The sequence below is a fragment of the Ranitomeya variabilis genome, chromosome 6 (genome assembly GCF_051348905.1).
Source record: "Ranitomeya variabilis isolate aRanVar5 chromosome 6, aRanVar5.hap1, whole genome shotgun sequence".
NCBI classification, from domain to species: domain Eukaryota; kingdom Metazoa; phylum Chordata; class Amphibia; order Anura; family Dendrobatidae; genus Ranitomeya; species Ranitomeya variabilis.
The window spans coordinates 502617118-502689206 of NC_135237.1; the positions used below are offsets into that span (position 1 = coordinate 502617118).

Here is a 72089-nt window from a genome sequence, read left to right on the forward strand (position 1 = left end):
ACACGTACCAGCGATCAGGCCCCTGCTGCGAGATCGCTGGTCGTGTCGGAATGGCCTGGACCTTTTTTTGGTCGTTGAGGCCCCGCTGACATCGCTGAATCGGTGTGTGTGACACCGATCCAGCGATGTCTTCACTGGTAACCAGGGTAAACATCGGGTTACTAAGCGCAGGGCCGCGCTTAGTAACCCGATGTTTACCCTGGTTACCAAAAAAAACAAACAGTACATACTCGCCTTTCGGTGTCCAGGTCCCTTGCCGTCTGCTTCCTGCTCTGACTGAGCCGCCGTACAGCGAGAAGTGAGAGCACAGCAGTGACGTCACTGCTGCTCTCACTTCTCACTGTACGGCCGGATCTCAGTCAGAGCAGGAAGCAGACGGCAAGGGACCTGGACACCGAAAGGCGAGTATGTACTGTTTGTTTTTTTGGTAACCAGGGTAAACATCGGGTTACTAAGCGCGGCCCTGCGCTTAGTAACCCGATGTTTACCCTGGTTACCCGGGTGCTGCAGGGGGACTTCGGCATCGTTGAAGACAGTTTCAACGATGCCGAAGTCGTTCCCCTGATCGTTGGTCGCTGGAGAGCGGTCTGTGTGACAGCTCCCCAGCGACCACACAACGACTTACCAACGATCACGGCCAGGTCGTATCGCTGGTCGTGATCGTTGGTAAATCGCTTAGTGAGACGGGGCCTTTAGCCAATAAAGGTATCACTCTGAGAATACTTTTGTCATCATTGGGCAGAAAAGTATTCACATAGCTTTGCTCCTAAAACTTTCACTGAGGTGTACTCATTTTTTCAACATGATCCTGAATAAATTTATTAGGGAAATTACTTTTTTTGGTGGTGGAAAATAATAAATTTTGTTTGCATTCAATGGCCAACCTTTGTGGGAGTATTTCAAAATATGGTATCCCAAATGGTATACTCAATTATGTTGAGCATTGTTTGATTTAGTTAAAAAAAATAACGTACAGTGGGAAGTGGAAGTGAGCACGTAGCGGAAGTGAGCACGTAGACACCATTCACTGACCCGAGTCTGTTTCAAGCTAGTACGCACTTTGTCTGGCCCGACAGTATCATGACGACAGTGAAACTCATTTTTATGCATGGTTACTAATTACCCTGAATGCAATTTTTAAAGAGAATGCACAAGGTATGTCACAATCTAAAAATAAACTAAAAAACTTGGGATAAAAACAAATGTTTTCCAGCACCACAACGGCATAGTAAAACAAACTGCAAAGTTAATTTGACATGAAATAAATTGACTGATCTTATGTGTAACATTACCCTTTGTTTTACGTTATTATATTATTATACTATGCCTTTTACAATGGAGAAATGATTCACAATCTACACATTAGAATAAAAGAACATGTCAAATCTCTAAATAGTGGAATAGGTTGCTGCCATTTAATTGAATACATTATAAGTAGTGATGTAAGAACTCGAGCTGTAATGTTTGGGGTTCATAAGGGACACCTGGCGTCCATGGCTTGACCCAAAACACTGACTTTTTCCTGTAAGTCCGTCATAATGTTCAGGTTCACCAGCCGAATAAAGCATGTTGAAAGCCAAGCAACAAGATTTTACTGTAGGTTGTGGGCACTTCTGAAGCCATCACAGCCATGCCAAGTACTGGCATGGCATTAATTGGCCGGTGCACCATGTGACCCTGCCTGCATAAAGGCCGGGTCACGAGTTGCGACACTATTCTGTACCTCGTTCGCTGTCATTGTGGTTCTATGTGCCATATCAGCCATGTGTTGTGTGCCATATAAGCATTGTACTGTGTGCCTGAAAAGTCTATCTCTTTGTGCCATAAAAGCCTTGTGTAGACTGCCCTTAAAGCCTGTTCCTGTGTGTCACAGCAGCGTTGTGTAGACTGCCCTAAAAGCCTGTTCCTCTGTGCCATACGAACATTGTGTAGACTGCCCTAAAAGCCTATTCCTCTGTGCCATACGAACATTGTGTAGACTGCCCTAAAAGCCTATTCCTCTGTGCCATACGAACATTGTGTAGACTGCCCTAAAAGCCTATTCCTCTGTGCCATACGAACATTGTGTAGACTGCCCTAAAAGACTGTTGAACAGTAAAAAAAAAAGTTGTGTTTCAGCTCACCCCCATCAGCAAATCCATGAAAGTCCACAGAAACATCCGACCAAGGAAAACTCCACCGCCCAACGTCTTCTGCCAGGTAAGTAAGAAGAAAATCCAGCTCCGGAGTAAGAAGTCATCAAATTTATTTCCACATATTTAAAATTCGTAAAAAGCTACTTACAAATAGCTGCACAACTATTCCAGAAAAGAAGCCATAAGTTAGCTGAACGCGTTTCGAGCACGCATGGTGCTCTTTGTCCACAGCTTGGATTTTCTTCTTACTTACCTAAAAGCCTGTTCCTCTGTGCCATATGAGCATTGTGTAGACTGCCCTTACAGCCTGTTGCTCTGTGCCATAAAAGCCTCGTGGTCTGTGACATAAAAGTCTGCTATTCTGTGTAAAAAAAATCCTATTGCTCTGTGCTATATAAACCTAGTTCTCTGTGGCAAAAAAATCCTATTGCTCTGTTGCAAAAGAAGCTTGTAACATTTAGAAAAAAAAATGTTGTACTCTGTGCCATAAAAACCTGTTTCTCTGGGGCATAATAGCCTTGAGTAGAATGCCTGAATCCAGCCTCTCGCCTACGAGATATTATTTTAAGGGGGAAAAACACGAGGAGAGCAACAAATAGGGGACATGGATGTTGTTGTGGTGCTGCTGGTGGTGATATTGTAACTGCTGCAGGGATAGGTCGTGGTCGATCTGTGCCTGTTACGTGTCCAACTGCAACACCTTCCTCAGGTGGTTGCAGGCAACAGAACGTTGGCATTATTTAGTAGGCACCAGAAAACAGGCAGAGATGCTTACCTGTTCAGGGTCTCCAACAATTGCACTAACCAGGGTGCACCAGGCCCAAGTAGAGATAGCAAATACACAGGTGCAAATAATACTAATGCAGCCAACATACAATCAGGAACCGGCCGCTTGGAGCACCCGTGCAACAAATAGTCTGTATGTGGCATGTTCACACAGGAATGCAAAGTATATGGTACAAAGCCTATTAATGACGCCATATGTATAGCGGGCTAACCATGATGCATCCTGTGTGAACAGAGGCCACAGTGTACAGAGCCATCCAGGGCCCAGTCGCATCCCGGAAAAATATACAGTGCACAAAAACATAACAATGTATGCAAGGTATTGGTTGATATTATGGCCACAATATTTAAGCTGCCAACCCACGTCAAGGGTCCTTGTATATGGCTCTGTACACTGTGGCCTCTGTTCACACAGGATGCATCATGGTTAGCCCGCTATACATATGGCATCATTAATAGGCTTTGTACCATATACTTTGCATTCCTGTGTGAACATGCCACATACAGACTATTTGTTGCACGGGTGCTCCAAGCGGCCGTTTCCTGATTGTAGGTTGGCTGCATTAGTATTATTTGCACCTGTGTATTTGCTATCTCTACTTGGGCCTGGTACACCCTGGTTAGTGCAATTGTTGGAGGCCCTGAACAGGTAAGCATCTGTGCCTGTTTTCTGGTGTTTTTTTTGTTTAGTATAGTGGAGGTTTTTCCTCTAATGGTGTTTTTTTTTTAGATTAGGACTGCCAATATACAAGGACCCTTGACGTGGGTTGGCAGCTTAAATATTGTCGCCATAATATCAACCAATACCTTGCATACATTGTTATGTTTTTGGTGCACTGTACATTTTTCCAGGGTGCGCCTGGGCCCTAGATGGCTCTGTACACTGTGGCCTCTGTTCACACAGGATGCATCATGGTTAGCCCGCTATATATATGGCGTCATTAATAGGCTTTTCACCATATACTTTGCAGTCCTGTGTGAACATGCCACATACAGACTATTTTTTTGCACGGGTGCTCCAAGCAGCCTATTCCTGATTGTAGGTTGGCTGCATCGGTATTATTTGCACCTGTGTTGTTTGCTATCTTTACTTGGGCCTGGTGCACCCTGGGTAGTGCAATTGTTGGAGGCCTTGAACAGGTAAGCATCCCTGCCTGTGTTCTGGTGTTTTTTTGTTTAGTTTAGTGGAGGTTTTCCTCCAATGGTGTTTTTTTAGATTAGGACTGCCAAGATACAAGGACCCTTGACGTGGGTTGGCAGCTTCAATAGTGTGGCCATAATATCAACCAATACCTTGCATACATTGTTATGTTTTTGGTGCACTGTATATTTTTCCGGGGTGCGACTGGGCCCTGGATGGCTCTGTACACTGTGGCCTCTGTTCACACAGGATGCATCATGGTTAGCCCGCTATACATATGGCGTCATTAATAGGCTTTGTACCATATACTTTGCATTCCTGTGTGAACATGCCACATACAGACTATTTGTTGCACGGGTGCTCCAAGCGGCCGGTTCCTGATTGTAGGCTGGCTGCATTAGTATTATTTGCACCTGTGTATTTGCTATCTCTACTTGGGCCTGGTACACCCTGGTTAGTGCAATTGTTGGAGGCCCTGAACAGGTAAGCATCTGTGCCTGTTTTCTGGTGTTTTTTTTGTTTAGTATAGTGGAGGTTTTTCCTCTAATGGTGTTTTTTTTTCATTATTTAGTAGGCCCTAGTACTGCAGACTGAATCGTGAGGCCAGAACATGTGGAGGCCCTGTTAGATTGGACGGATGAGAGTGCCTCCAGTTCCTTCACATTTTGTTCCACCTAGCCTGGGCAGAAAGCATTCATTTGGCACCTGAGGATCTTAGTCATCATTCTTCCACCTCACCCCCTTGCAAGTCATCTATACAGTCTGAGCCCCAAGTTATGCAGCAGTCTTTTCTGCTGTTTGATGGGTCCGCTGGCTGGGATTCCGTGGCCCATCCACCTGATCCTGCACAGAAATGGAAGAAACTGAGTGCACTGATGCCCAATCACCCGTTATATCAGAGGATGAGAACGTGGGATAGCCAGCGCGCATGGTCAGTGCACCACCACCACAGCACATCTCTAGGGATGAGGAAACACAGGTGACAACTGCTGTGGCTTTCTGCAGTGTGCCAACCGTCAAGGAGGGCAGCGGTCAGGACTAAGTGTGAGATAATGAGGAGGAAGATGAGGTCCTTTACCCCACATGGATTGAAGGGCCTCACAGTGATGTGTGCAGTTTGGAGGAAGAGTAGGTGGTCACGTTTCCCGATCAGCACAGCAAAAGAGGGAGCAGAATGGAAAAACACAGCAGCCAGCCCATACCAGTACATTGTCTGCTACTGCACCCCACACCAAAGATATGAGCAACCAAAAGCCAGCTCAAAGCCCTGGCGTAGGACTCCTTAACCCAATGTAGTGAAGAGAAACGGCAGGCCGCTTGCACGCTGTGCCATCAGAGCATCAAGTGATGTGTAAATATTATAAACCTGAGCACCACCTGGATGATCAGACAAATCCAAGCACAAAGTGCAATGGAGTACACATCTTAAAAAGCTTGACACATCTGAGCCTCCTCCTACTCCCTCTTTTGCTGTGCTCTTGGCAACATTCAACAGGGTCACCTGCCTCCCCACAAAGAGAGGATTTCTGGGTGGTTGGCACTGGAGGAGGTGGTAGCTTCAGGGTGGCTGGCACTGAAGGAAGTGGTCGTGGCTGTTGGGAGGCTGGATCTGTATCTGGAGGTGGAAGTCGTCGTGCAGCTACCACTTTCCCAGGAACTCGAAAAGCGATATTGGACTATTTGGAGGTGTTGTGGCATCCAAAACTATTTGTAGGACAGCCCTGGTCCTCAGCCTCAAACAAAAGGAGACATGGCAGAAATATCAGGCCAGACTATGACAGAAATCCTCCTTACCATCATCGCTCACAGCAACTTCCATGTCACGAACAGCAGTAATGATGTGGGGGTCCCTCCTTTGCTGGTATTATGGGTAGATGGGGAGAGATGTCGATGGTCTGTGATGTGGTGGTGGTCTCCACTGGCTCATCTTCTTCCTGGCCCCCAGCTCTGACCTACAGTTCAGAATCATCCCTGGCCTTCAGCACCTCCAAGCTGGAGGTATTTCCCTTTTTGCCATGGCGCAATCTGTAAGGTGCGGGATGACATAGAAAAAGATGTGTTTTGAATGCAAAATCATAATGAAAACATTACAAACAACAAAATGAAAATGGTAGCCACTTACGGGCGAAGATGTATCACTGGGGCCAGTCATAATAGAGGTATGGCTTTTTTTTCAAGACTACACTACCATTCTAGCTCTGCTATTGTCTCTCACAGTGGAACTGACCCCGGAATCTCCTCCATCGTCTTGACACTAAACCCATTGAATTGAAAAGCGGAAGATATTACAATAATATAATAATATAGGTAAATGATGCTGTATGCAATAACACGTTTTGTGTGTGTTCCAAGATCAGTGCTAGTATTGTGTTTATTTTTCTTTATGTGTTTATACTGGCTAGCTACATTTTTTTGGGTGTGGTTTTGTTTTGGTGGAAACAAATTAACACACAATTAACACACGTTTTGTTTTTTAAAATTTCTTTCTCTTGGCTGAGTTTATATTTGCTGTACTTACCGTATTTTTCGGACTATAAGACACACCTTTTTCCTCCAGAAATGTGGAGGAAAATGGGGGGTGCATCTTTTAGTCTGAATGTCCCTAATCTGGCTGTGGTGGGGAGATGGGGGAGCAGCAGTGGTGAAGCAGTGGGTCACAGGAGGCAGGAGCCGGCTGCTGCAGCTAACTCATGTGCCTGCTGCTAAAGAGAAGTGAATATTCACTCCATTCCACCATTCCACACCCATGGGCATGGAAAGGAGTGAATATTCATTTCTCTTTAATAGTGAGCACAGTGTCAGCCGCAGCAGCTGGCTTCTTGCAGCGGCTGGCTTTCGCACACGGACACAGTCCCAGCATGTAGAACAGTGAGTATTCCGGCAGCTGTCCTTGGCTGCTTGTAAGCAGCGCATGATGTCACTGCTGTGCGCTGCTTCCAAACAGAAAGCAGCTGCTGGCACTGGAGCAGGACGCTGCGAGGTAATGCAGGGAAGGTAAGAATGTTTTTTTTCTGCTGGGGGCCATGCATACCAGGATAAGGATGGGGCCATGCTTGCCAAGATAAAGATGGGGCCATGCATACCAGGATAAGGATGGGGGCCATACTTACTAGTATAAGGATGGGCCCCTGCATACCAGGAAAAGAATCATTCAGCTGAGGTGATGAAAACTAAATCTCCGAACACTAATAAATACTCGGAGATCACCCGAGCGTGCTCGGGAAAACACGAGCAACAAGTATATTCGCTCATCACTAATGCAAGCACTCACCATTTCTGTGGAAAAAATAAATCCTTTATTTCATTTTCACACAAGTAAACAGCATGCGGCAGGCATCCCTGCATCACCTGCCTGACTGAAGGACTGAATTTTTTCAAAGAAATGGTGAGTGCCGCATTTTTCTAAAACTTGCAAAATGGACTTCGAACACTCAGTTTGCTGAGCACCACCCCTATTTCTTTAGACTAGTGATAGCTTATGCCGTAGGTGCAGCATCTCCTCTCCATAGAAAGTGGTATGGTGCTGTAGACATTCTAACACATTGCATTAAACGCAGATGAGTATGAGCTCTTAGGGAATCCCACCATGTCAGACAAATGGGATAGGCTCAAAATCCTTTTGAGAAAGGAAGCAAGTTAGGTCCTCTACACCAAAGCATTAGGAACCTTAGGGTTAAATGACAAAAATAATATGTGTGGCTTGTTGTAAACTTACACTACGAATGACATAATTGTCCAACATTTTTCTTCTCTTGTTTTTCTCCCGTTTTTCTGTTTTTATTTTGTGAATTATTGTTATCTAGTCCTTTCTCTTTAAGAATCGCAATCATATCAGTTAGGAACCGTGCATATAAATAAGGTGCACAGACATCATGGTACTGTTGGGCCAGACAAAGTGCATCCTAGCATGAAAAAGCCCTCGCTCAGCCAATGGTGCCTGTGCTATATGTCAGTAGACATTGGGGCCAACTTTCTTTATCTCACTTGCTGTGGATTATATTTTGAATCCATAATCTGATGCATAATTTATATGTTAATTGGTACAATATCCATTATAAAACTGTTACAAGCGAGCATGTGAAGTTGATAGTAATGATGGACCAAGATTGTCATTCAGAAGGAATGGCTCCAGTTTTATGGCATTCTCCCATTGTAGTCTTTAAAGGGGTTGCTCGCATTTATTAAAAAATTAATCCAAAACTACAGGCTAATATAAAGATAAAAACGCACTCTACTTATCTCCCTCATGTAAGCAGGCGAGGCAAAAATATGAAAAACAGTTTTTTTTACAAATTCAATAGGTCACAATTAGTCTGGTTATGTTGAACAACGAAGCAATTGGCCAACTAGACATTGAATGGATGAAAACTAACAACATGAAAAGAGATATGTAGAATGAGTTTATAGTCTGATAATATCCTGCCTTATATGTTGTAACACTCTATTAATCGATCTTTTACTATTCCGACTGGCTCCACTTTTGTCCATGTGGAATGCAGATGCCAGACTCATTTTTCTCACTAATCTACTTAAGCTGCTTCTTTTTCAGAGTTGTGGCTCTCATAGCCTCTTTTCATCATGGAATTCAAAGTTCTGCTTCTCATTTGTAAAGAATCAGATCTCAGCCATTGTGCACCTACCAACATCTCTCTTTATCACTCTCACTGCTCGAGTCTGCCAGCTACCCTGACATATCACATTCCTGTATCAGTACCACCACTTCTAATACCTATAGTATTCCCACCAAGACTCAGGTGGAGGCACTGCGCCATATTGAGGTGAGAATTACCAGACTTCCTACACGAGGAAGAGGTTTAAAGGAATGTTACATATGAATTATCTTTCATGAATCTATGCTGGGAGCCAGTTGCTATATTATTCTCTGCAATATATTTTTTGCAAATCATCTCATGTGTGAACCAGCTCACCCTGGAAAAGGCTCCGCCGATCCTCGGCATTGAAAAAAGCACTCCTGCCCAATGTGGCAGAAAGATCTGAAGTAAGAAACGTTCCAGCCGTATTCCGTAATAAAAAATGTGCATCAGCTTTATTCCAACAGAGTTCAAATTACATTCTCAGTAGATCCAAAAATATGAAAATGTTCCTACACCTTTCAGACTAAAACTCAGTCTATATGTCATGATTCCACTGCTCACGGTGTCCTAGGGATGTTGTGAATGAGACCTCTATTGTTTTATTTGGCTGGGTCTTTGGGATCTCCTCCAGGTGTCGTTTATTCTGGGTGATTACAGGGCTATTTAGCAATTTAGACAATATGCATTTCCTCTTTGTCTAATACGAGCCCTTTCGGTACTGACTTCAGACCTCTTGGCTATCCTCCCTCACGGTAAGACTGTTAGCAGTGACTAGCATCACATTGCGTAGTGACTAGCGTCATACTTTAGTCATGGACTAAGGATGAGTTTTAATCTGAAACGTGTATAAAAATTTACATATTTCTGGATATATCAAGAATATTATTTTTAACCCTGTTCGAATAAAGTTTATGCATATTTTTTATTCCGAAGTATGGCTGGAATGCTTCTTACTTCAGATCATCTCTTATAATGCCCTTAAAAAATTTTGCACACCACTGGATCCACCTTACATTGTTTTTGCATATAACTTATGATTTTTTGTTAATTGCTAATCATTAAAATAATTCCATATTACTCTTTTCATATAAAGTTGTGTTTCCTTAGTATAAAATAAATGATAATTCTCTCTACTGTGCCAATCATTATTTTCTGATTTTTATTTATTCCGGTCCCGTATTTTTTTTTTGTTTGTATTTGCAAAAATACATCGCTATAATTTAAACAAACCTTGACGTTCATGGCTTTTTATTTTGTGCAGCAGACTTTTATAAATTAATTGAGCAAGAAGAAATTGAGTAGGATTTCAAGACTTGAAACCAGTGGAGACTAACGAAATCACATAAGCGATACATTCTGCCACCTGGGGCTTGACTGGATGTAGGATGGATCACTGATAGGCTCCCCGAGTTGCATGACTCAAGAAGCCCATTAGTGTCAGTCCTTGCATGCTGCTCTGCTCGCACTTCATCCGAAAGGCCAAGGAAAATGTGAATTTTACTGTAAAACGCAGGTGGGAGCATTTGCTATTAATTAGAGCTCGGCGACGCTTCTGCTTCTTCATTTGTGATATCTTGCCACAATTCCTTCAACCAGTGTAAAAATCAGTCGGGAAAATATGCAAATAACGAGAAAACATATTAATACAACCAGGGTTCATTATAAGGTATCAATAGATTGCAAAACATACAAACAACCAAACCACAGAGAAATGTGGCTAAATAATGGATATTAATTACCGTGCTTACTAATGGTCATGAATCTGAAATTGGCAGCTACTTTGGTTAAAATAATTACTCACATTAGCATAAAGAGCTAATTAACCAATTCTAATGTTTAGGAATATGTGGCTAAGTGATTAATGGCTCTGTTTCCTGTTAAAATGGAGGCCTCATTGTTATTAATATGGCTCTTCTTAACACCCAGAAGTACTAGATTCCCATATAAAGAATAAGGGCTCATTTCCACATGCGAGGCACACGTCCGTATCTCGCATGTGGAAACCAAGCTGTGGAGCCGGCACTGAGGAGCGGAGCGTGCGGCCGCATAGGAACACATGGAGCTGCACAGCTCCGCTCCAAAGTGCCGGAGCCAGAGCTTGGTTTCCACATGCGAGATACGGACGTGTGCCTCGCATGTGGAAATGAGCCCTAAGAACTGATCTCTGAAGCAAAATGCATAGGGTTATCTTATTTTATTATGGTGAGTATACATAAGAAAATTCCAGTTAAAGGGGTTTTCTGAGCTCCAAACTCTTATACTATACCACATATATTATAGCACCTCTCCTATCCCCAAGCATTATAGTACCACTCTTATCTCTATATATTAAAGTACCGCTCCAATACCCATGCATTATAGTGCAGCTGCTATCCCCATGTATTGCAGCACTGCTCATGTCCCAATATATTATAGCACTGCTACTATCACTATGTATTATAGCACCGCTCCTATCCCCATGTATTACAGCACTGCTCATATCCCCATGTATTATAGTATCACTCCTATCCCTATGTATTATAGCACTGCTCATATCCCCATGTATTATAGTACTGCTACTATCCCTATGTATTATAGCACCGCTTCTATCCCCATGTATTATATTATTGCTCCTATCCCTATGTATTATAGTACCGCTACTATCCCTATGTATTATAGCACAGCTCCTATCCCCATGTATTATATTATCGCTCCTATCCCTATGTATTCTAGTACCGCTACTTTCCCCATGTATAATAATACTGCTCCTATCCCCATCTATTATAGTACTGCTCCTATCCCCATGTATTATAGCACTGCTCATATCCCCATGTATTATAGTACTGCTACAATCCCCAGGTATTATAGTACCGCTCCTATCTCCATGTATTATAGTACGGCTCATATCCCCATGTATTATAGTATCACTCCTATCCCCATGTATTACAGCACTGCTCAGATCCCCATGTATTATAGTACTGCTAATATCCCTATGTATTATAGTACCACTATTATCCTATGTATTATAGTACCTATGATGTGACATGCATCCACAGCTCTCAGCGCCAGCAATGGCTTCAGCAGCCAGGAGTAAGTTGCAAATCACAATGACATCATTTGTGACACTCCGTCGACAGAGGAGAGCAGAAGAGAAGGAGCTGCTCTGTCAACGTGAAGTCACAGGAAATTTGAAAATCGCCATCAGGAGCAATCACATGACCCCTCCGAAATAAGAGATCAGTGCACTTCAGAGGAGGCAGGGAGTTGGCTATTACTTGTTCTCTAACATTAAGTTGAATATGCAAAAGATAAAAAAAGTCACCGATTACCACTTTAGATAAATATTTTCATTTGTACACATAAGGAAGGGGAAGTGATACACACATGTGCCCCGACCTCCATTACAATGACTGCAATAGTCTTCACAAGTCTGCATCTTACACCTGTTGCAGATTTGGAAATAAATGAGAATTTAAAGTGATCCCTGGGTTCACAACAAACATGTAATGGTAAATATGTCATGCTTAATTCAATTAGCTGTCCAGCCAGATAAAGGTATCATGTAATATTATACCTTTCTACCGCCAGTCATTGGTGCGAGATACCACAGGACACTTTCAAGGGTTTTAAGAAGTCTGTCTTGTCTAGTAATGTAGGTTCGAATTGAAATGTATTAGGCAGGTAGGTGGTGGTGTTGGTATTGATATGACACCATGCAGGAACTCACCTTATAGATAGTGCTGGCCAAACCATCTTGCTCCTGTCAGACACTAATATAGATGAGGGTGACAGCTGGGCAGTACTGGTCCACTGGCTGATGTTATATAATGTACCCCAGATTGAAAACCGAGAATTTAGGAGAGCAAAATAAATAAGCCTCGGTGTTATTTAGCTGTGTAATAAAACTTGAGGGTTACAGCTTCAAGCCTAGCAGAGGCACTAGTGATGAGCGAGCATACTCGTTACTCGAGATGCTCGGGTGGTCTCCGAGTATTTCGGCATGCTCGGAGATTTAGTTTATGTTGACACAGCTGCATGACTTGTGGCTGCTAGACAGTTTGAATACATGTGGGTATTGCCTAACAACCAGGCAACCCCCACATGTATTCAAGCTGTCTAACAGCCGCAAGTCATGTGTAGCATCCGCCTGGGCCGAGGGGTACTCGGAAGGGGGTGGAACGGTTCTTAAAGGGGTGGTCATGGCAGCCGTGATCCGGTCCGTGGTCCTGGGCCCACAATTAAATGGAATGGATGATGGAAATAAAGTTGGTAGGGGACAAAGGGAATGTTCATGATGCCACCTGTGGTAATCAGCTATAAATGGCCAACGCTGCTTAAGGAGACCGCTGGGGCAGATGGTGATGCAGCTGGGATGGTTCTGCTCCCCACAGGTGGAGCAAAGGCCCCAGGGCTATCAGGACAGTCTATGAGGTGTTGTGGATGTTGGGGTGCCGGAATGATTGGAGGACACAGTGACTGTAGTTTCTTTACCTTTAATTGCAGATACAGTCCGGGGCACTGGTCACAGGGGATCTTGGATCTTTATTTCACCAAGGGTAGCAGGAGAAAATGGACCCCAAAAGTTGTTGTTCAATTTGTCCTGAGTGCGCTGATACCCCATATGTGGGGGTAAAATACTGGGCGCATGGCAGAGCTCGGAAGGGAAGGAGCACCATTTGACTTTTCAATGCAAAATTGACTGGAATTGAGATGGGACACCATGTTGTGTTTGGAGAGCCCCTGATGTGCCTAAACATTGAAACTCCCCACATGTGACACCATTTTGGAAAGTAGACCCCCTAAGCAACTTATCTAGATGTTTGGTGGACACTTTGACCCACCAAGTGCTTCACAGAAGTTTAGAATATAGAGCAGTAAAAATAAAAAATCATATTTTTTCACAAAAATGATCTTTTCGCCCCCAGTTTTTTATTTTCCCAAGGGTAAGAGCAGAAATTGGACCCAAAACGTTGTTGCGCAATTTGTCTTGAGTATGCTGATGCCTGATATGTGGGGGTAAACCACTGTTTGGGCGCATGGCAGAGCTCGGAAGGGAAGGAGCGCCGATTGACTTTTCAATGTAAAATTGACTGGAATTGAGATGGGACGCCATGTCGTGTTTGGAGAGCCCCTGTTGTGCCTAAACATTGAAACCCCCCACAAGTGACACCATTTTGGAAAGTAGACCCCCTAAGGAACTTATGTAGATGTATTGTGAGAGCTTTGAACCCCCAAGTATTTAACTACAGTTTATAATACAGAGCGGTGAAAATAAAAATTCTTTTTTTTTCACAAAAATTATTTTTTAGCCCCCAGTTTTGTATTTATCCAAGGGTAACAGGAGAAATTGGACCCCATAAGTTGTTGTCCAATTTGTCCTGAGTATGCTGATACCCCATATGTGGGGGGACCACCGTTTGGGCACATGGCAGAGCTCGGAAGAGAAGGAGCGCCGTTTGGAATGCAGACTTAGATGGAATGGTTTGCAGGCATCACATTGCATTTGTAGAGCCCCTAATGTACCTAAACAGTAGAAACCCCCCACAAGTGACCCCATATTGGAAACTAGTCCCCCAATGAACTTATCTAGATGTGTTGTGAGAACTTTGAACCTCCAAGTGTTTCACTACAGTTTATAATGCAGAGCTGTGAAAATAAAAAATCATTTTTTTTCCACAAAAATGTTTTTTCGCCCCCCCAACTCTTTATTTTCCCAAGGGTAACAAGAGAAATTGGACCCCAAAAGTTGTTGTCCAATTTGTCCTGAGTATGCTGATACCCCATATGTGGGAAGAACCACCGTTTGGGCGCATGGCAGAGCTCGGAAGGGAAGGAGCGCCGTTTGGAAAGCAGACTTAGATGGATTGGTCTGCAGGCGTCACATTGCATTTGCAGAGCCCCTGATGTACCTAAACAGTAGAAACCCCCTACAAGTGACCCCATGTTGGAAACTAGACCCCCCAAGGAACTTATCTAGATGTATTGAGGGAACTTTGAACCCCCAAGTGTTTCACTACAGTTTATAACGCAGAGCCGTGAAAATAAAAATTCTTTTTTTTTCCACAAAAATGTTTTTTCGCCCCCCCAACTCTTTATTTTCCCAAGGGTAACAAGAGAAATTGGACCCCAAAAGTTGTTGTCCAATTTGTCCTGAGTACGCTGATACCCCATATGTGGGGAGAACCACCGTTTGGGCGCATGGCAGAGCTCGGAAGGGAAGGAGCGCCGTTTGGAAAGCAGACTTAGATGGATTGGTCTGCAGGCGTCACATTGCATTTGCAGAGCCCCTGATGTACCTAAACAGTAGAAACCCCCCACAAGTGACCCCATGTTGGAAACTAGACCCCCCCAAGGAACTTATCTAGATGTGTTGAGGGAACTTTGAACCCCCAAGTGTTTCACTACAGTTTATAACGCAGAGCTGTGAAAATAAAAAATAATTCTTTCCCACAAAAATGGTTTTTAAGCCCCCCCAAATTTTTATTTTCCCAAGGGTAACAAGAGAAATTGGACACCAACAATTGTCCAATTTGTCCTGAGTACACTGATACCCCATATGTTAGGGTAAACCCCTGTTTGGGTGCACGGGAGAGCTTGGAAAGGAAGGAGCACTGTTTTACTTTTTCAACGCAGAATTGGCTGGAATTGAGATCGGACACCATGTCGCGTTTGGATAACCCTTAACCCTAAACAGTGGAAGCCCCCTAATTCTAACTGAAACCCTAACCCAAACACACCCCTAACCCTAATGCCAACCGTAAATATAATCCAAACCCTAACCCTAACTTTAGCCCCAACCCTAACCCTAACTTTAGCCCCAACCCTAACTGTAGCCCTAACCCAAACCCTATCCCTTGCCCAACCCTAACCCTAGCCCCAACCCTAACCCTAACCCTGGCCCCAACCCTAACCCCAACCCAAACCCTAACCCTAGCCCCATCCCTAACCCCAACCCTAGCCCCAACCCTAGCCCCAACCCTAACCCTAATGGGAAAATAGAAATAAATACATTTTTTTTATTTTATTATTTTTCCCTAACTAAGGGGGTGATGAAGGGGGGTTTGATTTACTTTTATAGCAGGTTTTTTAGCTGATTTTTGTGATTGGCAGCTGTCACACACTAAAAGACGCTTTTTATTACAAAAAATAGTTTTTGCGTTTCCACATTTTGAGAGCTATAACTTTTCCATATTTTGGTCCACAGAGTCATGTGAGGTCTTGTTTTTTGCGAGACGAGTTGACATTTTTATTAGTACCTTTTTTGGGCATGAGACATTTTTTGATCGCTTTTTATTCCGATTTATGTGAAGCAGAATGACCAAAAACCAGCTATTCATGAATTTCTTTTTAGGGGTGCATTTATACCGTTCCACATTTGGTAAAATTGATAAAGCAGTTTTATTCTTCAGGATAGTACGATTAGAGTGATACCTCATTTATATTTTTTTTATGTTTTGGCGCTTTTATACAAGAAAAACTATTTTATAGAAAAAATAATTATTTTTGCATCGCTTTATTCTGAGGACTAAAACTTTTGTACTTTTTCGTTGATGACGCTGTATGGCAGGTCGTTTTTTTCGGGACAAGATGATGTTTTCAGCGGTACCATGGTTATTTATATCCGTATTTTTTACCGCGTGTTATTCCGCTTTTTGTTCAGCGGTATGATAATAAAGCATTGTTTTTTGCCTCGTTTTTTTATGGTGATCACTGAAGGGGTTAACTAGTGGGACAGTTTTATAGGTCGGGTCGTTACAGTTCTAAATATGTGTACTTTTATTGTTTGTATTTTTTAGATAAAGAAATGTATTTATGGGAACAATATTTTTTTTTTCTTTATTTAGGATTTTTTTTTTTTCATATGTGAATATTTTTTTTTTACTTTATAACATTACCCCAGGGGGGACATCATGTTATAAGGACAGATTGCTGATCTGACACTTTGCAGAGCACTGTGTCAGATCAGCGATATGACAGGCACTGCAGGGAAGCTTGCAAGCACTTGCTCTGAGCAGGCGCTTGCAAGCCACCTCCCTGCAGGACCCAGAAGCAGCCCCATGGCCATATTGGATCCGGCCTGCAGGGAGGAGGAGGTAGGAGACCCATGGAGCAACGTGATCACATCGTGTTGCTCCGAGGGTCTCAGGGAAGCACGCAGGGAGCCCCCTCCCTGAGCGATGCTTCCCTATGCCGCCGGAACACTGCGATCATGTTTGATCGCAGTGTGCCGGGGGTTAATGTGCCAGGAGCAGTCCGTGACAGCACCTGGCACATAGTGCCGGATGTCAGCTGCGATAATCAGCTGACACCCGGCCGCACTCCCCCCATGAGCACGGCCGATCGCATATGATGTACTATCCCGTCACTGGGAAGTAAGTCCCAGGTCACCTCGACGGGATAATACGTCATATGGGATTAAGGGGTTAAGGGCACGAAAATTCAAACTTTGAAAATTTTCCATATTTTCGCCAGATTTCTGTTTTTTTCTTAAATAAATGCAAGTCATACCAAAGAAATTTTTACCACTATAAGTACAATATGTCACGAAAAAACAGTCTTGGAATGACTGGGATCCGTTGAAACGTTGCAGAGTAATAACTTCATAAAGTGACAGTGGTTAGAATTGCAAAAATTGGCCCTGTCGTTAACTTGCAAACCCCCCTCAGGGGTAAAGGGGTTAAGAAGGTGATCCTTCATTACAATAGTTTATATAGACATTTGAGTGGGAGGTTGAGTGACCAACAAAGTTTTTTTTACTGAATTGTGGAGCCATTAGCTGCATGTACCCTCATATACAGTAGTGATGTCCCAGTGCTTATCAACCATATAATGTGTTTAATATTAAAGCCATGTATAAAAACAGTAAATAAGGTTATTTACTGAGCTTCTTTAAAGTGAAATAATCTTATCATCTTTAGCACCTTCTCTTTCTGGGAACCGCCATGGAGCTTAATGGGTAAAAAGCTAGTAGAAATGGTTTAGAGAGGATTTTACGCTATGAATGGACTACATGCTAATGAGGAACATGTTGTGATCACCCCATGTGTAGAAGATTTACTTTACTTATTAATAGGAGAGGAAAAAGTATTTACTGCAGTATATCTTTATGTATAATTGTATCTCTTCAACCTGAATATATTAATCTTATACTAGGTAAGAGCTAGTGGTCAAAAAGAAACACCATTACTCTAGTGTTTTATTCTATAACAAGTGTGGGAGGTAAAGTTTTCTCTTGAGGAGGGAGTCACACCACTGTAGGGAGACTTATAGGCCAGGCAACGTTCCCTGACCTGTTTATATATTCCATGCCAGGTACAGAATAATACAAACAACTAAAAACAGCCATGGTAAAAAATCTCACTTCTCTTGAATAAAAGCTAATTTTGCAACCTTGAGGATGTGCTAGAAGTGGAACACAAAAAGCTGACAAATAGGATGATATCCTTATAGGAGATAATACAGACACTGAAAATTGTACTCACCTAGCAATGTTGTGATAAGGTGTTGTGACACCCCAGGAATCCGTTTGTCACAGTGGTATTGCCTACCTCCCGGGGAGGGTGATGCCATGCCTGGAAGTGAGAAGGAATTCCCTTAGCAGGTAACACTAGCATACAACACTTTTCTGACTCTAGGCCAGAAGGGGGAGCTTTAAGTTCTGGTCTGGAGGAGAAGTTAGAGTTTAGTCTGTGTGAGACAATGAAGGGAGAGGAAGCAAAGGAGAGAGAAACTGGAGTGGAACTGCGATTGGGCTCACTTCAGGTTTGAGGGCAAGAAATCGGACACTGGGGTCCGAGGTTGTGTGGGAACTGTATGCCCCACAGCAGAAACCGGAGGGCAGGAGATTGCAGGTCTTCTAGCTACAACAGACACCCAAAGGCACAGCAGAAGATTAGAGCCGGAATCACCACGAGAGAGGGACACCTGTAAAAAGGCTCAAGCTGCTTGCCATGCGGGTAGTGTTCCACCTAAGGGACAGATTGAGAGAGGGACTTGAGGAAAGCTAATGCATCAAGAACCCAGAATTCAGCACAGAAAGGAAGGCTTCCAATCCCACCTGGCTAGTGGGATTCCGAACTGCTCCCAGGCTGCCCGGATTTCAAAGATCACCTGTAATCCGTGCCCTGGACTGCAATTTCACCAGTAAAACATAAAGAGACAGCAAATCCTGTGTCCTCCAATTATTTCCTGCACCCCAAGATCTACAACCCCTCATGGGTAGCCCTGGGGTAGCCCTCCTGGTAGCCCTGGGGCCTCCGCTCCACCTGTGAGGAGCAAAACCATCTAAGCTGCATTACCATTGGCCCCAGCGGATCCCTTTAACCAGTGTCAGGCATCCCTGGCCGAGTACCACAGGTGGCGTCACGAACATTACTACATTAGACTTTATTTCCACCACGTCCACTTATCCGCTTTAACTGGATGCCCAGGGCCACGTACCGGGTCACTGCTACTGTGACCACCCCTTTAACCCCTTCACCCCCGGAGCTTTTTCCGTTTTTCCGTTTTCGTTTTTCGCTCCCCTCCTTCCCAGAGCCATAACTTTTTTATTTTTCCGTCAATTTGGCCATGTGAGGGCTTATTTTTTGCGGGACGAGTTGTACTTTTGAACGACATCATTGGTTTTAGCATGTCGTGTACTAGAAAACGGGAAAAAAATTCCAAGTGCAGTGAAATTGCAAAAAAAGTGCAATCCCACACTTGTTTTTTGCTTGCCTATTTTGCTAGGTTCACTAAATGCTAAAACTGACCTGCCATTATGATTCTCCAGGTCACTACGAGTTCATAGACACCTAACATGACTAGGTTATTTTTCACCTAAGTGGTGAAAAAAAATTCCAAACTTTGCAAAAAACAAAACAAAACAAAATTGCGCCATTTTCCGATACTCGTAGCGTCTCCATTTTTCGTGATCTGGGGTCAGGTGAGGGCTTATTTTTTGCGTGCCGAGCTGGCGTTTTTAATGATTGCATTTTGGTGTAGATACGTTCTTTTGTAAATCTGGCGTTTCAAATTTTTTTCTCATTACGCCATTTAGCGATCAGGTTAATGCTTTTTTTTATTGATAGATCGGGCGATTCTGAACGCGGCGATACCAAATATGTGTAGGTTGGGGTTTTTTTTTATTGATTTATTTTGATTGGGGCGAAAGGGGGGTGATTTAAACTTTTATATTTTTTTTATTTTTTTCACATTTTTAAAAACTTTTTTTTTTTACTTTTGCCATGCTTCTATAGCCTCCATGGGAGGCTAGAAGCAGGCACAGCCCTATCGGCTCTGCTACATAACAGCGATCATCAGATCGCTGTTATGTAGGAGAATTGCAGGTGTGTTGTGAGCGCCCACCACAGGGTGGCGCTCACAGCCACCGGCGATCAGTAACCATAGAGGTCTCAAGGACCTCTATGGTTACAATGGAGGAGCATCGCCGACCCCCGATCATGTGACGGGGGTCGGCGATGCGCTCATATCCGGCCGCACGGCCGGATGCGGTAGTTAAATGCCGCTGTCTGCGTTTGACAGCGGCATTTAACTAGTTAATAGCGGCGGGTGATCGCGATTTCACCCGCCGCTATTGCGCGCACATGTCAGCTGTAAAAAACAGCTGACATGTCGCGACTTTGATGTGCGCTCACCGCCGGAGCGCACATCAAAGCGGGGGTCCCGACATGTGACGTACTATTCCGTCACATGTCGGGAAGGGGTTAAGAACCGTGCCGACCCGGTACCGAGTACTCCACGGTCCTAGCGGGCACTCCAGTGTTAAGACCAGCTGCAGGATATAACGCGGATATAATGGGGCTGAAAGGGATAGGCTGCTCAGAACGAGGATTCTTCACACAAGATAATAGGATGAGTTTCTTCCTACTTGTTTTGGAGCCAGATCAACTCCTTTTTCAAGACAAAAACTTACTTTAATAGCTGTGCTGTGGATTATTCAGACAGGCGGGTCCTTGACAGCTAAGCTGGATCCAGCTCTTCCTCAGTTCATTTGAGGCCTGGTTGGACACATAGAGAAGTGAGTCAATAAAGTTAGGGTTAATCCATATGAGTAGTGTTGAGCGATACCGTCCGATACTTGAAAGTATCGGTATCGGAAAGTATCGGCCGATACCGGCAAAGTATCGGATCCAATCCGATACCGATACCCGATACCAATACAAGTCAATGGGACTCAAGTATCGGACGGTATTCCTGATGGTTCCCAGGGTCTGAAGGAGAGGAAACTCTCCTTCAGGCCCTGGGAACCATATTAATGTGTAAAATAAAGAATTAAAATAAAAAATATTGCTATACTCACCTGTCCGACGCAGCCGGGACCTCAGCGAGGGAACCGGCAGCGTTGTTTGTTTAAAATTCGCGCTTTTACTTGGTTACGTGAAGTCCCGGCTTGTGATTGGTCAGGGCGGCCATGTTGCCGGGACGCGGACCAATCACAGCAAGCCGTGACGAAATTACGTCACGGCTTGCTGTGATTGGTCCGCGTCCCGGCAACATGGCCGCCATTAACCAATCACAAGCCGTGACGTCACGGGAGGCTGGACATGCGCGTATTTTGAAAAGCGCGCGTGTCCAGCCTCCAGTGACGTCCCGGCTTATGATTGGTCACGGCGCCATGTTGCCGGGACGCGGACCAATCACAGCAAGCCGTGACGAAATTACGTCACGGCTTGCTGTGATTGGTCCGCGTCCCGGCAACATGGCCGCCATTAACCAATCACAAGCCGTGACGTCACGGGAGGCTGGACACGCGCGTATTTTAAAAAGCGCGCGTGTCCAGCCTCCAGTGACGTCCCGGCTTGTGATTGGTTAATGGCGGCCATGTTGCCGGGACGTCACTGGAGGCTGGACACGCGCGCTTTTCAAAATACGCGCATGTCCAGCCTCCCGTGACGTCCCGGCTTGTGATTGGTTAATGGCGGCCATGTTGCCGGGACGTCACTGGAGGCTGGACACGCGCGCTTTTCAAAATACGCGCATGTCCAGCCTCCCGTGACGTCACGGCTTGTGATTGGTTAATGGCGGCCATGTTGCCGGGACGCGGACCAATCACAGCAAGCCGTGACGTAATTTCGTCACGGCTTGCTGTGATTGGTCCGCGTCCCGGCAACATGGCCGCCCTGACCAATCACAAGCCGGGACTTCACGTAACCAAGTAAAAGCGCGAAATTTAAACAAACAACGCTGCCGGTTCCCTCGCTGAGGTCCCGGCTGCGTCGGACAGGTGAGTATAGCGATATTTTTTATTTTAATTCTCTTTTTTACACATTATTACATTAATGTTGTTGCGATACCCGATACCCGATACCACAAAAGTATCGGATCTCGGTATCGGAAATTCCGATACAGCAAGTATCGGCCGATACCCGATACTTGCAGTATCGGAATGCTCAACACTACATATGAGGTCACCTTTTAGCTTTGGTTGGCTTGTACATTTGTTGATTTAAAAAAATGTTAAAGAAGCCCTCCCATGAAGATTTTCTTTCACCAAATCTTTGTATATATGTATGTAGTGTAGTATTAATAGGGTTAGTGTGTTAATATATTCACCTACCGCCGTCTTGTACAGGATTCAGTGACGTTCCACTCCTCTTCTCAGTGATGTCACCACTCTTCAGACTCTTCTTTCTCACACATAGAGCATACAGTGAGACGGAAGTCTCTTTCACAGTGTAAGTCTATGGAGCCTCATTCTGATGCTACTTAGCCTTACATTGTAAAAGCTGTTATGATCCTTAGTGGTTGAGGATCACAAATTACTCCAGCTAAGTAACAAACATAGGACAAGCTCTAGGGAGGTGGCAAACTGGACTAACCGCAAATCTGAACCTATCCAAACACACTAGAAGTAGCCGGTGAACGTGCCTAAAAATCCTAGACGTCTCGAGCCAGCCTGAGGAACTAACTACCCCTAGAGAGAAAGAAAGACCTCTCTTGCCTCCAGAGAAATAATCCCCAAAGATATAGAAGCCTCCAACAGATAATAACGGTGAGGTAAGAGGAAGGCACATACACAGGGGTGAAAGCAGATTCAGCAAATGAGGCCCACTAATACTAGATAGCAGAAAATAGAAAAGGGAATCTATGCGGTCAGTAAAAAACCCTTACAAAATATCCACACTGAGATTTCAAGAACCCCCACACCAACTCACGGTGTGGGGGGAGAAACTCAGTCCCCTAGAGCAACCAGCAAGCGAGGAAATCACATTTTAGCGAGCTGGACTAAAAACATAATGAACACTGATAATCAAAAAATGATCAAACAAAAACTTAGCTTGTCTTGGAGAGACTGGGAGCAAGGTAGACACAAGGAATCTGAAGAGCACTGAATACATTGATAGCAGGCAAGGAACTGAGTCTCCAGGTGAGCTAAATAGGAAACCAACCAAGGATAACGAACCAGCTGATGCAGCCAACCTGCAGAAAGACAACACTACACAGTACCGCTTGTGACCACTAGAGGGAGCCCAAAAATAGAATTCACAACAAAAAGCCACTTCTGGGTCATGCAGAGTGCAGTGCTAACCAGATAGTCACCAGAGCGGTGACATCACTGAGAAGGGGAGCAGAACGATGCTAACACTACACTACATGCACATATACACACATTAGTAAAAAAAAACAATCTTCATGGGAGGGTTTCTTTAAATATGTTTCTTACGTTTTTATGTACAATAGTGAAATTCATGTTTTCAGCAATTGCATAGTTTTGATGCCTAATATTTGTATATATTTCTTTGTATGTGTGCATGTTGGCTTCGGTGTTCATTATAATAATAATAATTGTTATTATAGTGCTTTGGAACAAAGCACTATACTGTTATTCCATCGTGGATAACTTCTTCTTATTATAGTGCTTTGGAACAAAGCACTATACTGTTATTCCATCGTGGATAACTTCTTCTTATTATAGTGCTTTGGAACAAAGCACTATACTGTTATTCCACCGTGGATAACTTCTTCTTATTATAGTGCTTTGGAACAAAGCACTATACTGTTATTCCACCGTGGATAACTTCTTCTTAATATAGTGCTTTGGAACAAAGCACTATACTGTTATTCCATCGTGGATAACTTCTTCTTATTATAGTGCTTTGGAACAAAGCACTATACTGTTATTCCACCGTGGTAAACTTCTTCTTATTATAGTGCTTTGGAACAAAGCACTATACTGTTATTCCACCGTGGATAACTTCTTCTTATTATAGTGCTTTGGAACAAAGCACTATACTGTTATTCCATCGTGGTAAACTTCTTCTTCTTATTATTATTATAGTGCTTTGGAACAAAGCACTATACTGTTATTCCATCGTGGATAACTTCTTCTTATTCTTATTCTTATTATTATTCAGTCCGCATGTAATGCGGCCCGAACCGCTTCACTCACAGACTCCAGTGAGGTGTCATTTCGAAGCCAGCGTCCCCAAGAGGTGTGCTAAGTATTTTTCGTGTCGATCGGATTTGTAGTTTTGGCGCAATTTGCGTTTGAAAATGTTTTTTCCCCTCATTGTAATGCATTTCAATAGGGAAATTTTCCCATAGGTTATAATGGCCGGGTTTCTGAGGCAATTTGAAATGTACCTGCCACTTGCCACCTGGCTGATTAGCTCATTGATATGCGCAGTCAGGCCCAGTTACTATGCCAACGCCTGCGAACTGTACATGACCACACCAGCACAGTTTTGCCAGATAATATCAGCTCTTAAAGTGATAGCACAGCACAATTTCAAAGCACTATCTGTAGTCTTATTATAATTATTGCCCCGCTCACCAAATCGGACCCAGAGTGGCGCCGCCCGCCAAATCGGACCCAGAGTGGCGCCGCCCGCTAAATCGGACCCAGAGTGGCGCAGCCCGCCAAATCGGACCCAGAGTGGCGCCGCCCGCCAAATCGGACCCAGAGTGGCGCCGCCCGCCAAATTGGACCCAGTGTGGCGCCGCCCGCCAAATCGGACCCGGAGTGGCGCCGCCCGCCAAATCGGACCCGGAGTGGCGCCGCCCGCCAAATCGGACCCAGAGTGGCGCCGCCCGCTAAATCGGACCCAGAGTGGCGCAGCCCGCCAAATCGGACCCAGAGTGGCGCCGCCCGCCAAATCGGACCCGGAGTGGCGCCGCCCGCCAAATCGGACCCGGAGTGGCGCCGCCCGCCAAATCGGACCCGGAGTGGCGCCGCCCGCCAAATCGGACCCGGAGTGGCGCCGCCCGCCAAATCGGACCCGGAGTGGCGCCGCCCACCAAATCGGACCCGGAGTGGCGCCGCCCACCAAATCGGACCCGGAGTGGCGCCGCCCGCCAAATCGGACCCAGAGTGGCGCCGCCTGCCAAATCGGACCCAGAGTGGCGCCGCCCGCCAAATCGGACCCAGAGTGGTGCCGCCCGCCAAATCGGACCCAGAGTGGCGCCGCCCGCCAAATCGGACCCAGAGGTGCCCCTCCCACCAAATCGGACCCTGAGGTGCCCCGCCCACCAAATCGGACCCTGAGGTGCCCCACCCACCAAATCGGACCCTGAGGTGCCCCGTCCACCAAATCGGACCCTGAGTGACCCCGCCCACCAAATCGGTCCCTGAGGTACCCCGCCCACCAAATCGGTCCCTGAGGTACCCCGCCCACCAAATCGGTCCCAGAGTGACCCCGCCCACCAAATCGGTCCCTGAGGTACCCCGCCCACCAAATCGGACCCAGAGTGACCCCGCCCACCAAATCGGTCCCAGAGTGACCCCGCCCACCAAATCGGACCCAGAGTGGCTCCGCCCACCAAATCGGTCCCAGAGTGACCCCGCCCACCAAATCGGACCCAGAGTGACCCCGCCCACCAAATCGGACCCAGAGTGGCCTCAACCCTGAGGGGCTACAACTACCAAACCAGCGCCTGAGGGGCACCCAAGTGTGAAAGTCTTGCAGGGGCAGCCCGGGCACCATTCCAAAGCACTATCTGTAGTTCCTTCAGGAAATACCCATCTAGTTATTATTATTATTCAGTCCGCACGTAATGCGGCCCGAACCGCTTCACTCACAGACTCCAGTGAGGTGTCATTTCGAAGCCAGCGTCCCCAAGAGGTGTGCTAAGTATTTTTCGTGTCGATCGGATTTGTAGTTTTGGCACAATTTGCGTTTGAAAATGTTTTTTCCCCTCATTGTAATGCATTTCAATAGGGAAATTTTCCTATACGTTTAAAATGGGCTGGTTTCTGAGGCAATTTCTAAAAATAACTTAACTGCCAAATGCCACCTGGCTGATTAGCTCATTGATATGCGCAGTCAGACACAGTTACTATGCCAACGCCTACCAGGCCACAGTTTTGTCAGATAATATCAGCTCTTAAAGTGACAGCACAGCACAATTTCAAAGCACTATCTGTAGTCTTATTATTATTACAGTATACAGCGCAGAGCCCCGCAGAATACAGCGCAGAGCCGCGCATTATACAGCGCGGAGCCCCGCAGCATACAGCGCAGAGCCGCGCATTATACAGCGCGGAGCCGCGCAGCATACAGCGCGGAGCCGCGCAGCATACAGCGCGGAGACGCGCAGCATACAGCGCGGAGCCCCGCAGCATACAGCGCGGAGCCCCGCAGCATACAGCGCAGAGCCCCGCATCATACAGCGCAGAGCCCCGCAGCATACAGCGCAGAGCCGCGCAGCATACAGCGCAGAGCCGCGCAGTATACAGCGCAGAGCCCCGCAGTATACAGCGCAGAGCCGCGCAGTATACAACGCAGAGCCGCGCAGTATACAGCGCCCACCAAATCGGCCCCTGAGGGGCCCCACCCACCAAATCGGACCCAGAGTGGCTACAACTACCAAACCAGCGCCTGAGGGGCACCCAAGTGTGAAAGTCTTGCTGGGGCAGCCCGGGCACCATTCCAAAGCACTATCTGTAGTTCCTTCAGGAAATACCCATCTATTTCTCTCTGTTATCAGCCATTCCCCGTACTGCTGTCAGTCTATTTCTCTCTGTTATCAGCCATTCCCCTGTCCTGCTGTCAGTCTATTCTCTCTGTTATCAGCCATTCCCTGTCCTGCTGTCAGTCTATTTCTCTCTGTTATCAGCCATTCCCCGTACTGCAGTCAGTCTATTTTTCTCTGTTATCAGCCATTCCCCGTCCTGATGTCAGTCTATTTCTCTCTATCAGCAATTCCCCTGTCCTGCTGTCAGTCTATTCTCTCTGTTATCAGCCATTCCCTTGTCCTGCTGTCAGTCTATTCTCTGTTATCAGCCATTCCCTTATCCTGCTGTCAGTCAGAGTGACCCGGCCCACCAAATCGGACCCAGAGTGACCCGGCCCACCAAATCGGACCCAGAGTGACCCGGCCCACCAAATCGGACCCAGAGTGACCCGGCCCACCAAATCGGACCCAGAGTGACCCGGCCCACCAAATCGGACCCAGAGTGACCCGGCCCACCAAATCGGACCCAGAGTAACCCGGCCCACCAAACCGGACCCAGAGTGACCCGGCCCACCAAACCGGACCCAGAGTGACCCGGCCCACCAAACCGGACCAAGAGTGACCCGGCCCACCAAACCGGACCCAGAGTGACCCGGCCCACCAAACCGGACCCAGAGTGACCCGGCCCACCAAATCGGACCCAGAGTGACCCGGCCCACCAAATCGGACCCAGAGTGACCCGGCCCACCAAATCGGACCCAGAGTGACCCGGCCCACCAAATCGGACCCAGAGTGACCAGGGCCACCAAATCGGACCCAGAGTGACCCGGGCCACCAAATCGGACCCAGAATGACCCGGCCCACCAAATCGGACCCAGAGTGACCCGGGCCACCAAATTGGACCCAGAGTGACCCGGGCCACCAAATCGGACCCAGAGTGACCCGGGCCACCAAATCGGACCCAGAGTGACCCGGCCCACCAAATCGGACCCAGAGTGACCCGGCCCACCAAATCGGACCCAGAGTGACCCGGCCCACCAAATCGGACCCAGAGTGACCCGGCCCACCAAATCGGACCCAGAGTGACCCGGCCCACCAAATCGGACCCAGAGTGACCCGGGCCACCAAATCGGACCCAGAGTGACCCGGGCCACCAAATCGGACCCAGAGTGACCCGGGCCACCAAATCGGACCCAGAGTGACCCGGCCCACCAAATCGGACCCAGAGTGACCCGGCCCACCAAATCGGACCCAGAGTGACCCGGCCCACCAAATCGGACCCAGAGTGACCCGGCCCACCAAATCGGACCCAGAGTGACCCGGCCCACCAAATCGGACCCAGAGTGACCCGGGCCACCAAATCGGACCCAGAGTGACCCGGGCCACCAAATCGGACCCAGAGTGACCCGGGCCACCAAATCGGACCCAGAGTGACCCGGGCCACCAAATCGGACCCAGAGTGACCCGGGCCACCAAATCGGACCCAGAGTGACCCGGGCCACCAAATCGGACCCAGAGTGACCCGGGCCACCAAATCGGACCCAGAGTGACCCGGGCCACCAAATCGGACCCAGAGTGACCCGGGCCACCAAATCGGACCCAGAGTGACCCGGGCCACCAAATCGGACCCAGAGTGACCCGGGCCACCAAATCGGACCCAGAGTGACCCGGGCCACCAAATCGGACCCAGAGTGACCCGGGCCACCAAATCGGACCCGGAGTGACCCGAGCCACCAAATCAGACCCGGAGAGACCCGGGCCACCAAATCGGACCCGGAGTGGCCCGGGCCACCAAATCGGACCCAGAGTGGCGCCGCCCGCCAAATCGGACCCAGAGTGGCGCCGCCCGCCAAATCGGACCCAGAGTGGCGCCGCCCGCCAAATCGGACCCAGAGTGGCCTTGCCAGCCAAATCGGACCCGGAGTGGCGCCGCCCGCCAAATCGGACCCGGAGTGGCGCCGCCCGCCAAATCGGACCCGGAGTGGCGCCGCCCGCCAAATCGGACCCAGAGTGGCGCCGCCCGCCAAATCGGACCCAGAGTGGCGCCGCCTGCCAAATCGGACCCAGAGTGGCGCCGCCTGCCAAGTCGGACCCAGAGTGGCGCCGCCCGCCAAATCGGACCCAGAGTGGCGCCGCCCGCCAAATCGGACCCAGAGTGGCGCCGCCCGCCAAGTCGGACCCAGAGTGGCGCCGCCCGCCAAGTCGGACCCAGAGTGGCGCCGCCCGCCAAGTCGGACCCAGAGTGGCGCCGCCCGCCAAGTCGGACCCAGAGTGGCGCCGCCCGCCAAATCGGACCCAGAGCGGCGCCGCCTGCCAAATCGGACCCAGAGTGGCGCCGCCCGCCAAATCGGACCCAGAGTGGCGCCGCCCGCCAAATCGGACCCAGAGTGGCGCCGCCCGCCAAATCGGACCCAGAGTGGCGCCGGGCGGGCGCCACTCTGGGTCCGATTTGGCGGGCGGCGCCACTCTGGGTCCGATTTGGCGGGCGGCGCCACTCTGGGTCCGATTTGGCGGGCGGCGCCACTCTGGGTCCGATTTGGCCGGCTGGGTCCGATTTGGTGAGCGGGGCAATAATTATAATAAGACTACAGATCCGATTTGGCTGGCAAGGCCACTCTGGGTCCGATTTGGCGGGCGGCGCCACTCTGGGTCCGATTTGGCGGGCGGCGCCACTCTGGGTCCGATTTGGCGGGCGGCGCCACTCTGGGTCCGATTTGGCGGGCGGCGCCACTCTGGGTCCGATTTGGCGGGCCACCAAATCGGACCCAGAGTGACCCAAGCCACCAAATCGGACCCAGAGTGGCCTCAACCCTGAGGGGCTACAACTACCAAACCAGCGCCTGAGGGGCACCCAAGTGTGAAAGTCTTGCAGGGGCAGCCCGGGCACCATTCCAAAGCACTATCTGTAGTTCCTTCAGGAAATACCCATCTAGTTCTTATTATTATTCAGTCCGCACGTAATGCGGCCCGAACCGCTTCACTCACAGACTCCAGTGAGGTGTCATTTCGAAGCCAGCGTCCCCAAGAGGTGTGCTAAGTATTTTTCGTGTCGATCGGATTTGTTGTTTTGGCGCAATTTGCGTTTGAAAATGTTTTTTCCCCTCATTGTAATGCATTTCAATAGGGAAATTTTCCCATAGGTTATAATGGCCGGGTTTCTGAGGCAATTTGAAATGTACCTGCCACTTGCCACCTGGCTGATTAGCTCATTGATATGCGCAGTCAGGCCCAGTTACTATGCCAACGCCTGCGAACTGTACATGACCACACCAGCACAGTTTTGCCAGATAATATCAGCTCTTAAAGTAATAGCACAGCACAATTTCAAAGCACTATCTGTAGTCTTATTATAATTATTGCCCCGCTCACCAAATCGGACCCAGAGTGGCGCTGCCCGCCAAATCGGACCCAGTGTGGCGCCGCCCGCCAAATCGGACCCAGAGTGGCGCCGCCCGCCAAATCGGACCCAGAGGGGCGCCGCCCGCCAAATCGGACCCAGAGTGGCGCCGCCCGCCAAATCGGACGCAGAGTGGCGCCGCCCGCCAAATCGGACCCAGAGTGGCGCCGCCCGCCAAATCGGACCCAGAGTGGCGCCGCCCGCCAAATCGGACCCAGAGTGGCGCCGCCCGCCAAATCGGACCCGGAGTGGCGCCGCCCGCCAAATCGGACCCGGAGTGGCGCCGCCCGCCAACTCGGACCCGGAGTGGCGCCGCCCGCCAAATCGGACCCGGAGTGGCGCCGCCCGCCAAATCGGACAAGGAGTGGCGCCGCCCGCCAACTCGGACCCAGAGTGGCGCCGCCCGCCAACTCGGACCCGGAGTGGCGCCGCCCGCCAAATCGGACTCGGAGAGGCGTCGCCCGCCAAATCGGACCCAGGGTGGCGCCGCCCGCCAAATCGGACCCAGGGTGGCGCCGCCCGCCAAATCGGACCCAGAGTGGCGCCGCCCGCCAAATCGGACCCAGGGTGGCGCCGCCCGCCAAATCGGACCCGGAGTGGCGCCGCCCGCCAAATCGGACCCGGAGTGGCGCCGCCTGACAAATCGGACCCAGAGTAGCGCCGCCCGCCAAATCGGACCCAGAGTGGCGCCGCCCACCAAATTGGACCCAGAGTGGCGCCGCCCGCCAAATCGGACCCGGAGTGGCGCCGCCCGCCAAATCGGACCCGGATTAGGCGCCGCCCGCCAAATCGGACCCGGAGTGGCGCCGCCCGCCAAATCGGACCCGGAGTGGCGCCGCCCGCCATATCGGACCCAGAGTGGCGCCGCCCGCCAAATCGGACCCGGAGTGACGCCGCCCGCCAAATCGGACCCGGAGTGGCGCCGCCCGCCAAATCGGACCCGGAGTGGCGCCGTCCGCCAAATCGGACCCGGAGTGGCGCCGCCCGCCAAATCGGACCCAGAGGGGCGCCGCCTGCCAAATCGGACCCAGAGTGGCGCCGCCCGCCAAATCGGACCCAGAGTGGCGCCGCCCGCCAAATCGGACCCAGAGTGGCGCCGCCCGCCAAATCAGACCCAGAGTGGCGCCGCCCGCCAAATCGGACCCAGAGTGGCGCCACCCTCCAAATCGGACCCAGAGTGGCGCCGCCCGCCAAATCGGACCCAGAGTGGCGCCGCCCGTCAAATCGGACCCGGAGTGGCGCCGCCCACCAAATCAGACCCGGAGTGGCGCCGCCCGCCAAATCGGACCCAGAGTGGCACCGCCCGCCAAATCGGACCCAGAGTGACCCCGCCCGCCAAATCGGACCACCTGAGGGGCACCCAAGTGTGAAAGTCTTGCAGGGGCAGCCCTGGCACCATTCCAAAGCACTATCTGTAGTTCCTTCAGGAAGTGCCCATCTAGTTATTATTTAACATTCACTTTCATTTAATACTATAAGACTGCGGCCTGGTCCAATATTTTTCTTTATTTCACAATCTGGATGTGATAGTACAGCTGAAATCTGTGATTGCCTGCAGGGGTCATGTGACTGAGAGAAACATCTCGCTGTTCGAGTCAGATTCAGTGGTCTAGTAATATCTGGACAGTAGCATTATGGTTTCCATGGTCAGCACCGCCAACCTGAGCGGCCTGTGCTAATTCCACTAAGGCGAAAGCCAGAGAGTGCTCATTTATTTGTTATTAATCCATGTCTAGAATTTTTTTAAACATTGAACCCCCCCATCATTCCGTACATCCTCCAAGATGTTTGTATCTATAACGTGGCACCCATGGCCTTCAATGGAATACAGGTGTGTTTGGTATGTTCTATCAGATTCTATATGTATATTCTCTCTATCTCCATTTTATTATTATTTATGTTTACAGCACCAATGAGAACATGAATAAGACTATATAGTTGAAACACGTTTGCTTCAGGGCTACTAGGTGGTCTTCCAGCATGTCACTATTTTATATGTAAGAAATAAATGTGAAGTTTTTTTTAACAAGTATCTTCACTGGAGAAATTATTTTTCTTCCTTCATTCTTGGTTGTGAGTCCCAGGCCAGTGTGGCTCCATGCGGAGATAATATCCACAAGGTGATGCAGAGAACACAAGGTGAACTGACTCTGCCACTCCCTTTTCCCATTACCTACATTAGGTTAGGGGGTTGCAGCAATTTTGGTATTAGTGAGGTGGCAACAAGGTCATTGCAGGCTCTAAGCAGTCTTGAAGACATGGGTTTTCAAGTTACATCTGAAAATTCTGAATGTTGGGGACATGTTGGTGGCCAGAATTCCTGAGGATGTGATATACTCAGGATATGTCTTTTGGAGGCAATTGGGTGAGGTACGTATGAGTGTGGGAGAGAGAAGAAAGTCTTGGGAGGATCGAGGATTATGTGTGAGAAGACATCAGGAGATTAGTTTGGAGATATATGGGAGACAGATTATAGATGACTTTGTAGGTAAATGTTAGATGTTTGAACTGGATATGTTGGAGAATTGGGAGCCAATTAAGGAATTTGAGGAGGGGAGATTTGGAAGAGTAGCGAGGAGAGAGGTGGATTAGTCACACAACAGAGTTAAGGACAAACTGCAGATGTGCGAGAGTGTTAGCAAGGAGGCCACAGAGAAGAATATTGCAGAAGTTGAGACGGGAGATGATGAGGGCATGCACTAACATTTTAGTAGATTCACAGTTAAGAAAGGGACAGATTCTGGATACATTTCTGAGTTAGACGCGGCAGGAAGTGGTGAGAGCTTAGATATTGGATTTGAAGGTAAGTGCAGAGTCAAGGGTTACTCCGAGGAAGAGAGGAGAAAGTGTGATGTAATTTATTGTGCTAGATAGATCAGGTTGGGGAGCTAGGTGAGATGGTAGAAAGATGATGAGTTCAATTTTGACCACATTAAGCTTTTGAAAGCAAGAGGAGAAGAAGGAGAATATGACTGATAAGACACTTTGAGATTCTGGACAGCAGAAAGGTGACTTATTGGCCAAAGAGGTAGATCTGAGTGTCATCAGCATAGAGGCATTCTGGAAGCCATCGAACTTTATGAGTTGTCCCAAGCCAAAGGTATAGATGGAGAAGAGTAGGGGTCCAAAGACAGAGCCTTGAGAGATACCAACAGAGAGAGGGTGGGATGAGGTAGTATGGGAATGGGAGAAGCTAGATATGCGGTTAGAAATGTATCATGTATCATGTTCATGTATGTATGTTTTTGATGCCAATGGAAGTGATACTATTTTATGGGTACAGCATATCTTAGCACATAGAATGCCCATGATCTGATGTGGCACCACACAAGGAAAAAATCAAGATGTTGAAAGTAGTAGTAACCTTTTGCACTAGAGGTAGTTTTTATTAGCTTAAGGTATGGTGCTTTTTTCAGCCCAACTACATAAATCATATATGATAGTCAGCAAAGCAAAATTCTTGCAGATGAAGAAGAGTTAAAATTATTTATGGGCAGAAACAAAGGAGGGAAGGAATTTTCTGAGTGATAATTTAACACTTGCTCCTTCCTCTTGCTCCTTTCATGGGCTAGACTAACAGATTGTCATGTTAAGTACCTTGTTGAGACACACTTGAGTACCATGAAGTGTTTGAGCACTATGTATTTTCTGGTCATCACTCTGGATAGAGGTTTTCCAAGCAGAAAAAGGAGGTTTCCCTTCACTATTTATTCCTTTTATGCCAGCACTTGGCCTATAGGTATGTAAAACACAGGAAAACCCTTTGTGTACTGTTTCCAACAATGAAATTACTTACCGATGTATTAATATATGCAAAAAGCTTTGTCTATGGTAACAAACAAGCCCAATACTTTGCTCTGTAATCACATGTAGCTGAAATAATTTATTCAATCAATTAAAGACCACTACCAAGAGATAATTTGACAAGCGTTACCATGCCAACAAGCAAAGAAGACAGAATCTCAGTGTTTAGCGCCTTCCATAGTGGTAGATACAGCAGATTCAGACGACTTAGATTAGAATCACAGATGTCCATAGGTGTAGTGGGAATATGATATCAATCTGATCATCCCAGTCATAATATAAAAGGTGTTTGTAGCAGATTTGTCACACACCTGCATGTATAGTTTTGTATAGTAAGAAGAAGCAAAAATTCTACATATTGCAACTTTTTCAAAACTTTGAGGAATGTTCTTAACAAATACTAAAAGAAAATTTGTGGGCCAGAATTTTTAATTTAAAATTTGAAATACATTATATGTTCAATCTTAATGTATTTTTCGTTGATCCCATGCATGTGTCAATACTAGATTTAATTTGCCTACAATGTATCAGGCATTTAACAATTATTTTAGGTCAGACTAAAATCTACCTTAATTGCATTTCAATATATTCAAAATTAGCTGTTCATGAATAATCATTTTGGAATCTGCCTTTTTTAGAATACAGAATTTATCAGCATTTTTGACAAGTTGATTGCTAATTGGCCTGTGACCTGATCTCTCAGTCACTTCTGTACAACAACCATTTGTGACATCTCAATACCTTCTCTGATGCCCCTGCATTTAGCTTCAGAGATAGACTGCTAGGCATTGGGATTCTTCCTCTGCACGGGATAGATCTCAAGCCTTATCTGCCTCTGCGGTCTCCCATTCAGGTTCAGCTGCTGTGAGTGTTGCTAAGCATAGACGTCGGTCCCAACATCTTGCTCAGGTTCATGGTGTATGCTTGGTTACTTCTGCCTCTCCAACCAAGCCCTTAGTAACCAGTATTATTCGGGACGCTCCGGCACTCTGGAGTCTGTCTGGAGATCACTGTACTGAGCATGTCCGGGACATGGCATCTTCTCATTGGTGGTCGGATGTCAGCTGCTCTGGTGATGTGGCAGTGCCAGATTGGTCCACGGGCAAGGTCCTGTCCGACTGGACATGAGCCTAATGTATAAAAGGTTCTCAGAGGCGCACGCCGCTGCGCTAGTATCATTTTTGTGTGGTTGTTGCCTGTGGATACTCTACCACTCAGTCTGCACTTGGGAATGTGCCGCTCATTACCCAGTGAGTAATAACTTGGCTAGGCAGGGTTAGTTCGTCGTACTTTGCTTGGCTTAGCATTTGTTTCCTCCTTGTGTGCGGTTACCACAGTTGAGTCACAGAGCAAGTACCAACCCTCAGACTAGACCTCACTGGGAAAGCGACTAGGTCCTGCATCTAGCGTCTTTTGTGCGGTTAGCACAATCAGCTCGCAGAGCGAGCTCTTCCCATGTGCTGGTTCCCTGTGACGTGTAACAGGGTCAGTACTTTGCTTTTCTCTGTTCCTCTCTGTGCCATAACAGAGCTGAAGATGTAGTGTTCTGTTCACACAGTGTGATGCTTTAACACTGTACGTTTAAGTTTCCACCTAACTGCCTGGTTCCGCCATTGCTCTATAGCAGCAGTTTTCCATCTCTGCACGGAGGACCCCTGGTTGCGATTGCTCTTCATTACTCTTTTATTTAGTGCAATCCACCAACCCTAACAGTATACTAGTGCCTGAGTCTGGTAAGTAATGGCAGACGAGCAGCGGCTCCAGTACTACATCCAATGGCTGGAGGGCAGATTGTTCACTCTTGAGCGGGCAACTTCTGCTGCAGATTTTATCGCAGTGGCAGCGCATGCAGCCAGTCAAGCCATCACTATGGTGTTGGCTGCAACTTCTGTCACACGATTTTCTCACTACTCTTTACCTGGGAACAGTAAGGCTTGCAGGGGTTTTGTGAACCAGTGCTCAATCCAGCTGGAGCTGCTGGCCTCACGATTCCCATCTGAGCGGGCAAAGGTGGGATTTGTGGTGTCCCTTGTGAAATATAGGGCATTAGACTGGGCTACGCAGTTGTGGGAACATGTAGATCAGGTGGTCCAGAGTGGTCCTCATTTCTTGGAGGCTCTGAAACATGTCTTTCAGGGATCTCGGATCATACATGACTCTGCTCTCCAACTTTTAGCATTAGCACAGAGCTCTTCCATGGTCAGCCAGTACACCATCAAATTTCGAACTCTAGCCTCTGAGCTACAGTGGCCTGATAAGGTCTTAATTCCCATATTCTGGAGGGGTTTTGCTGATCATGTAAAAGATGCTTTGGTCACTAGGGAGATACCTTCTTCTCTAGAAGATCTAATATCCACTTGTATCGATCTCTGTCATGCTGAGTGGAGATTAGAGTGAGCTGCCATAAGACAACGGTTTTGGCTAGCTCCGAACTTCGCTAACGCGTTAAAATGCCCGGCTCAGATGAGTGATCAGATGGTGCATCTGATCAGCCATGGAAGAATCTCGGGCGGAATCTAATTCTCGCTCTGTGCGTCCACCACTGACCTGCTTTTTTTGTAAGAAAGCTGGTCATTACACCAAGTGTCCCCGGCATCAGGGAAACGACCACATCTAGTGGCTATTGGAGGGGGCTCACTAGACACGGTAGAGTTGTACTCCAAATTAACTTTTAAAGTTTCCCTGACTTTTGGGTCATCTTCCCTCACTGCAGAGGCCTGTCTGGATTCTGGAGCTGAGGGCAACTTTGAGTCTTCTGCCTCCGTTCTGCGGCATGCTATTCCCTTGGTCAAGCTCTATAGCCCAGTCACCACTCAGGTGGTAAATGGGTCCACACTCCCTAATCAAATTACACATCAGATGATACCCCTTACCCTTAAGGTACCACCTGAGCATCAGGAGAAAATCTCTTTTCTGGTACTCTCTGAGGTCACAGATGAGGTACTTTTGGGTTTATCCTGGTTGCGTTACCATTCTCCCCGTACTGATTGGGCAACAGGGAGCATACAAGGTTGGGGTAATTCGTGTGAAGGACACTGTCATGAGGCCCAAGTTTCAATCGGGTTGTATGAGGTCACAGTTGACCAAACCTCCCTACCCAGGCATTATTGGCAGTACGCTGATGTCTTCTCCAAGAAGGCCGCGGAGACTCTTCCTCCTCATTGCCCCTGACTGCCTTATAGTCCTCATTCCGGGAGCTGAGCCTCCTCGTCGGCATGTCTATCCACTGTCTATTTCGGAGACTGAGGCTATGTCTGAGTATATTAGGGAGAACTTGTCTCCTGCGGGGGCTGCTTTCTTCTTCGTCCAAAAGAAGAATGGAGAACTCCTTCCCTGCATTAATTATAGTGGTTTAAATGCAATTACTATTAAAAATAAATACCCACTGCCTCTAATCTCTGAGCTCTTTGATAGGCTGCGGGGTGCTAGGGTGTTCACAAAGTTGGATTTGCTTGGGGACTATAATCTCATCTGTATACATGAGGGGGATGAATGGAAGACCGCCTTCAACACCCGAGATGGCCATTATGAGTATTTGGTCATGCCATTCGGTCTCTGCAATGCTCCCACAGTCTTTCAAGACTTTGTGAATGACATCTTTTGGGAATTATTATCCACTTCGGTGATGGTATACCTGGATGATATCATCATTTACTCCCCAGATGTCGACACACACCGTCAGGATGTCTGCAGAGTGTTTGAGCTTCTACACGCTTATTCCATATTTGCCAAGCTAGAAAAGTGTATGAGCAAGAGTCTCTACCTTTTCTGGGTTATATCATCTCGGCCAAGGGCTTAGCTATGGACCCTGCCAAGCAGGAGTCGGTGTTGAACTGGCAGGAACCGCATTCTCTTAAGGCAGTGCAGTGCTTTTTGGGATTCAAAAACTATTACTGCCAGTTTGTCCCTCCTATCAGCTCGATTGGTTGCCCTCACCAAGAAGGGGCCTAATCCTAGGCAGTGGTCTAAGGAGGTCTCCAAAGTCTTTATCTCCCTGAAGTCTCATTTCACCAAGGCGCCAGTTCTGCACCGGCCTGATGTAGACAACCCTTTCATCCTAGAGGTGGATGCCTCTTCCATTGGTGCTGGAGCGGTCCTGTACCAAAAAGACTCTCAAGGTTGGAAACATCCATGCTTCTTTTTTTCCAAGATATTTTCACCAGTGGAAAGGAATTATTCTATTGGTGACAGCAAGCTGCTCACCATGAAGTTGTTTTTTTCTGAATGGAGATAACTCTTAGAAGGAGCTCGGCATCCTTTCAAGGTTTTTATGGACCATAAAAATCTCTTCTATCTACAGATAGCGCAATGGCTAAATTCCCACGAGCCGGTCCTTATTCTTTTCCCAATTCAATTTTACCATTCATTTTTTGTCCAGGGAAAAGAATCTACGTGCCTTTGCCTTGTCCCGTTCTGTAGTTTCTTCTGAGGAAGAGGACGAGCCACGTTTAATGTCCCTTCAGAAAGTCTTCGAATTGTGGCTCCAGTGACCTTAGAGCAGGTGCCTCTGGGTAAGTCTTTTGTGCCACCTAATTTGCCGCCAGAGGTTCTCTCCTGGACACATACCTCCAAATTGGGTGGTCTGTTTGGCATCAAATGAACCTCTGATCTCCTATGGAGGTCATATTGGTGGCCTCGGATGGCGCTAGATGTCAGAGATTATGTCCAAGCATGTGTCTCTTGTGCCAGGTATTATTCTTCCAGGCAGAGACCCGCAAGTCTGCTCTATCCTATGCCAGTGGCAGACAGGCCCTGGGAGATGGTCGGAATGGACTTTATTGTTGAATTGCCTAAGTCTCGCAACAACAAGGTCATTTGGGTTGTTACTGACCATTTCTGAAAGATGGTGCATTTGGTTCCTCTGCCCCGTATACATTCTGCATGGGCTCTGGCAGTCTTATTTATTAAACATATATTCCGCCTTCATGGGATACCTGATCAGATTGTCAGTGACCATGGTCCCCAGTTCATGTTTCATTTTTGGAGAGAGCTTTGTCACCTGTCAGTATAGAGCTCAATTTGTCAACTGCATACCATGCTGAGACAAATGGGCTTGTGGAGAAGACCAATCAGTCGTTGGTCACCTACTTACGACATTTTGTGTCAGTCAGGCATGACAACTGGCCTTCCTTGTTGCCTTGGGCGGAGTTTGCCTTAAATAATGTCATCGCTGATTCCACAAGGCAGACTCCTTTTTTTTTGATTTATGGTCAGCATCCGTGTGTCCCTGTGCCCATGCCCATTTTGTCTTCTGATCTGAGGGTGGTGGACTGGGCTGTGGAGGCCTGTGATATCTGGGATTGCATGCATGATGCAATTAGGTTGTCTAAGGAGAGAATGAGAGCTACTGCTGATGTGCATCGTCGACTGGCTCCAGTCTTTGCCCCGGGAGATTTAGTGTGGCTGTCTGCTCATAATATCAAGCTGCAAGTGGAGACCACTAAATTTGCTCCTCGCTATTTAAGTCCTTTCAAGGTCCTTGAGCACATTAATCCTGTGGTGTACCACCTCAGTCTACCGCCTCACTTAAACATCACCGATTCTTTTCATGTGTCACTTCTAAAACCTGTGCATATGATTCGGTTTTCTGAGACTTCCATTGGGGGTTCAGATACGTCTTTGGATGATTTTGAAGTCAATGCGATTGTCTGGTCTAAGGTGGTGCACGGTTAAAATATTTTCTTGGTTGACTGGAAGGGTCATGGACCAGAAGATAGGACCTGGGAGCCTGTTGAGCACATTCGTGCTCCTCAGCTTATTGCGGCCTTCGAGCATGGAGAAGGTCGCCGGTGGGGGCGCTAGCAGGGAGGTAATGTTAGGTGTTGGGATTCTCCCCCTGCATGAGATAGATCCAAAGCCTTATCTGCCTCTGCGGCGTCCCATTCAGGTTCGGCCACTGCGAGTGGTGCTGAGCATAGGCGTCGGTCCCAGCGACTTGCTCAGGCTCGTGGTGTACACTTGGTTACAGCCAAGCCCTTAGTAGCCAGTAATATTCAGGGACACTCCCTTGTCTTCATCTCCAACTACATTTTTTATCAATTTGTTTTTAATTGCAAATTTAAATAAAGATCATGCTATTTTATGATTTATGTTTGGAAGAATTTTGCTCTTTCATATAGTTATTTATATAAATGAAAAGCCTAGCTCAAAAATGGAGCCAATACCCTGTGTGTACAAAGTGCAAAAAACTGCAGCAAAACCAAAGAAATGAGCCAGAGCATTAGCTGGTATAAAAGTTGGTATACATACAACATATAAGAGCATAGTCATAAGGTGGTGATTTAACAGTCAAAACCTGAGATAGAAACAATTTTGTTCCTATCTTAGGTTTTGTCTGTGACATGTCCACCGTGTGAACATGCTCTTATATGTTGCATGCATATAAAATCATGCTCCTGCTCATTTCTTTGGTTTTGCTGCAGTTTTTTGTACTTTGTACAAACAGGGGTGTGGCTCCCTTTTTTGTAGCTAGGCTGTTCATTTATTAATGGTGGGTGTATCACCAGTCGGACCCCAGTTCTACTCTACCCCAATCTACATTGAGGTCATCTGACACAAGTTAAGGTTTTAATACTAAATTATAGGACCATCCTGACTGGGTACACCTTGTCACGGTGAGATGGCTGTCATGCTTTTTGGATAAAAAACATTGTTTACTAAGTACCCTTTGCTATTTATATGTACTATTATTATTTACTTATTTACTGTACTTACAGCAGGGTATATGCTCATTTTGTTTCTTTCTTAGGTTTTGTCAGTTTCATGCCAAAAGTCATACACCATGGCAAGACTGAGCACGTGAACAAGACTAGAACAAGACATAAGGTAGTCATATTGGAAGGTTTCTACCAGTCAAAGATGCCAAAGCAGATTGGGGTTGCAAGATGTGCATTGAATCTCTTTTGAAGAAACACCTAGAAATGCCCAACATCGAAGACCATAAACGCAGTGGTCAACAAAGGAAACTTAGTACAGCAGATGAGTGACAGATCATGCTTATTTACCATCAAAATATGAAGATGTCAAGCAGTGGCATCAGTCCAGAGCTGGAAACAACAAACATGTGTCTGCGGCAATAGTGAATCATGGTGGAGGTTTCTTGTAAGTTAGTGGAGGAAATTCAGCAAATGGAGTTGTGTTATTTTTCAGGATTAATGGTGTCTTCAATGCCGAAAAATACAGGCAGATACTTATCCATCAGGCAATACCACCTGAGAGGCATTTGATTGGCTCCAATATTATTCTGCTGCAGGACAACGACCCCAAACAAACAGCCAATATAATTTAGAACTAATTTTAGTGTAAAAAAAAAAAAGTTCTGGAAATGATGACAAAGCCTCCACAGAGCTCTGATCTAAACATCATCGAGTCTGTCTAAAATTATACAAAGACATGGAAAAAATTGTCACATCTATAGATCTGTGGCTAGATCTCCAAGATGTATGGAACATCTGCCTTGCCAAGTTGTTTTAAAAATTGTGTGAAAAAATTGGTGAAGTAAGAATGACCTAATTTTGTTTCCATTGTAAGAAGTATTGCTATTAAAAGTATAGTTGTGGAGTTATGTAAAGTGTAGACAGTCAACTATTTATTAACTTAGGTTACTAAGTCAGTAATTTTCATCGGGATCTTCAAGCTGATATTATCAAAAATGCTTGACCATTATAGTGTAGGATACTGGCACAAGCATTTCAATGAAAAAACAGAGACAAATACAGGCTACTCAAGTCTTTTCAATGGTCGATGAGTGTGAGAGAAAAAAGAATCGAGGGTAAGAAGGAATTAATATGGAAGGAATCATTAAAGTGCCGCTATTATTATATTATACTAGATGGAGGCCCGATGCTATCGCATTGGGAGGGCAGTAATGTCACGATGAGGGCAGGCTTTGCAGAGTTGACAATCTCTTCTCCCCATGTGCACACCCACCTATCCACTCTCTCTTTTCCCATGTGCTGACTTCTCCCATCTGTGCTCTCTTCTTTCACATTGGTGTACTTTTTAGGAGGAGCCATGTTGGCATTGATATTCACTTTTTAAAGGGGTTTTCCCACGAACGAAAGTTAATTTTAAAAATTGACTGTGTCTGACCGTGTACAGAACATACCACATCTCCTGGGCAGGGGAGGAAGTAAAAGACAATACTGACATTACAGCAGGAGATCGCAGAGGATACATTTTGTGAGGTAAAATATTGTTTAAAAACAGTCAGTGAAATATTTTACCTCACAAAATGAATCCTCTGTGATCCCCTGCTGTAATGTCAGTATTGTCTTTTGCTTCCTCCCCTGCCCAGGAGCTGTGGCATGCTTCGTACATGGTCAGACACAGACAATTTTTAAAATGAACTTTCGTTCGTGGGAAAACCCCTTTAATGTCACCGGCTTCCTCTGCAAGTAGACACGTCGCACATCTGCCACCAGGATCAGCCGAATGATTTGTGTGTGTGTGGTGCACATGGCGTATACAGTGTGTGTGTGTGTGTGTTGCGTACGGCATATACAGTGTGTGTGTGTGTGTGTGTTTGTGTGTGTGTGTGTAGTGCGACAGTGTTCCGCTGGTGGTACCGCGCAGAAGGCTGTTACTACAAGCAGTTTCCATATTGAGACACCCATCACTTTGGTGTCCCAATATGGCGGTCGTGAACTTCCACCGCTCGGAATTCTGGGATCCGAGCACATCTGATGGAACAGTATGTGAAGACATTGCAAGGTAAGTATACTGTATATTAAGATGTTACAGAATGGAATGTAATGGTTTATACTAATTATTTCTTACATTCTGCTCTTAGCATTCTCTATGTGTACATTTGATGCAGAGGTCTTTTGTGATTCCGATTTGTGCAGTATAAGACAACCACTAGGGGGAGCAAACCGGAGTAAAATTTAAAGGGAACCTGTCACCCCGTTTTTACTATTTGAAATAAAAATATGGGTCAATAGGGCCTGGGCTCTGCTTTACATCAGTACCTTTTATATCCCCCGATTCACCACCTTTGGAGAGAAAATACCTTAGTAATCTCTCCGTTTTCGTATGTCAATCACCCCGGTCCGGTCCGATGGGCAGGGCCTAATCGCTGTCTCTCCCCCTGCTCCTCGGCATGTCAGACGTAATTAGATCTGTGAATAGCACAAATCGTGGTCAGTTTCTGTGGTTGCGCATTGCATTAGCCTCCAGTATGCTTTGACCAACTGTGGGCAAAGCATGAAATCATTATTGCGCATGCGCCAGCTTTTGACCCTATGCTCTGTGCCCCGGAAGCATAGAAAGACTTCCGGGGCACAGAACATCAAGGAAAATGCCGGCGCATGTGCAATGATGAGTTGAATGCTTTGCCCACTGTTGGGCAAAACATACTGCGCACGCGCGAGATGACACTTGAATGCGCAGGCACTGAAAAAAACGCTAACGTCGGAAAGAAGATTCGTAGAGCGAAGCCAGAGGTGGGGAGAATCGGCGATTAGGCCCTGCCCAACGGACAAGACCGGGGTGATTGACATACAAAAGCGGAGAGATTGCTAAGGTATTTTCTCTGCAAATGTGGGGAATCGGGGGATATAAAAGGTACTGATGTAAAGCAGAGCCCAGGCACTATTGACCCATATTTTTATCTCATATCGAAAAAATGGGGTGACAGGTTCCCTTTAATATTAAGGCAAATCTACCTCTAGTTTTCTCCCCCTAGTGGTCACCTTGGGAATGTGTGTATCCAGAGCAACTTTTAGTACAGAAACAATTGAAGATTTTATTATAAAATAGGAATAAATTAGTCAGTTCAATCTGGGTCATTTAATGTGTATTACTATACCTGATAGAGTAATATTTCATGCTGACACTGGAAACATGGCTAAAATAAGAAATACTAGAGGCAAGACGTTCTTGGGAATTGGGGATTTACAATTTGTGACTTGAGTTTTTTTAGCAAATATTTTAGCTTAAAAACGCGAGTCAACTAAATTGCTAAATTGTTTCCCGGAACCAGTGCAAGTTATGTGAAAACATTTTATTGATCTAGTATATATTTTAGGTTTATGTAGGTACTGTATATACACTGTATATATTCATCAGTCATTCATTCTTCAGCGCAGTCAGCTAAATATCCCTTGACGTAAACCAGGTCAACCATGTTTCCCTGTGACAGATGAATGCGCTTGCTGCTGTACCTTTCGCATCTGTCAGTGGCGACGCTTCACAATGCTGGCCTTTACCTGTCTAATAAAGATTTGCCCTCAGCAGGTAATGCTCTTTATAAATTCATGATTTGCCATCCAGTCTAACAGTTGGAGCAGCAGATGAGTCAGCAGAACACACTACACCTCCACAAGGTCTGACTCCAACCATCTGTCATTTATATATATATTTAATGGTAACATTATCATAGACTACTATAGCTCTGAAAGATAAGACAAGTTGCCGCTCAGCTTTCCCCCCCACACAGATGACTTTAATAGAGCTTAGCACTGTCTGATCAGACATACCGTGACCTAAGGGACCGTATTTGTATATTGACTTAGGCAACTTGGGTACAGCAAAAATAATGTACATAACAGGAGTAATATTGGCCATTACATCCATAACTAAAAGTTAAAAATAAGTAAAAAAGTTCTAATTATGTTTCACTTTTAGTTGTTTTCTTCTTCTTCTTCTTCTTCTTCTTCTTCTTCTTCTTCTTCTTCTTCTTATTATTATTATTATTATTATTATTATTATTATTATCATTTATTTTTGTCTCACTAAGACAAACCTTGGCTATTTATTCTGTAGATATACAGAATATAATACAGAATATAGAGAATATAATACAGAATATACAGAACAGAATATACATGACAGAATATACAGAATATAATACAGAATATACAGAATATTCTGTAGATGTATAACAGTGATCTTGACCAAGTGTGAATATGGACTGATGAGATATTGTTAGAGGGCTTTCCTGGATGGGTTTCTCCATATAATGTCTATGTCCCAAAATTGGGCATATATAAAATAATTATATTTATTGGAGAACCCCTTTTTCTGCTTTAGTAAATACTTGTATTCTTCATGAACTAACATTAAAAGACTATCTTCTATTAGAACATGGTTTTGAGTCATTCATCTGTTATTCGTCCTAGAAATTCATAAAGAAATTGACAACTGGGTGTTACTAGTTGAGGTTGAGGCCATACATAGCCTGGCATTATCTAATCATCACTGACTGGTACATTCCACTGTGGTTCAACTCTTTTGACTAAGGTGAAACTGTCAATTTATTCATACAGATACAGCATTTCTTAAACTATCAGACAATAAAGATGTTAGAAACTTAACAATTCACTCTAAACAGAGCAGAAGCCATTGGTTATGTACAGTATAGTTAGGTGTTGAGTTATACTTTTCTACTGCAGCAGTCTTTGCTGCATTGTAATATTTTTGTCATTTTGCAAAATAATGCATCTGTAGATTTCTAATAGAAATAATGGTGAAACGACACAATGAAGGTTTCCAAAAAGACTACTTTTGGGAATAACAATGGAGAAGCTGTGGTATTTGTTCCTGTTGCAACAGTGAAGTATCCTGTTGGTGAAGTAGAGGTGTGCTATTTGTTGTGTCTTTTCATATTGTTTGTCGTACCTTCCTCATGTTGTCTTTTTGTAGTAGTGGGACTAGTGTCTCGCTGGCCTATGCACTAAATAGGGTAAGTTCAGGGCCAGCAAGAGCCTAGGCACGTGATCGCTCATGGGAGGAAGGACCTGCATCTCCCATCTCCCTGCTTCTTATCATCAGGGTCTTCCTTTTACATCTCCCCTGGTGTTCCCCTAGTGTTGCACCGCACGCTGAATGTCCTCTCACTTCCGGCAATTGAGGAGTGGAGTCGTTTTTCGGAGGGGGCAGTCCACCCAGTCACTGTAATTACTGATCATAAAAATTTGCTTTACCTCGAATCCGCTAAACATCTTAATCCTAAACAAGCTAGATTGTATTTATCTTTCAGCAGGTTTAATTTTATTGTCACTGGGGGTGATAGTTTTGATGATTCTGTCCCTATTTTACAGGAAAGAGTAGTCATCTCCGCCATGTGTTCTGAGCTTGAGAGTGAGGTGTTGAATGCTCAGGAGACCGCCCCTGCTTCTTGTTTTCAAGGCGATTATTTGTGCCTTTACAGTTGCGACTCAAAATTTTAGGGACTCATCAAAACTCGGTTCTTGCTTGTTACCAATGTAGTAAAGTGACCTTGGACCTCATTTCTAATTGTTTTTGGTGGCCAAGGTTGCAAAAGGATGTAGTTGATTTTGTGTCTACCCGTAATGTTTTTGCGTGTTCTAGGACCTCACATACTCATCATCTGGACCTCTCTTACTGTTGATTATACCAGATAGAGCATGGACACATTTATCCATGGATTTTATTACGGACCTTCCTTCATCCACTGGAAAAACTGTATTTTAGTAGCGGTGGATAGGTATAGTAAGATGGCGCACTACCTGCTCTCCCTATCTCTAAGACTTTAGCACAAGTGTTTCTCACTGAGATCGTGAAGCTTCACGTAGTTCCCTCCAATGTGGTGTCAGATCGGGTGGACCCAGTTTGTATCTAAATTCTGGAGGGCATTTTGTTTTCTCCTGAGGATGCATCTATCCTTTTCTTCAGCGTTTCATCCTCAAACTAACGGTCAGAGTGAATGCTTATATTAAAATTTTGAGACGTACCTTAGGTGTTTTGTGTCTCATAATCAGGAAGATTAGATATTTTACGTACCTCTGGCTGAGTTCGGGTTGAACAATCGTCGTAAGGAATCCACTGGAAAATCATCATTTTTTGGTGCATATGGCACCCTCAGTTCAGTGCTTTCACTAGAGATGGACTTTCTGGGATTCCAGGTGACATCAACCTGAAGGTTATAGGGGACAGATACAAACACATGGCTAATAAAAGACCTTGGTCAGGCCTGGACCTGTGTGTAAATGATTATGTATGGCTGTCCATCAGGAATATTAAACTGAAGATTCCTTTTTGGAAACTAGGTCATAGGTTCATTGAGCCATATAAGACGGTTGCCGTAATTAACCCTGTGGCTTTTTGTCTTAATCTACCTCAAGCACTAAAAATCCATAAAGTTTCTCACAGGTCATTGCTCAAGAGATTTGTCGTGCCTGTGAAGCCGATGCCCCTACCGCCACCTACTGTTAATGTTGATGTTAATTAAGAATTCTAGGTTGCAAAAATTGTTGACTCACATTTTGTTTGCCGCTCTCTCCAATACTTGGTGAACTGGAGAGGTTATAGTCCAAAGGAAAGGATGTGGGTACCTGCTTCAAAAGTTAATGCTTGTAGGTTAGTACATTACTTCCATGTGGCTTATGCTCATCCAGTGGCCTCTCGCTGAAGGGGGGTATAGTCACAGGTGTGTCACGTCCTGATGTGACTCCTGGAGGATCTGGGATCAGAAGGCCACAACATTTACTACAGTTGTACAACACATAACTATTTGGAGCATTTTTCCAATGTTTTAGTGTTTTCTCTTCTTACCTCTGTTGCTGAACTGTGAGCTCTAATGTCCTCACATTATCCTAACATCACCCTTAAATGGCTGCTGTATTCCCTGCCTAGGCTTTTACATCTGCTATGATAGACCCACCTAACTTGTCTGCTCTATACAATGTGATGTCATAGCTGCAAGGAATTATGGGAAAGTCTGTGAGGTTACATTTTTCAATAATCTGTGACTGAGGCAATCTTTTGTAATAAGTAAAGATGTGGTGGAAATTGTTTTGGTGATTAATTTGAATTGAATCCCAATATTTGGTACAGAAACCTTTGTTTTTAATTACAGAGGTCAGACGTTTCCTGTAGTTCTTGACCAAGTTTTCACACACTGCAGCAGGGATTTTTGGCCCACTCCTCCAAATAGATCTTCTCCAGATCTTTCAGGTTTCAGGGCTGTCACTGCTAAACATTGAGTTTCAGCTCCCCCAAAGATTTTCTATTGGGTTCAGGTCTGGTGGCTGGCTAGGCCACTCCAGTACTTTGAAATGCTTCTTACAGAGCCACTCCTTAGTTGCCCTGGCTGTGTGTTTTGGGCTATTGGCATGCTGGAAGACCCAGCCATGACCCATCTATAGTGCTCTTACTTAGGGAACGATGTTGTTGGCCAAAGTCTCACAATACATGAACCCATCCATCCTCCCTTTAATACAGTGCAGTAATCCTATCCCCTTTACAGAAAAGCACCCCCCCAAAGTATGATGTTTGCCCCTCCATGCTTCACGGTTGGGACAGTGTTCTTGGAATTGTACTCATGCTTCTTCTTCCTCCAAACATGGCAAGTGAAGTTGATACCAAAAAGTATTTGGTCTCATCTGACCACATGACCTTCTCCCATGACTCCTCTGGATCATCCAGATGGTCATTGGCGAACTTCAAACAGGCCTGGACATGTGTTGACATAAGCAGTGTGACCTGCATGCTCTGTAGGATTTTAATTCATGATGACTTAGTGTGTTGCTAATGATAATGTTTGAGACTGTGGTCTCAGCTCTCTTCAGGTCATTGACCAAGTCCGCCCATGTAGTTCTGGCTGATTCCTGATCTTTCTCAGAATCATCCTTACCCTACAAGGTGAGATCTTGCATTGAGCCCCAGACCTCGGAAGATTGTTGAGTTATCTTGCGTTACTTCCATTTTCTAAGAATTGTACCAACAGTTGCCTTCTCACCAAGCTGCTTTCTTATTGTCCTTTAGCCCATCCCAGCCTTATGCATGTCTACAACTTTATCCCTGTTGTTGTTATACAGCTTTTTGGTCTTGGCCATGGTGGACAGTTTGGAGTGTGATTGATTGAGAGTGTGAACAGGTGTCTTTTATACAGGTAACAAGTTCAAACAGATGAAATTAATACAGGTAATGAGTGCAGTGTAGAAGGGCTTCTTAAAGAAAAACTAACAATACTTTGAGAGACAGTATTCTTCCAGGTTGGTTGGTGACCAAATACTTATTTCATGCAATAAAAAGCAATTTAATTATGTAAAAATCATACAATGTGATTTTCAGGTTTTTATCTTTAGATTCTGTTGCTCACAGTTGAAGTGTACCTAAGATAAAAATTACAGACCTCTCCATTCTTTGAAGGTGTGAAAACGTGCAAAATCAGCAGTGTAGCACATATTTTATTTCCCCACTGCACTCACCAATACATTTCTCAGATATAGCAGTACTGTATTTATGCCATGTAATATAGTATATAATATGAAATTCTGCTTTTTAACATTGCAAGTAAATATTTGTATTATTAAACTGTGTTTCTCTAAAAGTCATAAATGCATTTACTTTTACTATATTTCATAGATCCATACGATGCTGGTCCATTACTCACTATTACACACAATTTGGCCACAATATTACAATTGTGTATTGACAATACTATATGCTAATAGTATATAATAGTACATAAATTTCCCCTTGGTTTAATTTGCACACTTTTCATAAATATTCCTTTTTCTTTTAAACCAACATATGAATGCTGAAAGTAAATCGGAATTAGTCTTGCCCATACTATATGTCAATCTGCATGCTTTTCTGCTTGTTCATAAAATGGCCTTGTAGAAATCCTGCAGAGAACATTTTTGGCTGGTAGAAGACCGAGGAGTGCGGCTAAGACAATGGTATGCAACTGAATAATCATTTTATCCTACTGGAAACCATGTGGTCAATGCCATGGAGAGGCCTTTACGAGGGAACATCCCACTTTTTCCACAACCGGGGTTGTGGTGTGAGGTGGCATAATATAGAGTAATGGTAGTCTCCTTTCCAGGTACACTAACAGCTCAGCGTTACATTGATTTGGTTGCAGAATCAGTGGTATGGTCGTTTTGCCAAAGAAGAAAGCCACACACATGCCAGCAGATTCAGACAACACTCGCTCTGGGAAGCTAGCATTGCCAATCAGAAGCAAAGGAAGGGCCTCAATATGCTAATGAGGATGAATACCAGAGCACCAAACTTTTGACCATGCCGAAGGGTGCGCCAAAGGGTGCATACGAATTATAAGTTATTTTCTCAGGCACTGAACTAGTATCAGGTACAGTGTCAATATGGCTGCTAAAGGCGCTAAGTCCCCTACAACACTGTATAGACCATTTAAAATGCATTTTGGGGTGACGGACTCCCTTTAATGTATTTGCAACAGATGTTCTATTAGACATTCACATATATTTACATATTTATTTCACATTACAGAAACAGTAATCTTATATATGAACCGTCGACCATTTCCATCTGTTTACCTAATAGTATTACAATCTATATAGCGCAGACTGACTAATAGGCTTCATACATTATGTTACGTCTTGCTATTCACTGTCTTTGCCGGCATTTTTACTGTACTGTCTCACCTAAGACTTCATTCCTGTTCCCATCTCCCAACTGTCTCCTCAGCTGATCGTCTGCTCAGGAAGGCGTTACTATAGCAACCTCACGCTTCTGGGGATTTAGGAGCCAAGAATAAGACAGGGCGTATTAAAACTGTATTCTAAGTGTTGAGCAACAGGAAATTTCTGTGAGACAGGTTACAGGGTAAGACTGATGATGGGCACGTTGATTGCTTTATACAGCTGCTATTTTTATTGTATTCTGATTTATTATCATTATTGATCTATTTCTCATATACTGTATAAGTTTTTGTTTTCTCACTGTGCCTAGACCATAAAATATACAAATCTGTACTAAAAATTCCTTGTACTGAATCATGTAATATTTTGATACTTCTAACTATTTTTTTTTTAAATAATTAAAATTTGTCTAACTCATATATGCTTTACTACATTGGAATTGCAACACCAAGAAGGAAATATCGTGAAATTTTGGAAATCACAGGATGGATAGAATTGTTAATGATATGCAAATGGAAATAACATTTTCAAAACATCTTAATTTATTCAGTATCGAGTATGATTGCCACAGGCAGAAATCCTCGCACTTACACGCCTTGGCTACTATCTGTGAAGGTAATAATGGTGTTTTGACATGCTGACTGCATTTGGGAAGCAAATTATCAAGATCCGCTGCTGGCAGCTCCCTTTGCAACTGCTGATCAATAACATCCCAGATGTGCTTAATGAGTGACAAGTCTGGAGGAGCTGCAGGGCATGGTAGCACGTTTCGGCCACTCAGGCTGCTCACAGTAGGATAAGCAACATGTAGCCTGATGTTATATTGAAAAGCGGCTCCTAAGACAATTTGGAGAAATGGTTGTAGCACAGGTTAGTTTATCTGGAATGAGGACTAGAGTAGTCCGGCTACTCTATATTATGTTACCCCACACAATAATCCTGAGAGGAGGACCAGTGTGATGTTCCCTCATTAAAAGGCCTCTTCATAGCATTACTCAAGCTACTCAATGACGTCCATATGGCTTTTTTAGGATTTATAGGACATATGGATAGGAATTATTTTTATTAGCCAACCATTCAAAATATTTTTTAACTTGATCATCAAAAGAAGAAGCGAGTAAGTGAAAAGCAATTGACATTTATTGAAAAAAGTAACCCGTGAACAACCACTTATAAATGTTTTAATTGCTCTAATTATTTTGCCTCAGGAGCGCACTGCTCCTCTATATTCTGCCTTCCCACTTACCAGGGAGTTAGGGAATTTGGATTACTGTCCTAATTGTTTCACAGTTTAGACCTCTGTGAGTCCAATTACACTGAAAGTGGCTGAATCTAGCTATTCTGCCAGCTTCAGTCAACAACATATAGTACAGTCCCAGCAAATACACAAGATGGTGAAAATGTCTCACCCTTCTGCTGGCTTGCTGGAAATTAGAACATCTGTGACTTCAGGGCTTCCATGGGCCAAGTACTCCAACCAGTGGCACCCCACTTTTGGCAGGCACCCACAGAGAGGCGGTAGCGGCAAGCTTAGGAAAACGACAGAGTCCATTGAAGTATGGGGTCAGGTGACCTGATTGTCCCAACTTGGGTTCTCCAAACATCTCCGTGGGATCAGTGATGGGCACTTGATCAAATCTGTTTTCCTCCAGATGGAGTAAGACTTCTTTTACACTTGCCGTGATTTTTGCGGCCCATTTTTGCGGGCCGTATTTCTGCAATTTTCACGGTCTCCCACAAAAATGGGCCCCAAAAATCTTGCGGATCGCCATTTTTCTGGTTTCGAATACTAGGGAGAAAGTATTCAAACAAAAAAAATGGCGTTCCACAAAAATGGTATTCACGGTGCACCGCAAAAACAAGCTTCCATTGTTTTTGCGGGCCCATTGCTTTTCAATGGGGGCCGTGTCCGTAAGCCGTGAAAAATATCGAGCAGGCACTCCAATGAATTTTTGCGGCCCGTTTTTGCAGCCCCATAGAAATGTATTGGCAAGTGTAAAAGAAGCCTTATGGTGCCTTGGCTTTTGTTCTTTAGAGTCTCTCTGTAGAAGGAGAGAGGTCCCTCTTATACCCACAGCTGTCCTGCTTGCCATTATCCACAGGTTTGGAGGAAGGCGGAAGGAAGTTATCTCTCATTTCTGGAGTGTTAATTAACCTGCATATTTTGTTGTTCAATGTTTGCAGAACAACAAGCTGCAAGGACTGATACAGCCCTGAAGCTCTGCTATGCATAGCACAGGAAATCTGATGACTGCAGCTTCAAGTCTGCCTTGGAGACTATTGAAGCCAGTGAAAAGTAAAAAAAAAGTTTTTAAAAATATTTAAAAAATATGAAATCTCAAATCACCCGCTCATTCGCCCCATTCAAAATGAAACAATAATAATAAAAAAATACACATATTTGGTAATGCTGCATTCAGAAATGCCCAATCTATCAAAATATAAAAAGAGCTAATCCAATTGATAAATGGTGTAACGAGAAAAAAATCAAAAAGCCATTATGGCTTTTTGGTCGCCTGAACATTGCAATAAAATGCAATAACAGGTGTACAAAACATTGTTTCTATACCAAAATGGTATATATAAAAATGTCAGCTGGGGGCACAAAAAATAAACCCTCATCCAGTCCCAGATTCCGAAATATGGAGACGCTAAGGATCTTGAAAAATGGCGCCATTTTTTTTTTTTGCAAGCTGTGGATTTGCTTTTCACCTTTTAAATAAAACAGAACCTATAAATGTTTGGTATCTGTGACCTCGTAATGACCTGGAGAATCATAATAGTAGGTCAGTTTTAGCATTTAGTGAACAATTTCACCACACTTTGATTTTTTTTTCCTGTTTCCCAGTAAACGATATGGTAACACCAATGTTGTATTTCAAAAGTACAACTCATCCCACAAAAAACATACCCTCATACGGCCATCTTGACGAAAAAGTCTAAAAGTTATGGTGGTGTGAGGCTGTGGCGGTCGACTTCAGGAAAATGGCCGCCGGAGGCCATTATTTAATAAAATTTAATGACTATAAGGGCTCATTTCCACTGGCGAGGAAAACGGACGAGTGCAATCCGATAAATAATCGGATTGCACTCGGACCAATGTTATTCAATAGGTGTCTTTTAATTTGCGATTTTTTTCTCAGCCGAAATCGGACTGAGAAAAAAATCGCAGCATGCTGCGATTTGCTGCGAGTCTCGGACGAGACTCGCCAATGCAAGTCAATGGGTGCGAGAAAAAAAAATCGCACAGCACTCGCACCATGCGAGTTCTGTCCGATTTTTACGCACCGGTGTCCTTTGAAAAGCCGGCAAATCAGTGCTGTGTACAGTAAAATCACACTGACAGGTTAGAATAGAGTAGATATATACACATAGAATAGGTATATATACATATATATGTCAGTGAGACACCTATATATGTATATTTATATTTAATGCAGCGCAAGATAGCATTAAAGCCGCTAATTCAATTGCCGGCTTTTCATTTCTCCTTCCCAAACCCGACAGGATATGAGACATGGTTTACATACAGTAAACCATCTCATATCCCCCTTTTTTTTGCATATTCCGTACTACTAATGTTAGTAGTGTGTATGTTCCAAATTACGGCGCTGTAGCTACTAAATTTAAGGGTTAAATCGCGGAAAAAATTGGCGTGGGCTCCAGCTCAATTTTCTCCGCCAGAGTAGTAAAGCCAGTGACTGAGGGCAGATATTAATAGCCAGGAGAGGGTCCATGGTTATTGGCCCCCCTGGCTACAAACATCTGCCCCCAGCCACCCCAGAAAAGGCACATCTGGAAGATGCGCCTATTCTGGCACTTGGCCACTCTCTTCCCACTCCCGTGTAGCGGTGGGACATGGGGTAATGAAGGGTTAATGCCACCTTGCTATTGTAAGGTGACATTAAGCCAGGTTAATAATGGAGAGGCGTCAATTATGACACCTATCCATTATTAATCCAATTGTATGAAAGGGTTAAAAAAACACACACACATGATTAAAAAGTATTTTAATGAAATAAACACACAGGTTGTTTTAATATTTTATTGCTCTCTCAATCCATGTGATGACCCTCGCTTGGAAAAATAATAAACAAACAATATACATACCTTCAGATGACTTGTCACGTCCCACGAGGTAATCCATCTGAAGGGGTTAAAATATTTTACAAGCAGGAGCCCTGCTATAATGCAGCTGTGCTCGTGCTTGTAAGCCCCGGGAATGAAGGAAATGTAGGTCAATGACCTATAGTTACCTTCAGTCGCGGTGATGCGCCCCCTGGTGGATGTCCTCATGAACAGCAGCCTGGGAACTTTTTCCCACGCTCGAGGTCATATGAGGACAACCAGCAGGGGGCGCATCACCGCGACTGAAGGTAACTATAGGTCATTGACCTACATTTCCTTCATTCCCCGGGGCTTACAAGCACGAGCACAGCTGCATTATAGCAGGGCTCCTGCTTGTAAAATATTTTAACCCCTTCAGATGGATTACCTCGTGGGACGTGACAGGTCATCTGAAGGTATGTATATTGTTGGTTTATTATTTTTCCAAGTGAGGGTCATCACATGGATTGAGAGAGCAATAAAATATTAAAACAACCTGTGTGTTTATTTCATTAAAATACTTTTTAATCATGTGTGTGTGTTTTTTTAACCCTTTCATATACCGTAATTGGATTAATAATGGATAGGTGTCATAATTGACGCCTCTCCATTATTAACCTGGCTTAATGTCACCTTACAATAGCAAGGTAGCATTAACCCTTCATTACCCCATATCCCACCGCTACACGGGAGTGGGAAGAGAGTGGCCAAGTGCCAGAATAGGCGCATCTTCCAGATGTGCCTTTTCTGGGGTGGCTGGGGGCAGATGTTTGTAGCCAGGGGGGGCCAATAACCATGGACCCTCTCCTGGCTATTAATATCTGCCCTCAGTCACTGGCTTTACTATTCTGGCGGAGAAAATTGCGCGGGAGCCCACGCCAATTTTTTCCGCGATTTAACCCTTAAATTTAATAGCTACAGCGCCGAAATTTTGCACATACACACTACTAACATTAGTAGTATGGAATATGCAAAAAAAAGGGGGATATGAGATGGTTTACTGTATGTAAACCATGTCTCATATCCTGTCGGGTTTGGGAAGGAGAAATGAAAAGTCGGCAATTGAATTAGCGGCTTTAAAGCTATCTTGCGCTGCATTAAATATAAATATACATATATAGGTGTCTCACTGACATATATATATGTATATATACCTATTCTATGTGTATATATCTACTCTATTCTAACCTGTCAGTGTGATTTTACTGTACACGGCGCTGATTTGCCAGCTTTTCAAAGGACACCGGTGCGTAAAAATCGGACAGCAATACGGATGTCATATGGATGTCATACGGATGTTGCGATTAAAAAATCGCATGACACTCGCATGACAATCGCACGATTTTCCTCCGTTTTTTCGGTCCGTTAATCGGACCGTTTTGTCTCTCGCATGTGGAAATGAGCCCTAAGGCTACATTTCTATGATGAGTTTTTGGTGAGTTTTTGAAGCTGAGTATTTTTGCTGTGCCAAAAACCCAGCATCTTACAGTTCCAGCAAAGTGGATGGGATATATAGAAATATCATGTCCATCTTGCTTCTTTTTAATGCTACGTAAACTGACCTGCGATACGTGCTTTAAATTCGCAGCATGTCAATTTCTCTTGTCGGTGCACTGAGTTTTCTGTGCAGAATTTCCCAGCAGACTTGCAGTAGGTATGTAAATTCAGCAGGGTAAAAACGCACATGAGTTTTAAGTGCCATTCTGCAGCGTAATCCACACCTATGTATGTCAATAAAATTTTGTCAAAGCCAAATACCAGGAAGTTTAAAAAATTAACCAACTTTATTTAAAGCATGACGCACCAACAAGACAAAAAAAACCATGGCATCAAAAACACGATAAAAGCACAATAAAATAACGCACACAAAAACGCAATAAAAAAAAAAGAAAGCAACCTAATTTAAATAATAGGTACAGAAATGGTGCAAAACTTTTGCAACATCAAAAACTCATAAAAGCTCATTATGGGAATGTAACCTTAGGGTGCTTTTTAGTTTCCTATGTACTCACAGACATTATTTGACTGCAGTGTTTTTTCAGACATAAAATCAGCATAAACCTGAAACGCTGTGGTCTTTCAGAGACATCATACCTTAACACCACTTTCACACATTGAGTATTTGGTGAGTTTTTTCAATCAATATTTGTAAGCCAAAACCAGGAGTGGGTAAAAAATGTAAAAAGTGGTGACATGTGTCTATTATTCTTTTCCTCTGACTGTTTTCGACCACATGTGGGGTATCGGTGAACTCAGGAGAAATTTGAGGTCCATTTTCTCTTGTTACCCTTGTGAAAACACAAAATTTGGGGCGAAAAAACATTTTTGTGGGAAAAATGTGATTTTTTTTTTTATTTTGACTGCTCAACGTTATAAATTTCTGTGAAGCACCTGGGGGTTCAAGGTGCTCAATACACATCTAGATAAGTTCCCTGAGAGGTGTCTAGTTTCCAAAATGGTGTCACTTGTGGGGGTTTCCACTGTTTAGGCTATGTTCACACGGTGCGTTTTTTGGTGCGGATCCGGAGCGGAATTTCAGCTGCGGATCCGCATCCGTTTTCCATGTAGGTTACAGTACAATGTAACCCAATGGAAAACAAAATCCGCTGTGCCGACGATCCTTTTTTCCCCAGGAAAATCCGCGCGGATTTGCCTGCGGAAAAAAGAAGTACCATGTCAATTCTTTCTCCGGATTCCGCTGCGGGTTTCCAGCAGCACCAATAGGAAACTGCATTTGGAAACCCGCAGTGGAATCCGCAGAAGAAAAAGGATCAAAATCCGCAGCTAAAATCAGCGCTGAATTTTAGCTGCGGTTTTTCAAAACAGGACAGGAAAAAAAACTGATGAAAAAACTGAACGTGTGAACGTAGCCTTAGACATCAGGGGCTCTCCAAATATGAAATAGTTTCCTGCTAATTGTGTTGAACATTCATTATCCAACTTAATTGGAAATTACCGTAAGGCTGCCGTCACACTAGCAATATTTGGTCAGTATTTTACATCAGTATTTGTAAGCCAAAACCAGGAGTGGGTGATAAATGCAGAAGTGGTGCATATGTTTCTATTATACTTTTCCTCTAATTGTTCCACTCCTGGTTTTGGCTTACAAACACTGATGTAAAATACTGACCAAATACTGATAGTGTGACTGCAGCCTAATTCTTGCGCTTTTACCTTTTCTCTTCAAATGTTCTCTTGAGATCTTTTCTCTTATAGAAGGCCGGTGGATCTTCTCTGTAAAGCATCCAGCAGCAGTCCTCCATCAAGTTCCCCTTCCATATACCTTGGTATTGTTGTTCCATCTCCATGATATCCTGATTAAATCTTTTTCCTTGCTCTCTACTAACAGTACCAAGTTTTTCAAGAAATAGTCCAAATAGAAATGCAAAAAATGTAACATCAAATTCATCAGACAACCCAAGGCTTTGAAATGTTTCAGCATGTTCTCATCGATGGACTTAAATTTTGGATATTTGTTGTTACCTAGAAATTCCTTCACCACTTCTTTAAAAGAATCCCAAGCCATTTTATCAGCTTTCATTTTTGTCTTGAACACATCATCTTTCACGATTTTCCAAATATCCAAACCCACAAAAATGTCTTCCTTAAGTTTTGCTTCGGAAAGTCTCTGAAATTTGGTTCACAGGTAGAGTTGAGCGACTTTTACTTTTTTCAGATCGAGTTGGGTTTCGCGAAACCCGACTTTGTCAAAAGTCGGGTCGGGTGAAATGGGCCGATTATTGCGAAAAGTCGGGGGCCGACTGAAACACGAAACCCAATGCAAGTCAATGGGGAATCAAAGTCGGCAGTGAATGGAGGACAGGAAAACACCTACAGTGCCCATTTTAATGCCAAAAACATCAATTTTTATTACTTAAGCTTGTCAATCTTAATTTACTTTATAATAATAGTTAAGCATTGAAAACTGGGGATCATTTGGCTAAAGTTGTGGGGGGGTAGGGCTGGCTCAAGATTTTCGTGGGCCCAGGAAACGCGGAATATGTCTCGGCGGTGGAGCAGGGAGAAGTAAGTATTTCAACTTTGCAAGTGCTGTGATCCTGAGCAAGCAGGGGGGGCCCACTCGTTGGGACTGGCACAGGGCCCCTCATAGTACGGCGGTGTGTTTGACGGTGGGTGGCGCCTTCCACTGGCAGAGACACTTTTGCATACTATGAGGGGCCCTGTGCCAGTGACGTCGCTAACGAGTATGCCCCCCCACCTGATGAAGTAACCTGCACTTTCATCTGCACCTTCCTCTTTGTCCCCGTGTAAGGTGGTATAGTATGCGGGAAGGGGAACCTGACTTTCAGCAGGGTCAGATTCTGGCTGTGTAGACTGCAAGGGAAATGTAGTGGTCTGGGTCAATGTACCAGCAGACTCATCTAGCAGTGGCTGGGCAATGGGCAGGATGAGGAGGAAACACAGATATAGGCCCAAAGAATAAAGTAGGGTAAATGCAGTTCAAAATTGGTAACAGGACTAAACAGGCGGCATTGCTTTGTTCAGTGGAGAAAAACTGTAATGTGTGGCAGACACAGTTAGTAGGCCCAAATAATAAAGTAGGCTAAATGCAGTTCAAATGTGGTAACAGGACTAAACAGGCGGCATTGCTTTGTTCAGTGGAGGAAAACTGTAATGAGTGGCAGACACAGTTAGTAGGCCCAAATAATAAAGTAGGCTAAATGCAGTTTAAATGTGGTAACAGGACTAAACAGGCGACATTGCTTTGTTCAGTGGAGGAAAACTGTAATGAGTGGCAGACACAGTTAGTAGGCTCAAATAATAAAGTAGGCTAAATGCAGTTCAAATGTGGTAACAGGACTAAAGAGGCGGCATTGCTTTGTTCAGTGGAGGAAAACTGTAATGAGTGGCAGACACAGTTAGTAGGCCCAAATAATAAAGTGGGCTAAATGCAGTTCAAATGTGGTAACAGGACTAAACAGGCGGCATTGCTTTGTTCAGTGGAGAAAAACTGTAATGAGTGGCAGACACAGTTAGTAGGCCCAAATAATAAAGTGGGCTAAATGCAGTTAAAATGTGGTAACAGGACTAAACAGGCGGCATTGCTTTGTTCAGTGGAGGAAAACTCTAATGAGTGGCAGACACAGTTAGTAGGCCCAAATAATAAAGTAGGCTAAATGCAGTTCAAATGTGGTAACAGGACAAAACAGGCGGCATTGCTTTGTTCAGTGGAGGAAAACTGTAATGTGTGGCAGACACATATAGTAGGCCCAAATAATAAAGTGGGCTAAATGCAGTTCAAATGTGGTAACAGGACTAAACAGGCGGCTGTTGTGAATTCCGTTCTGGAGCTCCCTCCTGTGGTTGCTAATGGTATTTTTGTGAGTTCTGCCCTTGGGCTCCCTCTGGTGGTTTCGAGTGGAACTGCGGCTCCTTTGGGTGGCTGTAGCAGCTGCCATCACTGATCACCTTGCCTGGGTTTGTTATTTAAACCTGCTCTGGGCTTTAGTTCATGCCAGCTGTCAATGTCTTAGGTTGGATTTGGTTCTCTCCTTGGATTTCTCATATGGCCTGTCCTTGTCAGCAAAAGATAAGTTTCTGCTAGTTCTTGTTTGTCCATTTTCTTTGGACACTATTGGTTTGCAAATATGTCTCTTTTTGTCCAGCTTGTTACTATGTCATATTCAGGCTAGCTGGAAGCTCTGGGAAGCAGATTTGCCCCTCCACACCGTGAGTCGGTGTGGAGTTCATTTTTGTAAACTCTGCGTGGATTTTTGTAGGTTTTAATACTGACCGCACAGTATCCTTTTCTCTCTGTCTATCAAGTTTAGTATTGGCCTCCTTTGCTGAAAACTGATTTCATTTCTGTGTATGTCATTTCCCTCTCCACTCACAGTCAATATTTGTGGGGGGCTATCTTTCCTTTTGGGGTTTTCTCTGAGGCAAGATAGCTTTCTATTTCCTTCTTTAGGGGTAGTTAATTCTTAGGCTGTGAAGAGGTGTCTAGGGAGAGTCAGGAACATCCCACGGCTATTACTAGTGTTGTTGTTAGGATTAGGGACTGCGGTCAGTAGAGATACCACCTCCTCAGAGCTCGTCCCATGTTGCGTTTTAGCCACCAGGTCATATCAGTGTGGCCTCTTAACCACCAGGTCATAACAGTACAGCTGGCCCACAATGTGTTAAATGCATCTCAAAAGAGGGAAAAGAAAGTTCTGAGTCATTTTTTTTTCCTTTGTAGCTTGTTTTGTCTTTTTTTTCCCCTTAATCTCTGGGTGGTTCAGGATTTTGGTGCTGATATGGAGGTTCAGGGTCTGTCCTTGCGCGTGGATTAACTCGCTGCAAGGGTACAGAGTATCCAAGATTATGTTGTCCAGACTCCGGTATTAGAGCCTAGAATTCCTATTCCTGATTTATTTTCTGGGGATAGATCTAAATTTCTGAACTTTAAAAATAATTGCAGATTGTTTTTTGCTCTGAGACCCCGTTCCTCTGGTGACCCCATTCAGCAGGTGAAGATTGTTATTTCTTTGCTGCGTGGCGACCCGCAGGACTGGGCATTCTCCCTTGAGCCAGGAAATCCTGCATTGCTCAATGTTGATGCATTTTTTCAAGCGCTCGGATTGCTGTATGACGAGCCTAATTCTGTGGATCAGGCAGAAAAAACTTTGCTGGCTCAGTGTCAAGGTCAGGAAGCACCAGAAGTATACTGCCAGAAATTTAGAAAGTGGTCTGTGCTCACAAAATGGAATGAGTATGCCCTGGCAGCGATTTTCAGAAAGGGTCTTTCTGAAGCCCTTAAAGATGTTATGGTGGGGTTTCCCATGCCTGCTGGTCTGAATGAGTCAATGTCTTTGGCCATTCAGATTGATCGGCGCCTGCGCAAGCGCAAGGTTGTGCACCATATGGCAGTGTCCTCTGAGCAGAGTCCTGAGCCTATGCAATGTGATAGGACTTTGACTAGAGCAGAAAGGCAGAAATTCAGACTTCAGAATGGCCTATGTTTTTACTGTGGTGATTCTGCTCATGCTATTTCTGATTGCCCTAAGCGTATTAAGAGGGTCCCTAGGTCTGTTACTATTAGTACTGTACAGCCTAAATTTCTTTTGTCTGTTACCCTGATTTGCTCATTGTCGTCCTTTTCTGTTATGGCATTTGTGGATTCTGGCGCTGCCCTGAACTTAATGGACTAAGAATTTGCCAAGCGCTGTGGTTTTTCCTTGGAGCCTTTGCGGAGCCCTATTCCCCTAAGGGGGATTGATGCTACGCCATTGGCCAAGAATAAACCCCAGTACTGGACACAGTTGACCATGTACATGGCTCCAGCACATCAGGAAAATATTCACTTTTTGGTGTTGCATAATTTGCATGATGTTGTTGTGCTGGGTTTTCCATGGTTACAGGTACATAATCCAGTGCTGGATTGGAGATCTATGTCTGTAACTGGTTGGGGTTGTCAGGGGATACATAGTGATATTCCTTTGATGTCCATTTCCTCGTCCCCTTCTTCTGATGTTCCTGAGTTTTTGTCGGATTTCCAGGATATATTTGATGAGCCCAAGTCCAGTTCCCTGCCTCCTCATAGGGACTGCGATTGTGCCATTAATTTGATTCCTGGCTGTAAGTTCCCTAAGGGCCGACTTTTCAATCTGTCTGTGCCAGAGCATGCCGCTATGCGGAGTTTTGTAAAGGAGTCCTTGGAGAAGGGGCATATTCGCCCGTCTTCGTCACCATTGGGAGCGGGATTTTTTTTTGTTGCCAAGAAGGATGGTTCCTTGAGACCCTGTATAGATTATCGCCTTCTCAATAAGATCACGGTCAAATTCCAGTACCCTTTACCTTTGCTTTCTGATTTGTTTGCTCGGATTAAGGGTGCCAGTTGGTTTACTAAAATCGACCTTCGAGTGGCGTATAATCTCGTGCGTATTAAACAGGGTGATGAATGGAAAACAGCATTTAATACGCCCGAAGGCCATTTTGAATATCTTGTGATGCCATTCGGGCTCTCTAATGCTCCATTGGTATTTCAGTCCTTTATGCATGATATCTTCCGGAATTATCTGGATAAATTCATGATTGTTTATTTGGATGATATTTTGTTTTTTTCCGATGATTGGGAGTCTCATGTGAAGCAGGTTAGGATGGTATTTCAGGTCCTTCGTGCTAATGTGTTGTTTGTGAAAGGGTCTAAGTGCCTCTTTGGAGTTCAGAAAGTTTCTTTTTTGGGTTTCATTTTTTCTCCCTCGGCTATTGAAATGGACCCTGTTAAAGTCCAGGCCATTCATGATTGGACTCAACCCACATCTGTAAAGAGCTTTCAAAAATTTTTGAGCTTTGCTAATTTTTATCGCCGCTTTATTGCTAATTTTTCTAGTGTGGTGAAGCCTCTGACCGATTTGACGAAGAAAGGCGCTGATGTGATGAATTGGTCCTCTGCGGCTGTTGAGGCCTTTCAGGAGCTTAAACGTCGTTTTACTTCTGCCCCTGTGTTGCGTCAGCCAGATGTTTCTCTCCCTTTTCAGGTTGAGGTTGATGCTTCTGAGATTGGGGCAGGGCCGTTTTGTCTCAGAGAAATTCTGATGGCTCTTTGATGAAACCATGTGCTTTCTTCTCCAGAAAGTTTTCGCCTGCTGAGTAGTGTTGAGCGATACCGTCCGATACTTGAAAGTATCGGTATCGGAAAGTATCGGCCGATACCGGCAAAGTATCGGATCCAATCCGATACCGATACCCGATACCAATACAAGTCAATGGGACTCAAGTATCGGACGGTATTCCTGATGGTTCCCAGGGTCTGAAGGAGAGGAAACTCTCCTTCAGGCCCTGGGAACCATATTAATGTGTAAAATTAAGAATTAAAATAAAAAATATCGCTATACTCACCTGTCTGACGCAGCCGGGACCTCAGCGAGGGAACCGGCAGCGTTGTTTGTTTAAATTTCGCACTTTTACTTGGTTACGTGAAGTCCCGGCTTGTGATTGGTCAGGGCGGCCATGTTGCCGGGACGCGGACCAATCACAGCAAGCCGTGACGAAATTACGTCACGGCTTGCTGTGATTGGTCCGCGTCCCGGCAACATGGCCGCCATTAACCAATCACAAGCCGTGACGTCACGGGAGGCTGGACATGCGCGTATTTTGAAAAGCGCGCATGTCCAGCCTCCAGTGACGTCCCGGCTTGTGATTGGTTAATGGCGGCCATGTTGCCGGGACGTCACTGGAGGCTGGACACGCGCGCTTTTCAAAATACGCGCATGTCCAGCCTCCCGTGACGTCCCGGCTTGTGATTGGTTAATGGCGGCCATGTTGCCGGGACGTCACGGGAGGCTGGACACGCGCGCTTTTCAAAATACGCGCATGTCCAGCCTCCCGTGACGTCCCGGCTTGTGATTGGTTAATGGCGGCCATGTTGCCGGGACGTCACTGGAGGCTGGACACGCGCGCTTTTCAAAATACGCGCATGTCCAGCCTCCCGTGACGTCACGGCTTGTGATTGGTTAATGGCGGCCATGTTGCCGGGACGCGGACCAATCACAGCAAGCCGTGACGTAATTTCGTCACGGCTTGCTGTGATTGGTCCGCGTCCCGGCAACATGGCCGCCCTGACCAATCACAAGCCAGGACTTCACGTAACCAAGTAAAAGCGTGAAATTTAAACAAACAACGCTGCCGGTTCCCTCGCTGAGGTCCCGGCTGCGTCGGACAGGTGAGTATAGCGATATTTTTTATTTTAATTCTCTTTTTTACACATTATTACATTAATGTTGTTGCGATACCCGATACCCGATACCACAAAAGTATCGGATCTCGGTATCGGAAATTCCGATACAGCAAGTATCGGCCGATACCCGATACTTGCAGTATCGGAATGCTCAACACTACTGCTGAGCGTAATTATGATGTCGGCAATCGGGAGTTGTTGGCTATGAAGTGGGCATTTGAGGAGTGGCGACATTGGCTTGAGGGAGCCAAGCATCGCGTGGTGGTCTTGACTGATCATAAAAATTTTATTTACCTCGAGTCTGCTAAGCGGTTGAATCCTAGACAAGCTCGGTGGTCTCTGTTTTTTTCCCGTTTTGATTTTGTGGTCTCGTATATTCCGGGATCTAAGAATGTGAAGGCTGATGCCCTTTCTAGGAGTTTTTTGCCTGATTCTCTGGGAGTTCTTGAGCCGGCTGGGATTCTCAAGGGGGGGGTGATTCTTTCTGCCATCTCCCCTGATTTGCGGCGGATACTTCAGGAGTTTCAGGCTGATAAACCTGACCGCTGTCCAGTGGGGAAACTGTTTGTTCCTGATAGATGGACTAGCAGGGTAATTTCTGAGGTTCATTGTTCGGTGTTGGCTGGTCACCTTGGGATTTTCGGTACCAGAGATTTGGTGGCTAGGTCCTTTTGGTGGCCTTCCTTGTCGCGGGATGTGCGTTCGTTTGTGCAGTCCTGTGGGACCTGTGCTCGGGCTAAGCCTTGCTGTTCCCGTGCCAGTGGGTTGCTTTTGCCTTTGCCTATTCCTGAGAGGCCCTGGACGCATATTTCCATGGATTTTATTTCTGATCTTCCTGTTTCTCAGAAGATGTCTGTCATCTGGGTGGTTTGTGACCGGTTTTTTAAGATAGTCCATTTGGTACCGTTGCCTAAGTTGCCTTCCTCCTCTGATTTGTTTCCATTATTTTTTCAGCATGTGGTTCGTTTGTATGGTATTCCGGAGAATATTGTGTCTGACAGAGCTTCCCAGTTCGTTTCTAGGTTTTGGCGGTCCTTTTGTGCTAGAATGGGCATTGATTTGTCTTTTTCTTCAGCATTCCATCCTCAGACAAATGGCCAAACGGAGCGAACCAATCAGACCTTGGAAACCTATTTGAGATGCTTCGTGTCTGCTGATCAGGATGATTGGGTGACCTTTTTGCCGTTGGCCGAGTTTGCCTTTAATAATTGGGCTAGTTCTGCTACCTTGGTTTCGCCTTTCTTTTGTAACTTTGGTTTTCATCCTCGTTTTTCTTCAGGGCAGCTTGAGCCTCCTGACTGTCCTCGTGTGGATTCTGTGGTGGACAGGTTGCAGCAAATTTGGACTCATGTGGTGGACAATTTGACGTTGTCTCAGGAAAAGGCTCAACATTTTGCTAACCGTCATCGGTGTGTTGGTCCCCGGCTTCGTGTGGGGGATTTGGTCTGGTTGTCTTCTCGTCATGTTCCTATGAAGGTTTCTTCCCCTAAGTTCAAGCCTCGCTTTATTGGGCCTTATAAGATTTCTGAAATTATCAATCCGGTGTCTTTTCGTTTGGCCCTTCCAGCTTCTTTTTCCATTCATAATGTGTTCCATAGATCCTTGTTGCGGAGATATGTGGTACCTATGGTTCCCTCCGTTGATCCTCCTGCTCCGGTGTTGGTTGAGGGGGAATTGGAATATGTGGTGGAGAAGATTTTGGATTCTCGTTTTTCAAGACGGAAGCTTCAGTATCTGGTCAAGTGGAAGGGTTATGGCCAGGAGGATAATTCTTGGGTTGTTGCCTCCGATGTTCATGCTGCCGATTTGGTTCGTGCTTTCCATTTGGCTCGTCCTGATCGGCCTGGGAGTTCTGGTGAGGGTTCGGTGACCCCTCCTCAAGGGGGGGTACTGTTGTGAATTCCGTTCTGGAGCTCCCTCCTGTGGTTGCTAATGGTATTTTTGTGAGTTCTGCCCTTGGGCTCCCTCTGGTGGTTTCGAGTGGAACTGCGGCTCCTTTGGGTGGCTGTAGCAGCTGCCATCACTGATCGCCTTGCCTGGGTTTGTTATTTAAACCTGCTCTGGGCTTTAGTTCATGCCAGCTGTCAATGTCTTAGGTTGGATTTGGTTCTCTCCTTGGATTTCTCATATGGCCTGTCCTTGTCAGCAAAAGATAAGTTTCTGCTAGTTCTTGTTTGTCCATTTTCTTTGGACACTATTGCTTTGCAAATATGTCTCTTTTTGTCCAGCTTGTTACTATGTCATATTCAGGCTAGCTGGAAGCTCTGGGAAGCAGATTTGCCCCTCCACACCGTGAGTCGGTGTGGAGTTCATTTTTGTAAACTCTGCATGGATTTTTGTAGTTTTTAATACTGACCGCACAGTATCCTTTTCTCTCTGTCTATCAAGTTTAGTATTGGCCTCCTTTGCTGAAAACTGATTTCATTTCTGTGTATGTCATTTCCCTCTCCACTCACAGTCAATATTTGTGGGGGGCTATCTTTCCTTTTGGGGTTTTCTCTGAGGCAAGATAGCTTTCTATTTCCTTCTTTAGGGGTAGTTAATTCTTAGGCTGTGAAGAGGTGTCTAGGGAGAGTCAGGAACATCCCATGGCTATTACTAGTGTTGTTGTTAGGATTAGGGACTGCGGTCAGTAGAGATACCACCTCCTCAGAGCTCGTCCCATGTTGCGTTTTAGCCACAAGGTCATATCAGTGTGGCCTCTTAACCACCAGGTCATAACAGGCGGCATTGCTTTGTTCAGTGGAGGAAAACTGTAATGAGTGGCAGACACAGTTAGTAGACCCAAATAATAAAGTAGGCTAAATGCAGTTCAAATGTGGTAACAGAACTAAACAGGCGGCATTGCTTTGTTCAGTGGAGGAAAACTGTAATGAGTGGCAGACACAGTTAGTAGGCCCAAATAATAAAGTAGGCTAAATGCAGTTCAAATGTGGTAACATGACTAAACAGGCGGCATTGCTTTGTTCAGTGAAGGAAAACTGTAATGAGTGGCAGACACAGATAGTAGGCCCAAATAATAAAGTGGGCTAAATGCAGTTCAAATGTGGTAACAGGACTAAACAGGCGGCATTGATTTGTTCAGTGGAAGAAAACTGTAATGAGTGGCAGACACAGATAGTAGGCCCAAATAATAAAGTGGGCTAAATGTCTGCCAAAAAATTGTTCATAAATAAACAGGCGACATTGCTTTGCTCAGTGTCGGAAAATTGTAATGAGTAGCAGACTAAGTTAGTAGGCCCAAATAAGTAAGTGGGCTAAATGTCTGCCCAAAAATTGTTCATAAATAAACAGGTGGCATAGCTAGGTACAGGGGTGGGCTCCTCTGCTGAGTAGCAGACAGTGGTAGTAGGCGCAAAGTATTAACTGGTCTAAATGGAGGCCAGGGCCCCTGTATATTTTAACTATCATCTATCATTTCAACAAATTTGTATTGGCAGTGCCATTGAAGGATTTAACAGCACAGACTACACAGTGGTGGAGCAGGGAGAGGTAAGTATTGCAAGTGGTAGAGCACTGTTCGAGCTGGGGGGAACACTCTCTCGTGGGCGGCAGTACTGGCACAGGGCCTCTCATATTACGACGGTGTGTCTGACGTTGGTTGTGCACCACCACCATCAGAGACACTTCATTGTACTATGAGGGACCCTGTGCCAGTGCCGTCGCTCAAGAGTGGGCCCACCCACCTGTCCAGGCAAACGGCACTCGCACGGGTGCTTGCGCCAGGTGGTGACCATGGCCCTGTGGGGGGAGTCAGCCCATTTAGGGAGGTATAAAAATGGCCTATGGTGGACATTCAGCAGCTGCAAATGGAGGAATTGGAGAAGTCAGTAAGAGGAGGCCAAAAGCAAGACATTTTTCAGGCAAGCTATGTGTCAGCAGGGGAAGGTGGGGCAAAATAATTTGAAATCCATGATTGGTTCATTTTAATGAAGGTTAGATCATCAACATTTTGGGTAGCGAGATGTGTCCTTTTTTCGGTCAGTATTGAACCAGCAGCACTGAAGACTCTTTCTGATAGCACACTAGTAGCAGGGCAAGCGAGCTCCTGTAATGCATATTCTGCCAATTCAGGCCAGGTGTCTATTTTAGATGCACAGTAATCAAAGGGGAATGACCTGTGAGTAGTGTTGAGCGATACCGTCCGATACTTGAAAGTATCGGAAAGTATCGGCTGATACCGGCAAAGTATCGGATCTAATCCGATACCGATACCCGATACCAATACAAGTCAATGGGACTCAAGTATCGGACGGTATCCCTGATGGTTCCCAGGGTCTGAAGGAGAGGAAACTCTCCTTCAGGCCCTGGGAACCATATTACTGTGTAAAATAAAGATTTAAAATAAAAAATATTGCTATACTCACCTCTCCGACGCAGCCTGGACCTCACCGAGGGAACCGGCAGCGTTCTTTGCTTAAAATGCGCGCGTTTACTTCCTTCCGCGACGTCACGGCTTGTGATTGGTCGCGTGCCGCCCATGTGGCCGCGACGCGACCAATCACAGCAAGCCGTGACGTAATTTTCAGGTCCTCAATGCCTAATTCTAGGCATTCAGGATTTTAAAATTACGATCCGGCTTGTGATTGGTCGCGTCGCGGTCACATGGGCGACGCGACCAATCACAAGCCGTGACGTCACGGGAGGCAGGAAACGCGCGCATTTTAAAATTACGTCACGGCTTGTGATTGGTTGCGTGCCGCCCATGTGACCGCGACGCGACCAATCACAGCAAGCCGTGACGTAATTTCAGGTCCTGAATGCAGAATTAGGCATACAGGACCTGAAAATTACGTCACGGCTTGCTGTGATTGGTCGCGTCGCGGCCACATGGGCGGCACACGACCAATCACAAGCCATGACGTCGCGGAAGGAAGTAAACGCGCGCATTTTAAGCAAAGAACGCTGCCGGTTCCCTCGGTGAGGTCCAGGCTGCGTCGGAGAGGTGAGTATAGCAATATTTTTTATTTTAATTCTTTATTTTACACATTAATGTTGTTTCGATACCGATACCCGATACCACAAAAGTATCGGATCTCGGTATCGGAATTCCGATACCCGCAAGTATCGGCCGATACCCGATACTTGCGGTATCGGAATGCTCAACACTACCTGTGAGGGAGAACATCGATAAGGGAGGAAAAGTAGTTTGAAACCATACTGGACAAATGCTGTCTCCTATCACTTTGAATCGATGCAGCAGTACCTGTCGTGTCAGCGGTCATTGCGAAATCACTCCACAACCTGGTCATAAAACCCCTCTGTCCAATGCCACTTCGGATTTGTGCACCTCTAACACCTCTGCCATGTTGCCCCCTACAGCTCGTGTGAGAACCATCACCGCCGCTGTGTGCTGGGAATGCCTGAACCAAACGGTCTACAAGAGTGGCTTGTTTGGTAGCCAATAGTGTTGAGCATTCCGATGCTGCAAGTATCGGGTATCGGCCGATACTTGCTGTATCGGAATTTCCGATACCGAGATCCGATATTTTTGTGATATCAGGTATCGGTATCGAAACAACATTAATGTAAAAATGTGTAAAAGAAAGAATTAAAATAAAAAATATCGCTATACTCACCTGTCCGACGCAGCCTGGACCTCAGCGAAGGAACCGGCAGCGTTGTTTGTTTAAAATTCGCGCTTTTACTTGGTTACGTGAAGTCCCGGCTTGTGATTGGTCAGGGCGGCCATGTTGCCGGGACGCGGACCAATCACAGCAAGCCGTGACGAAATTACGTCACGGCTTGCTGTGATTGGTCCGCGTCCCGGCAACATGGCCGCCATTAATCAATCACAAGCCGTGACGTCACGGGAGGCTGGACTTGCGCACTTTTTAAAAAACGCGTGTGTCCAGCCTCCAGTGACGTCCCGGCTTATGATTGGTCACGGCGCCATGTTGCCGGGACGCGGACCAATCACAGTAAGCCGTGACGAAATTACGTCACGGCTTGCTGTGATTGGTCCGCGTCCCGGCAACATGGACGCCATTAACCAATCACAAGCCGTGACGTCACGGGAGGCTGGACACGCGCGTTTTTTAAAAAGTGCGCAAGTCCAGCCTCCCGTGACGTCACGGCTTGTGATTGGTTAATGGCGGCCATGTTGCCGGGACGCGGACCAATCACAGCAAGCCGTGACGTAATTTCGTCACGGCTTGCTGTGATTGGTCCGCGTCCCGGCAACATGGCCGCCCTGACCAATCACAAGCCGGGAATTCACGTAACCAAGTAAAAGCGCGAATTTTAAACAAACAACGCTGCCGGTTCCCTCGCTGAGGTCCCGGCTGCGTCGGACAGGTGAGTATAGCGATATTTTTTATTTTAATTCTTTCTTTTACACATTTATATGGTTCCCAGGGCCTGAAGGAGAGTTTCCTCTCCTTCAGACCCTGGGAACCATCAGGAATACCGTCCGATACTTGAGTCCCATTGACTTGTATTGGTATCGGGTATCGGTATCGGATTGGATCCGATACTTTGCCGGTATCGGCCGATACTTTCCGATACCGATACTTTCAAGTATCGGACGGTATCGCTCAACACTAGTAGCCAATATTTGCTCAAGGTTCTCATGTGGCATGATATTTTGTAATTTTCCTTTATATCGTGGATCCAGGAGGCAGGCCAACCAGTAATCGTCATCGGTCATCATTTTGATAATGCGGGGGTCCCTTTTTAGGATACGCAAGGCATACTCAGCCATGTGGGCCAATTTTCTAGGTGTCAATTCACTGCTTGTGCTGGATTGAGGAGCACTTTCTTGCAAATCAACATCACTTGTGTCCCGCAAAAACCCTGTACCTGACCTTGCAACGCTACCAGTTTCTATTGCCCCCTGAGAAGCATCCTCCTCCCAAAAATATTCATCCCCATTCTCCTCCTCCTCCTCTTCGTCCACCACCTCGTCCAGGAGAGTTCCCTGCGCAGACAATGGCTGACTGTCATCAAGGCTTCCCTCCTCGGCTGCAGACGCCTGCTCCTTAATGTGCGTCAAACTTTGCATCAGCAGATGCATTAGTGGGATGCTCATGCTTATGATGGCGTCGTCTGCACTTACCAGCCGTGTGCATTCCTCAAAACACTGAAGGACTTGACAGAGGTCTTGTAGCTTCGACCACTGCACACCAGACAACTCCATGTCTGCCATCAAAGTGCCTGCCCGTGTATGTGTATCCTCCCACAAATTAATTACAGCACGCCTCTGTTCGCACAGCCTCTGAAGCATGTGCAGTGTGGAGTTCCACCTTGTTGCAATGTCGATTAATAGGCGGTGCTGGGGAAGATTCAGTGATCGCTGATGGTTCAGCATACGGCTGGAGTGTACGGGCGACCGGCGGATGTGCGAGCAAAGTCTTCGCACCTTCAGGAACAGGGCTGGTAACTCCGGATAATTTTTGAGGAAGCACTGCACCACCAGGTTCAAGGTGTGAGCCAGGCAAGGTATGTGTCTCAGTTCTGAAAGGGCTATGGCAGCCATAAAATTCCTTCCGTTATCACTGACTACCTTGCCTGCCTCAAGATGTACACTGCCCAGCCATGACTGAGTTTCTTGCTGCAAGTACTCGGCCAGTACTTCCGCGGTGTGTCTGTTGTCGCCCAAACACTTCATTTGTATCACAGCCTGCTGACGCTTACCACTAGCTGTTTGATAATGGGAGGGACACCTCGTGTGCAACACTGGCAGCTGCGGATGGAGTGGTCGTGCGACTGCACTCTGTGGACGAGCTTTCGCTTCTGGAGGAGGAGGAGGAGGAGGGGTGGTGAATTCCTACAGCCAACTGTTTCCTAGACCGTGGGCTAGGCAGAACTGTCCCACTATGGCTGTCCCCTGTGGACCCTGCATCCACCACATTAACCCAGTGCGCCGTGATGGACACGTAACGTCCCTGACCATGCCTACTGGTCCATGCATCTGTTGTAAGGTGCACCTTTCCACTGACTTATTGCCTCAGTGCATGGACAATGCGGTCTTTGACATGCTGGTGGAGGGCTGGGATGGCTTTTCTCGCAAAGAAGTGCCGACTGGGTAGGTCATAGCGTGGTACTGCGTAAGCCATCAGGTCTTTGAAAGCTTCACTTTCAACCAACCGGTAGGGCATCATCTCTAACGAGATTAGTATAGCAATGTGGGCGTTCAAACCCTGTGTATGCGGATGAGAGGATGAGTACCTTTTTTTCCTAACGAGAGTCTCTTG

General features: G+C 45.6%; 1 long non-coding RNA gene across 2 annotated transcripts; it reads right to left on the reverse strand.

The window, feature by feature from the left end:
• Window positions 1-5857: 5857 nt before the first annotated feature.
• LOC143781418 (uncharacterized) lies at window positions 5858-50280 on the reverse strand. Of its 2 annotated transcripts, none has more exons than XR_013216704.1 (4): window positions 50109-50279; window positions 20551-20635; window positions 18119-18208; window positions 5858-6087 (listed from the first exon to the last, which is right to left on the reverse strand). It is a non-coding gene; the product is annotated as an uncharacterized LOC143781418 (long non-coding RNA). The 2 variants fall into 2 exon arrangements; XR_013216705.1 differs by lacking the exon at window positions 5858-6087 and adding an exon at window positions 10108-10243 and having other exon boundaries at window positions 50109-50280.
• Window positions 50281-72089: the final 21809 nt, after the last annotated feature.